This window comes from Ctenopharyngodon idella, chromosome 21, assembly GCF_019924925.1.
Source record: "Ctenopharyngodon idella isolate HZGC_01 chromosome 21, HZGC01, whole genome shotgun sequence".
NCBI classification, from domain to species: Eukaryota; Metazoa; Chordata; class Actinopteri; order Cypriniformes; family Xenocyprididae; genus Ctenopharyngodon; species Ctenopharyngodon idella.
In genome coordinates, this window is record NC_067240.1 from 2,793,437 (window position 1) to 2,865,525 (window position 72,089).

The following is a 72,089-nucleotide window of genomic DNA, read 5'->3' on the forward strand; positions in this document are numbered from 1 at the left end:
TGTTAGCTAAAGTTCTGAGAACGTTCCTTGTTACCTGGGATCTCATATAGATGAATGGTTAAGTTTGGAAATATTTAGATGTTCAAATTATTTCCAGCTTAATATGCAGGGACCACTATAAATAAACCAAAAAGCGTAACACTCATTGATCTGTTTGTTTCAGGATCCAACCAGCTCATCACAGTAAAACTGACTCAACCAATGGTGTGAGTTTTAGGGTGGGGCTATCTGTTTGACTGACCAATGACAGAAGGGAGGAGTGATCCTTAAACTTATATGGTGACGTAAGTGATGCAAAGATTACACACTTCAACTTTACAGCAAAGACATTAAAGGTAAATGTATGTGTGAGTTTCCCTCTGTCTTCCACTCTGATTTAAGATTTCATTAGTAACACACTTAATTACCAAAGTTTGTCTAAGAGTGTGGTCAGAGATTGTGTGTGTGAGAGGGATTCCAGACAGACCACCCCACTGCCTGGTTTGAGGGGGTCTGTGGTCTCATTCCTCATTTCCTTCTGTTCCAACTTCTCTCTCACACACACTCACACCGCCGGTGTGAAGTGTTTCTAACTGTGAAGCATCAGTAGCTTATGTTATGTTGGCCGTCACCATGGCAGCTTAATATTCATCAAACCAGGAGCGCCAGTGAGCTACAGAACCCTGAAAACTTCAATCACACTTATAAATATATTAAAAAATAACTGTATTAAATAAAATTTCATTTATTGTAATGTAATATAGCTCTAACATACTTTTCAAGCAAAACATCTGAACATAAGATGTTTGCTTAGTTAACCAATATGATGTTTGTGCTGCCATTTTTGCACCAAACCAGAGCAGCAAGATACTCTGGAGTCAGATTGTTAATAATTATCGAAAAAAATTTCGATTCACGTCCATGATGGGATGCCAAAACATTTGAAGTGGGCGTGGCCACTTTTACTAAAACAGCTATAACTCTTGAACAGAATGAGATCATCAAAATCAGTACACCTATGCATGAGCTCAGTCTGTGGTCACATGAAAAAGCACGTGGCGATTGGCCAATAGGTGGCGCTATTAAATGAAAAAGACCCAAAAATGGCTATAGCTATGCAACCGCTAGTCTGATTGACTTGAAAACTGGCATGCAGTGTTTTTGTCCAAGGTGGCTTGATGGTCTATGAGGACCTTCATGCATCTCAAAAAACATGGCTGCCATCGGCCAGTGAAATTTGAGCACCTATCAGACAAGGTTAAACCTTTTTATGCATGCGCTTAAAGACCTTAATGCGCATGAACCCTGTTAATTGCTGCTCGCAGCTACATTAATTAACATTATATTTATATTATAATATTAGAAAACAATGAAGAAACAGCTGGAATATTAAAATCACTGCGTAAATGATTGGCTCCATCAAGAGTAAAGAAAATCACTGAGAAATTACAGTACATAAACAATTACTCTAGACCAGAGAGAGAGAGAGAGCAGGGCTTTGATTAGAGCTTCATTATTCGTCTGATCCGCCTCACTCATTCCTCTGCTCTTTTCATCTCTCTGGCCTTTCTTTTCATTCTTCATTCCTTTCCTGATCTCTTTCTCTCTCTTCATCCTGCTCTCCATACATTCCCCTTTACCACACTCTGCATTTGTCTTGTGTTTCTTTCTGCTAAATGGCGTGTCAAATTATTGCCAGCAGTTTAGCAACGAAGCGAACCTTCAGCTGAACACACACAAACCCATTCAGTGTGTGTGCATACTACATCTGCAACAAGCTATGTGACACAACAACAGTCCCATTCTAATCAGTGATATTTTCTACACTGCAAGCATTAACATAAAACAACATGACACCAATATAATCAACAGATCCTTGTGATGAATCATAATGAATGTCAAAATGTTGACTAGTACACTACACTCTTAGAAAAAATGGTTCAAAACTTCAGCTTGTAATGATACAAATGGTCTTTATTGGCATTCTTAATAGAACCATCAACATTTTTCTATTCCACAAAAGGTTCTTTGTAATGGAAAGGGTTCTTTAGCTTAAAAAAATGCTCTTCACACTAAAAAAAACGCAGTGAGAACTGTTCACTGAAAGGTTCTTCAATGGCACAGAAATGGTTCTTCTGTGAAAACCCCTTTTTGGAATCTTTATTTTAAATGTGTAGCAGAAGACAAGTGCTAAAGTGCTAAATAGAACCCTTTTTATAAGGTTCTATGAAGAACAATGCTTTATAGAAGTTGCTGTATAGAACCTACAAGTGCTGTATTTTTAATAATAGTTTATTTTCATTAACATAAGTTTTATTTGGTTCAATGATGTGACGGGTCTTTTTTTTGTCCAAAGGCCTAAATAATAATAAAAAACAAAGATATGACTTCCAAAGTATGTAAGGTAGTACAACTAGATCTCTTTTATTGAATCCAAAAGGTTTTAATTATATTTTGCTACATATAAAGATATTTTAAAGATTTTGAAGTGTCAAAATGTCATTCAGTTTAACCGTCCAAAGGCCAATACAGCCATTTTATTTGTGATTAAAATATCTTAAAATGTAATAAATGTATATATTTTTTTATTCTGGCATGATTTTATAACATCATATATCAACATAGTGCAAAATAGTATTAAAATTATGTGTAGAAGTCGTTGCTTTGTTATGAGAAAGAATGTCTAGAAAAATTAATTTCATTGATGTCATTCGGAGTAACCAATATAAAGGGACCATTTTGGATCAAGTCATGCAATCAATATCATGTGACAGGATGTGACATCATTCAGACTCCTGCAAAGGACCACATGGTTTTAAAGTAAAGTAACTAACTCTCTCTTAACTATTTAAAAAATTCATGTTTTCACTTGCTCATACGCATGTCCCGAAACATCAGGTCATTCGGTACAACCGCTATAAAACATGGAAAATGTTGTAATATTTTAAAAACTTGTACTAAATATAAAATGTTTGATTGTCCTTTTGCTAGATAGCTAGCAAGCTAACTAAATATCAGTCTGTTAGCATTGTTTAAAAATATCATCATTTGGTATAACCAAAAGTGTCATACGGTAAAACCGAAATTTTGGTTAAAATTTTGGTGACAAATTTTGTCCATCTTGTAAAAACAAAACAAAAGCAGTGTTAATTGATTATAAAAACCACATAATTGCTTTCTTAACACGTAATAAAAAAATAATATCTCCATTATGTTTTTTTACACTTTTAAAAACCTTATTCGTCAATGACCCATATATATATATATATATATATATATATATATATATATAAATAAATGATATATATATATATATATATAATTTATTAATTAATATTTTTACCCCTACATGGTCTTTTTACCCCTAAAAAATACCTTGTCGGTTTTGTTAGGGTCATACTTTAGTGTAGGGTCCAATTCTCAATATTAACTATTAACTACAACTTTTGCCTCAACTATTATTAGAGATTATATAGGATTAAGGGATGTAGAAATTGGTCATGCAGAATAAGGATATATGCAGCATATGTGCATTATAAGTACTAATATACAGCCAATGTCTTGGTAATATGCATGCTAATAAGCAACTAGTTAGTGAGAATTGGACTCTAAACTAAAGTGTAACCAAAAAAAAAACAGTTGATAGGAAACCAGTGACAATTTGAAAGGTAAAGTTTATAGACATTTTAAGAATGTCTATAACATTTTAACAATCTATGCAGTTTGATGTTTGAGCTCCAGAAACTCATTAAGCTTTTGACAGTTACAGATTTAAAAAACAAAAAGGTGGGAATAAAGAACCCTAAACTCCAACACAAAGAACCATTTGAGCATAAAACGGTTCTTCACGACGGTATAGTTCTAAATAGAACTGTTACTGTGTAAAGAACATTTAAAGAACCAACTTATTTTTAGAGTGTAACGTCAAGATCTTATTGTCTCTTTGCATTCACTTGAGTCTCATCTCGTCGTGTCATGTTTCTGTATGTTTGACAGCTTTGACCGCAGGAGATTCTAACCTTTCAGTCAACCTCTTTGGCCTGTCTGTGGGAAATGCCTTCCGTTTGAGGACAGTACAGGCACGCACACGTACAGATGCACCATCTGACACACACCCACATTCATTCACCTATTCAGAGTCATTGTCCTGGATGCTTACATGACTGTAATCGTGTAACGCATCATGTAAATGCCTGTAATGCTGTTTTAAAGTTATAATTAAAGCTAATTAAACAGATATAATGATCTGCGTGTGATGTTTCCCGCTGTGACGCTTACACGCGATATTAAACGGTTTTAGTGAACGACTGCAGATGGATTATATAAGATATGTATAGAATAACCTAGAAGCTTTACCGACAGTTTGTGCATATTTAAAGCGATAGCTCACCCAAAAATTTGTCATCATTTACTCATCCTCATGTCATTACAAACCTGTATAACTTTCTTTATTCTGTGAAATAGAGTAATTATCATTAAAAACCATAAAAAAAATTGTTAGAAACATTAGCTGAAATAAAATAAAATACAAAAAACTTGTATGTAAAAAGTAAACTTGTAAAAAGATTTTGTAAAACATAGTATTTGTGCACAAAAAGCAGATTTACATGTCCGAGATATCTATTTGAGTTATTAATTTTAACCTTTAATAATTATACCAGCTGACAGGGCTCCCTGTATGTTTACAGCATTATTTGAGAGATTTTTTTCCTTGAGAAAACTGAACATGTAGCTACTGTACCCGTTATACAAATGAATTGATACTGAATCAAGATCAGAATCGTATCGCAAGCTTATGAATTGAAATAGTGAAATTTGTGTCAAGCACCAATAATATCAATAGGCTACCAGTTATTGCACCATATAAACATTGTAACTTGTTATCACTAAACTTAATGAAATTATGTTTAGTTACAATCACAATACACTTATTGTGATGCAGTTAGCCAACTCAAAAGTTGGCAACCCTGATTTAAACATCACTTCAAATGATTATTCATATGTAAATATGCACTACTTTAATGACAAAACAAGGCGAGAAAAAACTAATAAAGAATAGCAGTCAGAGCAATCGTTCTCCTCTCCGCCATGTTTAAAGTTTATGGCCCGCCCACCTCGGAAACTTGGATATCAAAATTATCCCCGAGCTTCCCAGTGGTAAATACGACTTGAGAGGGCATTTATGTCCAATTTTTACTAGGAAACTTTTGATAGCATGTGAAGGCAGCATTAGTGTTTTAGCACGTTACTAGCATGATTTAGCACATTGTTAGCATGTTTTCTAGCATAAATTAGCACATTGCTAACATGTTAGCATAGATAGATAGATAGATAGACAGATAAATAGTCTTGGCTCATTTGAACATTGTCAATATAAGTCTATTTTGTTTTAATCATAATTTAATAATAGTTTAAATAGCATTTCAGTATGTTGGCTTTCTCAAGCCAACATAATGAGAAGTGCGTGTTTAATTATAAAAGATGTAGGGAAACGGTAATAATTCCTAAGAATTAGTTAATGAGGGCTCAGACAGTCTGTCTGACAATTTTTGTACCACATTCATTTTGCATGATGCAAAATTAGCTGACGTTGTGTCTATCTTACATCTTAATGTTACAAACAGTCACTCGAACCTCCCTAGCATCGACCAATCAGATGTTAAATGTTGTTTGTCTCCAGCTAATCTTCCCTGTCCTCGTCAAACACGTACAAAAACTAACGACATCAGCTCAGACGCCGTGTGTGTGTGTGTGTTCATGGGTTCTCAGACTAATTATCTCTAATTGACCTGGGGAAAATGTCAAGCCTGTATTAACGCTGCATGGTAGCAACAAACGATCAAAGACATGTGGGAGAAACTACAGGCTTCAGTATGTTTGGCGCACACACACACACACACACCCTCTGCGTTATTGTTCAGAGGTGCAGACGTGACTCTCAGGAGATCCAGTCAGGTTTAAACACATGCTCTTCTGAATAGAGTACAGTAACTCAGAGCCTATCAGAGCAGAGATTCTCTGCTGTCAAGAGAAATCATCTGAAAGTTTGGGCTGATTTTGTCATTGACAATTTGGAGTCGTAGCAAAAGTGAATTGTTTTTCATGATTATTCATAATGATTAGTGCATTAGTGATATATTTTTAGCTTTGAACTGACTGCAGTGTCAGGCTCATTTGTTTCTTGTCTCTTATTCTTCTCTCTCATGCCTTCATGTCTCTCTGGCATATTCACACACTGTATAACCGAATAAGTTGGCAAAACTCAAAAAAAAAAAAAATTGAGGCAATCAGTTGCCTCCAAATTTTAAGTTAAGAAATTCAAAGTTTAAAGGGTTAGTTCACCCAAAAATGAAAATTCTGTCATTAATTACTCACCCTCATGTTGTTCCACACCCATAAGGCCTTCATTCATCTTCAGAACAAAAATTAAGATATTTTTGATGAAATCCGATGGCTCAGTGAGGCCTACATTGACAGTAAGATAATTAACACTTTCAGATGCCCAGAAAGCTACTAAAAACATATTTAAAACACTTTATGTGAGTACAGTGGTTCAACCTTAATATTATTACGTGATGAGAATACTTTTTGTGCGCCAAAAAAAACTAAATAACGACTTTATTCAACAATATCTAGTGATGGTTGATTTCAAAACACTGCTTCATAAAGCTTCGAAACTTTACGAATCTTTTGTTTCTTTTTGTTTTGATGAAATCCAAGAGGTATATTCTCGTCCATAGACAGCAATATAATTAACACTTTCAAGGTCGAGAAAGGTACTAAAGACATTGTTAAAATAGTCGACGTGACTGCAGTGGTTCAAGCTTAATGTTATGAAGCGACGAGAATACTTTTTGTGCACCAAAAACAAAACAAAAATAATGTAATTCGGGCGTAAACACAGAAGCCTTCACTGTGCTTACTGCGTCACCTGCGTAAGGAAAATGACAGGGAAGAGAAGAGATTGTTGAATAAAGTCGTTACTTTTGTTTCGTTTTTGCGCACAGAAAGTATTCTCGTCGCTTCATAACATTAAGGTTGAACCACTGCAGTCACGTCGACTGTTTTAACAATGTCTTTAGTACCTTTCTGGACCTTGAAAGTGTTCATTAAATTGCTGTCTATGGACGAGTCATATATCTCTCGGATTTCATCTAAAATATCTTAATTTGTGTTCCAAAGATGAACGTCTTACGGGTGTGGAACGACATGACATTTTTGGGTGACATTAATCTTGCACAAAAAAAACTTTATATAACACTTAATTTTAGCATTTACTCTCCCTTTCGAGTGCCATGGGCACTGCATGCTGGGAAATAGAAATCTCAGCCCAGTTTATGTTAAACTTAAGTTCATCTAAATTAAAAGAAATAAGTTCTTAAAACTCAAAACAATAAAACAGTTCAGTTTACTTAAAATATGTCAGTTCTGTGAACTTGAAAGTAAAAGAAAGTGCTAAATACACAAAAAGTTTGTCCAACTCAAACCAATTACTTATTTTGAGCATTAGAGTTTACAGTCATTTTTTTTGCCATTAAAATCATGCATGACAGCAATCTCTAATATCACACTGAGAAATAACATACTGCAGTGGGTTATTTTATTATTTTTGTAATTAATTATTTTTTAAATCTTTGAATCCTGAACATTTGATTTAGGTATTTTAAAAGCAATTTTTGCAAATATTTTAGATGTTTGTGTCATTTAGTCATTATGGGATTTTGGTGTTTTTTAAACCTACTTTTTAAAAGAGTATTTTTCGAAGAAAAAAAAAATTGTTTAAATGCTGAACAATTCATAAGTTATCCACATTTTTTCAGAGAACAGAGTGAACACTTTTATTGTGAAAATATTTATTTATTTTTGTTATTTAGCTAAATTGTTTTTAAGAAGTATATGTTATTTATTTATTTATGATTGATTCCTCCATTCATTTAGGTTTTTCAGAAAATGACAAAAGTTTGATATTAAATTAATATTTAAGATTTTTTGTGTAATTTATTCATTGTTTTTTAAACCAAATTTTTATAACAATTCATATGGTATCTACATTTTGTCAGAGAACAGTGAGAACATTTTTAGTGTGACAATGATTTTGCCAATATTTATTAATTTTTTGTTGTTTAGCCAAATTATTTTATTTTATCATTTAGGGTTTTTTAGAAAACTTTTGTCATTCTTTTTTTAAGTCTACTTTTTCGTTTTTTTTTTTTTTTTTTTTTAATTGTTTGAATGCTGAGCAATTCATAAGGTATCCACATTTTTCCACCCGGAGAACAGTGTGAAAATTTTAGTGTGAAATTGTGTTTATTTATTTATTTATGAACAATTCATTTATAAAACAAAAGAACACAAAAATAAAGTTTGACATGAAATGAATATTTTATATTTAGTTGCATCAAATTTGCTGTGAGCAAGCCTTTTCTCTTCATTCTCTTCATTCCTTAGACAGCTGATCCTCAGACGTCAGCAGACACACACACTCACTCACTCACACACATCAATCTTTCCTTTAGCTCGAGTGACAGGCCTTTATTGTTGCACAATAGGAAACCCCCACGACACATAGATTCATTACCAGCCCCCAACAGTCCCAAGAGAGCCGCAGATGGTCGCCCATCACACACTGCATCAGATAACTGCAGCTTATCTCTGCAGATTAATATTCATCAAGAGCAACAGAACACGGTAATGTGATCAAGAGTCCAAACAGACGTACAGCAGGGGCCACTTCACATTCAACACACCAGCACTAGCCACTTTCAGCACACACTTACACACGTTTTACGCGTTCTATATGCACACATATATGCACAGACTGTTGTGGTGCATCTGAGATGTCTCTCGTATCTCTGACACCTCTGAAGCTGCTGTTTTTATTGTTTTAATCAGTCAGCTGCAATCGAACAGCCCACAAAAACCTACAGAGCTGCATGCAATATTCATGATGAATGCTGCAGTTCTGTCGTATAATATTGCATTTCAGTTACTGTCAGGCGCGCTGAGGACCAGATGATCATATCACTACGTTTCAGTGATGTATGTTTTTAATACATCTGGAGACTATGAAGTGTGTGTGTGTGTGTGTGCGTGTGCGTGTGTGTGTGTGTGTGTGTGTGTGTGCGTGTGTGTGTGTGTGTGTGTGTGTGTGCGTGTGTGTGTGTGTGTTTGGTAAACCCTACGTTATGGGGACAAAATGTCCTCACAAACATGGCAATATCCAAAATCCTTGACTTTGTGGGGACAAAATGTAAAAATGCAGAAAGTTTTCTGTGGTGTTTAGGGTTAGGGGAGAGAATACAGTTTGTACAGTATAACAATGATCATGTCAATGGAATTTCCCAATATAAACATGGAAACCCAATGTGTGTGTGTGTGTGTGTGTGTGTGTGTACACAGTAAAAAAAATTGGGTTGGGTTACATATATTGGGTCACTGTGTTGGGTTATTTTCAAAAAATGCTGAATCTTTTTTAACATCATTGGGTTATTTTTAACCCAATATTATAAAGTGAGTAATGCTATATTCTTTGCAGTTGTGGATGGAAAAGTATCAAGACCTAACTTCAGCATGTAAAATGCAGATCCTACAATTTTACTTACATTTGATGTATGGTATGTATTTTTTAAAACTGCATTAAAATGCATTAATCATTGTTTGTTGCAAAAAATACAACTTTTGAATAGATTTAATATTAATATAGATTTAATATAGATTAATATGGATTACAAATTCATTTTTTGCCATTAATGATTATATATATATATATATAGAGAGAGAGAGAGAGAGATTAGAAATGAAACAATATATTTATACACCACCATTCAAAAGTTTGAGGTTGCCAAGATTATTTATATTTTTGAGAGTCTCTTCTGCTCACCTATAGGATGCATTTATTTGATCAAAAATACAAAAACAGTAATACTATTAAATATTATTACAATTTAAAGTAATTGTTTTTATCTGAATATATTTTAAAAATATATTCAGATAATATATTTTAAAAATATATTCAGGCCGATTTCAAAACACTGCTTCAGGAAGCTTCGTGTCGAATCATGATTCGGATTGTGTGTCAAACCGCCAAACTGCTGAAATCACGCGACTTTGGTGCTCCGAACCGCTGATTCGACACAAAACATTCATAACGCCCCGAAGCTTCATGAAGCAGTGTTTTGAAATCGGCCATCACTATATAAGACGTTATTTTGTTTTTTTTGGCGCACCAAAAATATTCTCGTCGCTTTATAATATTAATATTGAACCACTGTACTCACATGAGCTGATTTAAATATGTTTTTATTGCGTTCCAAAGATTTACGAAGGTCTTACGGGTGTGGAACGACATGAGGGTGAGTAATAAATAACATTATTTTCATTTTTGGGTGAACTAACCCTTAATATGCGCTCTGAACCACTGATTCGAAACAAAAGATTCGTAAAGCTTTGAAGCAGTGTTTTGAAATCAACCATCACTAGATATTGTTGAAAAGTCGTTATTTAGTTTTTTTGGCACAAAAAGTATTCTCGTCGCTTTATAATATTAAGGTTGATCCACTGTAGTCACATGAACTGTTTTAAATATGTTTTAAGTAGCTTTCTGGGCATCTGAAAGTGTTAATTATCTTGCTGGCAATAGAGGCCTCACTGAGCCATCAGATTTCATCAAAAATATCTTAATTTGTGTTCAGAAGAAATTAAGGTCTTACGGGTGTGAAACGACATGAGGGTGTGTAAATAATGACAGAATTTTCATTTTTGGGTGAACTGACACTTTAAGACAGGTTGAAATATCATTATATGGTGAATTTAACCTGGTTTAGGATTCATTAATAAATAGAGGTGTTTTGTTTGCATTCATGATCTGTCTGCTGCAGCTAGAGAATAACCTCACACATGAGTGACATCACTGTGGTTTCCTGTCGGAACGGCAACCGTCCGCCTCGGAGGCAGCGAGCGCGACACGACATGTAAGAGATGTGCTGCTTCCTGATGGGAGACATAGACACCCCTCGCTTCACACCTCGTCCCGTCACCCTCTCTCTGTGTCACTGTCTCTCACCAGCTCGCTTTAGATCTGTGAACGTGAAAATAGATTTTTGAGCGGTTCTCAGAAATCACGACATCCTGCTTCTACTAACACACCTTCATCATCTTCATCAAGATACCGCCCGCTATTTTAATACATCAGTACACTCTCAGAAAAAAAGGTACAAAAGCTGTCACTGGGATGGTATCCTTTTTTAAATAAATAAGGCTAAAAAATAAATAAGGCTAATATACAAAGGTGTACCTTTTGAATTCAAATCGTTTAATGCGCGAGGTCATTTGCCAGCATTGACAACTTAAAGCCGTTACTAATGTTAGCAGCGCAATATTTCACCGGAAGTGTAAAAATGGCGGTTATTTTCATTAGATCTAACATTCTGCCCTCTTTAAATCAGACGCAAAGATAAACTAGTGCGTAAGATTACATTTATTTGAATGAATTATAGCATTTATTTTAATTAATTATCGAAAGAGATGAGATGTGAATTACCTGCATCTCTCTCAACGAAGCTGTGTTAATTACCTCAAAACCAGCGATGTTTCCTAACTATTTTAAAATCTCAAAAACTGCTTGGCGAACTCACAATTAAATAACATATTTCAAACCAGCAACAAAATCTGACATGACCTGTTCCATAAATATGGTTTCTTATGCTCAAATAGCGTTAAAAAAAGCTTATTTTTCAGGCTAAACGAGCCAATGCGCATCTCAGCTAAGCGCGAGTCTCAGGTTTCTATGGGAACCGGAGCTTCTAACGGCAGCTGCAGTGACGCAATGACTTTATCAATCAGCGATTGGCTCTTTTACTTAGGAGGCGGGACTTATTCCGCCATATCGCCGGCGGAATAACCGCTGGTTGCAGCAGAGATTGTATATTATAGGGAGATGAGAAAGAGATTGTATTATTATAGGGAGATAAGAGGATCTGTATCTCTTACCATTGGAGAAAGCGTAACGGCTAACTTAATCACGTGCGGCACCTCTCAGCCTATCGTGTAATGGCAGTGACATCAGTGCCCGCCGTTCAAAACTCCTTCCCTGTGTACCGCCAGAGCCGGAGCGTTAGCATTAGCCGTTACGCTTTTTTTGGCTAAAGGTTGCAGGCTTGCCTTCCAGTGGCTTTGGTTGCAGTTTCTCCCATTCATAACTAATAGGAGTGAACTATCTTTCTATATCTATAGTCTTTGGATTTAACTTTTGACAAAGATATAGAAAGACGTCTAGCCTGAAAAATGAGCTTTTTAATGCTATTTGAGCATAAGAAACAAATATTTATGGGACAGTTCATGTCAGATTTTGTTTCTGATTTTTTTTGTATTATTTAAATAAGTTCGCGAAGCAGTTTTTGAGATTTCAGGATTCAAATAGATCGGACTTGGTCTTGGATGCCCGAAATAGCTGCCCGGATGCGTTGCAAATATGGCCACCGAGTAAACAGACTTTCCTTGAAAGGGACTTTGCTTTTGATTAAATTACCTGTGCATTAAACGGTTTTATTGCACAGCTTCCAGCCAATCAGAATCGAGTATTCAGACAGACCATGGTATAAAGGGAATGGGTAGGCCTTTCTAAAATCTCTCAATGAATTCAAAATTTTAAGGCACCAGGTTACTTTTACTTTAAGTTCAAATCATTTTTTTACAATATGTGTGTGTGTGTGTGTGTGTGTGTGTGTGTGTGTGTGTGTGGCATGTTTCTTTATCGTGAGATGAAATGAAATGATCAGGCCGGAGATTGTTTATTCATTTAATTCTAAGCATACTTATTTCAGCGGTTGGCTATGTCTGCTTGTGCACCATGCACTAGCGTGTGTGTGATGTCTGTCTGTAAGAGTCAAGATAAGGGTCAAGATGATGTTTCACAGCATTGTGTGTGTGTGTGTGTGTGTGTGTGTGTGCTGCATGAACACACTGGCTCAGCACTGCATATGTTATTATCAGATCATTTGTAACGGAAACTTTCTTTGCTATAATTTCTGTGAATTTGAAGTCACACAATGAATTCCTCCTGCTTGATGTTTTGTGTTGTAATCAAAGAGCAGGGTTTTTTTTTTCTAAGAAACCGCCCAAAAATGCAGTTAAGAGCTCAGAACTTCATACAGTTTTTGGGTAAAATGCCAAGCAGGCGTCTGAGGTTATGTCGAGACTTACAAACTTGAAACAATGTGCTTGGCATCTGGAATAAGCAAAACTTTCTTCAAGCTGTTTGTCTTTGAAACCCAGACTTATCTCTATTTTTAGCTTTTGCCCCATTTCTATAATAAACTTATAAACCATTTGAGGCCAGTGATTTGATCATGGTTAAGAGGTGAACGCTGTGACTGTGTGTTAGAAATCAGGAATGGTGAGAGAACATTGTGATTGGTACGTTTTTCATCTTCAAACCAAGTTTGGGTCTTCAGCCGACAAAGTTTAAATCCCGTCTGGCTAGTGCGCTTCCCATAATGTTTACGCGTTAGGTCAGTAGCCGGAGAGTAGGTGGTCTTTTGCGACTGTTCGAACGCGTTTGACCTCACGAACTACAAAAGCAATCCAGTCAAATGCATTTTCAACTACCTCTGGAAGTGGTCGAAAGTGGACAAGCTCATAATGTTTTACACTTGTATTTAGTGTCAGGGTGTTGCTAGGTGGTTTTTAGGTTATTTTAGCTCTTACTGTCTTTCATCCAGTGTTGCACATTAAGTAACTCAAGTTACGTAATCAGATTACTTTTTTCAAGTAACTAGTAAAGTAATGCATTACTTTTAAATTTTCAACAAAATATCTGAGTTACTTTTTCAAATAAGTAACGCAAGTTACTTTGTTTTCCCATTTATTGACTGACACTTCTCCATGTCGCACGTTAAAAAATAAATATGACCTCACGTTGTGTCAATCACGTTTACACACCGCCTCTAAAACTTTCATCTGTCAAAAATTCGGATCGGGTTCAATTTTCTGCATATTTCGCATTCGTAGCAGTTTTGACAATTCAGAGCCACTGTACAAGCGAACGCCAAAATCCAGAATGGCGTCTGACAAGTTGATCCACTTTGATCGCCTCGCAACACAAAGCACTGCATGATGAACAAAGTACGGAATACAAAGAGACGGAATATAACGACAGATTGTGGCTGATGATTGCGGAACAGCTTGGAAAACAGGATGGTAGGTACTGATTTCATGGGATGGACCCAATATTTCCTCTTTCTTTTTCTCTTTTTAAGAACAGAGAGGACAACAAAATCATCCTCACTGCTTGAAGACTCCATTTTGTGTTGTTTTGCGAATTTTTCCGCAACGGATTAATTAATACGCATCGGACTCAGTGTGTAAGGTTTCTGTGCGGGATGAATTTTTAGGATGACGAATATGACAAAAAACGCATACGAAAATTTTGGACTCAGTGTGCAAAGACCTTTAGTGCAGAGGTGTTGTGTGCGCTGTGTAAACATGATTGTTATTCTAGACTAGTTCGAGACTAAAAGTATGCATAAATGTACTCATTTATTTCTCCTTAAGGCCTGTACACACCGGGATGAATATCGCGTGCAATTATCGCCTCGTGACTAAACAAAGGGCGCCAATGTGAGTGTGCACACCGACGTGAAAAACGGCAGGTGTAAAAGCGTAATTTTTTTAAAAAAAACGCCTCGGGTTCGTTTTTTTTGTTTTGACGCGCCACGTTAAAAACTGGCCGACCAATGAGATTGGCACATTTGTTCACGTCCCTGGAGCTGCTGAAGTTACAGTAAAACACGACTTGGTGGCACTCAAGCACAAAACAGTCTTGCCGAGCACACATTGATACCAAGACGACGAAGAGGAAGTGGTAAGTAGACGAGGAAGACCCCTACAAACTATGGGTGCTCTGCCAGTTCTTGGCCACACCAATACTAGATGTTTTATTGTTTTTTTTTTTTTTTTACATTCAAAAAATATAGTTGAGAATGTCTATTTCATAAATATGTTTATTTGCACTACCGTTCACTTGCACTACTGTCATTGTGACTTATTTGCACTACCGTTTCTGACTGCCATCTCCTCATGTCATGTATATGCCATTTTATATCTGTATTTTTATCTTCTTTAATTTTATCTCATAAATATGTTTATTTGCACTACGGTTCAGCACAAGCGCCATATACTGTCAGGGAGTGAATTTGCACGTTCACTCGGCGCATCGCCAGTGAAAATTGCTTGGGTATGAACAAGAAAAACGTCTCGGAAAAACGCTGGCGATAAGCGCGCGCGATATTCGTCCCGGTGTGTACGAGGCTTTATTCATATATTCTTCTGTATTCCAGAATGGCAGCACAACTGAAAGGCTTGTTTGTTTGAACTTCGCCTTCTACTGTACAGGCTTAAATTTGCATTTCCTTTAACTTTTGGTGTGGAAGAACCTTTACATTTGCCAAAAACAGAACTTTTTTTGTGTTATTATAAAAACAAACAAACAAACAGCCCAGCCCAGATGAGAAAAAGTAACGCAACTCATTACTTTCCATAAAAAGTAACCAAGTAATCCAATTAGTTACTTTTTTAGTGAGTAACACAATATTATAATGCATAAAGTAACTTTCCCCAACACTGCTCACATCTCTGTGATCTTCTGGTCTGTACATATGGCTCAGGTTCCTATAGTTCAGTATGCGTCTGTGGGATTTTTTACACCTGTTTTATCGTCCATGACATTAGGTAAATATTTATTGTTCCTAAGCTAAATATTCATCATGATGTTAATGGTTTTACAATGCTTGTCATTACAAAAATGCATTTGTTTGCATAGACCATAAAAGCTTTCTATTCTCCTCACCTGACCTTAGACATGGAGAACTGGTTTAGTTTTGTTAATGAACAGTGAAATCTCTGTCTAATCACTATTGTTCCATATAATACAGCTGGATTGACCTGTCAAGCTCATTTTGATAGGTATGCCGTGTGTCAAGCCATATATCAGTATGTATTTCAAATCACCATACCTTTAGTATTGCGGTGAACACATCAGAAGTTCTCGGGTTACACTTGATCACCTCTATTGTCAAAAATAACACTTGTACATCATCTCTATTTCAAGATGCATCGTTGCTTGGCAACTACATCTCATTGTGGTTTTACTGGTCACTAATTGTGGCAATTCAAAGCATGGCTCTATAAAAGATGCACAGCACTGTGATTGGAATATTTCTCTGTATTTATAGGTCGGTATATGGTGTATTTTACATATAGGCATGTGCTGACGCTATTAACTCTATGATTCTCGGGTGATATGAACAGTTGCTTGATGTTTTCTTACAGTCAGAAGTGACAAGAGTCAGTCTCTATATGATTCGAGTCCCTCTTTTAATAAAAGTCTGTTTGAGAATCATAATTCAAGCTGCTCAATTTGAGGTGTCATTCATATCCATGAGATTCTGGGTCATTTGGGTGTGAATCTGGATTCCGCTTGTGTCCGTAGGTGTGACTCTTTCTGTTCATGTTTGCTGTCATCCATCAGCATGACAGTATGACATCAATATTGTGCGTGTGTGTGTTCCCATAACATCCCATAATCCCGCCTGTTCTTTACCGTGGTGATGTGTTGATGTGCAGTATAGAGATGCATTCAACCCTGGTGTGTTCAGAACATCAATCATGCCAAAAGAGACTAAAACTGTCCGAATGAAGCTTGTCTTTGTGTTTTCCTTTTTCCACAGTATACTTATAAATTGCAGTGCATCATTACAAAAATGTTTATTAGATGTTTGTACATAAATAAGATGCATTCTTTAACAGATGTCTATTGTTTCTGGAGTGGTTGTTGTAATTAGTGGTGCATGATATGCCTAGTGTAACTATTACTATTGCTACTAAAGCTTTCAGCCAATTAGGAAGGTTTGTATTTGGAATTGACCAATCAATGTTTGCTGGTTTGGTAACAGTAAAAGTTCAATGCTGAAAATTTTATAAAGTACTTAGGCATGAGATAATGAAAAACTGAACAAAATGTCTGGGTTATATTTAATTTAATCCAGAATCCAAATTAAAAATTAAATAATAATGAAATATATATGGTAGTATTTGTTGTACTTTATGCTGATTTTAATGTATATGTACTTTTGTACTGTATATAACATATAATTTAGGGATGCACAATGTATCAGCCACCATATCGGTATCGGCCGATAAATGTTCATTTTTAATGTTATCGTTATTGGCCAGATAAGAAAATTTGGCCGATATATTAAAGCTGATAAATTAGGGCTGCACGATTTATCGCATGATATGAAAAATAACATTGAACTTAAACGTGATTGTTGGTGCGATTATGAAATCACAAAGGCTGCGATTATTTTTTTTATGCACGGCTTGTCAGTGAACTATGGCTCCAAATGCTAATCCATCTGAAAGCACTGCGAGTTTGAGTCGCTTATAATGTACATTTGAAAAAGCAACACGTGTCAAACATCTTTCCAGACATGAGAAGCATTTATTAACATCTTGTCCAACAAAAGACAACATTTAATAACATGTTTTTACTCCAAACTCACTTCATAACGTTAGTTGAGCGTCCTTCTGTGAGATGATGTGGCTTCTTACACAGAATAAGGTGTTTATTAGTCATGTTTAATCAATCAAAGCGTTTCAATCTTCTGTTTATTCAGCTACAGCGATATGACGCGTGTTATCTACTTCTGCGGCAGGGCATATCTGGAGTTTCTGAGCGAGAGCGCCCTCTGGCTTTCAGATGGAGAAGCATTTACTACTGATCACAGAGCCGTACAGCTCTGACAAGCTGCGCATAAAATAATCACAGCCTTAGCTAAATCGTATGCAGTTTAATCGCCATAAATCGTGCAGCCCTACGATAAATAATGGATTATTTCCTTCAGCTGAGACACTTCAGATGCACACTGTCCACCATGATGGTTTTGAATTGCTTGAAATATGATTGAAATCACTTCAAAAAGGAAAATACAGTTAAGTGCAACATATGCAGCGCAAGTCTGTCATATAAACTACATAATATTATAATGAGAACATGCTTGGGACATGGCTTTTAATGAAGAAACTTTTGTTTTTGTAATCAGACTCTCAAAAATTACATAAAAAAATTTCGATTTAAATTTATTAGCCAATATATCGGCTTTCAAATATAAAGAATTATTGGTTATCAGCCAAAATTTTCATATCAGTGCATCCCTAATATAATATATTTCTGGTACAATGCAAAAATGTTGTTATCCCTAAATGCAAAAGAAAAAAAAATTGAAATATGACCTGGATGTGTTCATGACTGGTTTCATAGTCACTCATATGTACATGTGTTTATGCAGGGGACTGTTTAATGCACTGACATCAGGAATTGTGTGTGTCAGAAAAAGTGTTTGTATTATGTGTGACCTATGTTTGCTGTGCGTGTTTGTTTTTCCAAAGACCAATAAATAAGGTTGTATAGTGATCTGGTTATGTACACGGCCAGATGACATGCTTTATGTTTATGTACGTGTGCCTGTTTATGGCACATGTGTTTCTGCTTCTGCCGTGTATGTGTGTGTGTAGTAATGGGGGTGTTGAGGACTCCCTGTAGTTCCTCTTTCAGACACTTTAATTAGATAAAAGGCGTCTGGATTAAAGGCAGTTCCTTAATGCAAACTTCCCTCCAGTGCGGTGGTGAGCTGATTTATGGGGCATTAGCAGACAGTGCTGCCCAGTCAGGAGCTCCGCAGGTGGGGGAGACAGCCGTCCTCCACCCCCACTGATGGAGAACCAAACCCCAGCCTGCTGTCACCAATACAAACACACGCACTAAAGACAGATACAAACCAGAGCTGAATGTGCTTATCTTTCAATATTAAAATACTTCTTTTATTTTATATGAATATGCAGAAGCAATATGCTTTCTGTAGCTCAAACAGTAGATCATAACACTAGCAACGCCAATGTCATGGGCTCGATTCCCAGGGAAAGCAGGAACTGATAAAAATGTAAACGAATGTTTTAGATAAAAGCATCTGCCAAATATAAAAATGTGAATGAGTCATTTGAGGGTTAATTCTACTGAGAAGTGTAACACTGGCCAAAACATTGATATGCAAATACTCAACCAATGGTGTGATTTATCTGTATGACTGACCAGTGGTAAACAAGGGGAGTGTTTAGGAAACCTGTGTGAAAACAATCATTACTTTCTCAGTTCAGTGCTGTGGAAATTACTTCGCATGTAAGGAGAGTTATTAATTAAGTGTTATTTTAGTACTATTTTTTTTTTTAAATTATTTTGAGGTTTTTTTTATTTTGTCAGTTTTAATTTTAGTTTTATTTTGTCATTTTTATTATTATTATTATCATTATTATTACCTATTTGCTTTAGTTTTAGTAATTTTATAATTAATTTCATTTTTAATTTTCTAAGTTTTTCATCTATTTATATTTTATCTTATTTCATTTTAGCTTTATTTCAATTACCAATAAATAAATAAATAATTTTAGTTAACAACTAAACTTCATTTAAGGACCATTCACAGAAATAATGAAGCTAAAAAATAAAAACAAATGCAAATGAAGGGCCAATTCAAGTATTTTTCTCTCTCTCTGAACAAAGATGAAAATTAATGAAATGTTCTGAATTTCCATAGAAATTGATTTTTTTTTTTAATGCAAAATGTAGTTTGTGATGAATTCTCACTCTTACACACACTTTCTGATTTACTGTGTGTTTATCTTGTGGACCTAAAAAAAAAGGTCAAGATTGACAAAAACTTTACTAAATGTTGTGTATGTGTGTTCTTTTTCTACAAACACAAGCTAATTAAAATATAAACATGACTTTTAAAATTGTCTTTTAAGTGCAAGACAGGAAATTCCAAACAGATTCTATCACTTTGTTCCAATATAGTGAACTGCCTAGAATTTTAGCATCGGATAGAGTTAAGCATCTATCATAAATATACCATTCATTCAAAACTGGTAATCACTGATAAAATGGTTCCATTATATTAAATGGGTGATTTCAACTAATATTTGCTGTTGCATAAAAATGCTAACTTGAATCTTCTGTGTGCTTCTTGTGACCATTAACAGAGTCGATGTCCAGTGAAGTGTTTCAGTTTAGTCTCTTATGAGGCTTTGTTTCAGTTAGTATGTTGCCTTAGAAGGCAGCTCCCTATGTAGACATTGAGGCATTTCGGTATGTTTTGGCGCAGAGGTTATATGTTCCACATGAGCTCTGATGTAGACTCGATCTCTGCGTCTGTTTAGCATCAGTGCTCACACACTTTTATTACTGTTTGTCTGAACTGTTTATTGAACCACAGCATTTATTTGTTTGTTTTCTGGTTGCAGCGCCAGTTGTTGGATTATCCAATTTGCATTGAGAACATCAGGGATATTGGTTTGTTGTATTCTGTGGGATAATTGAAAACAGTAAAGCTAAAATGACTCATAAGAGTTTGAATATCAGAACAAATAAATGTGCCAAGTGCATTTCAAGAACATTGAAGAACATTTCTTAAAAGGGGACCTATTATTTCACAAGATGTAATATAAGTCTCTGGTGTTCCCAGAATGTGTCTGTGAAGTTTCAGCTCAAAATACCCCACAGATCATTTATTATAGCTTGTCAAATTTGCCCCTATTTGGGTGTGAGCAAAAACACGCTGTTTGTGTGTGTGTCCCTTTAAATGCAAATGAGCTGCTGCTCCCGGCCCCCTTTCCAGAAGAGGGCGGAGCTTTAACAGCTCACGCTTCAGGTTGCTCAACAACAACAAAGCTGGAGAATCTCACGCAGCCAAAATGAGGATTGTCAGTAACGGTGTTCAGCCTTACATTGTTCAAACCGGAGTCGACACTGATGGAGAGACTCAGGAAGAAGTTACAATTTTTAGAATGAAACTGGACGTTTCTGAACGGTTAGTGGATAAATTTATGTAGTTGCTGTGGAGTTGATTCAACTCATCGACTAGCATGTGCCGTCATGTTAATCTTTTGTGCAAATCCAGCGTTGAATTGACCCTCATTTGTGAAGCAGTCCAGCGTAAAATGACGGCATGATAATAACACTCTACTACAACAACTCTTCCTCTTCTCTGAAGCAGCCCAACATGCAGCCCCTTTGTTGCATGTTTTTGGGGGCGGGGTTTATGTAAATTTAAAAGCTCGTTGTAGTCCCTACCAGCCGTTTGTTGTAGTCCTTAAAAAGTGATTTCTGTAAAAGAAAATATCTCCCTTTGCATTGAACCTTGAGTGTCGTAACTTTGCAGATGTTGTTTATGCTCAAACAGCAACATTACACACTAACTAAAGTTAAAAAAGTGAAATCATAATCAACCACCCCTTTAATATGCACATATATATAACACAAAGTTTATAAGTTTACTCTCTCTCTCTCTCTCTAGAAATATAAGTATCTAGTATTTCACTATAAATTGTGTGTGTGTGTAAAGTTTTTTTTTTTTTTTCAATCGTGAAGGAACAAAATGCTATCAAGGACATAAACAAGTATAGTTGTATTTTCTGATCAAGCATTCCACGTTTTGTGTTCACCGTTCAGCGACCGCAGCCGTCTGTTTCTATGGAGACAGAAGTTTGTGAGTTTGATTTTATTTTCTTGGTTTGAGTGTGTGAGAGAGAACAAGATCTACACAATAGGTGGTGTTCGTCTGTGAATGTGTGTTTGTGTGTTTCCTCACTGTAATTTATGGCAATCCACATAGGAATTCACACAACTCAGCTTTTCCCCAACAACAGCCAGAGAACACAACTCTCTCTCTCTGTCTCTCAGATTTCTGGGCTCCGTCTCATTGCTGCAGTAGTTTCACACACACAGAGCGTTTATAAGTCCTGTGAGCTCAGGGGTCTGTTCACTTCCTGTGGGCTCCTGTTTTCATATTGAGAATGTTGCACATTGAGTCATTTATCGGACGATTTAGAACTAAGAGTTTGTAAGCAGGTAACTGAGAGAAACGTGATGATCCTCAAAACATTTAGCGATGCTTAGGATTAGTGATTTGAACAGACACCAAAACTGATACTACACTAAAAGTGTAAGGTCAGTAAGATTGAAAAATGAAGCAGCACAACTGTTTTCAACTTAAGAAAAGTTTCTTTGCAGGTTCATAGATTGGAAATAAACTACACAAACCAAGACATCTGATGTTTAAGTCTTGAGGTTTTACTCAGGGTGTATTTTAATATTTTAACGTTTACTTCCTGATCATTGTGTGTTACTGTAACCACATTTATTTCCCTTCTTCTGACTGTAGTGTGTGTTTATGTATATGTTGGAGACAACATTTTCTCAGGAAGGAGCCTCGTCTGACAAAACCTTCCTTTGTGGATGACCTCAAAGGTAAAAAAAAATGATTCATAAGGGTTTGGTTTAGGGTAGGGTTTGGGTTTGTCTGTCACATTATAATTAGCTTCATATAAAAACAACAGAAGTGTGTCATGTGACCTCATTTAGATGCGTTGTAAAAGACCACTGAATGCAAGAAAACATTACAGTTACATGTTAGTGCACCTTACCGGATGAACTGTATTGCTGTTTTGTTTTTCTGTGAAAAGCAGAGTCATATGACAGCTTTTTGTGATGAATTTTAATTCATCATTCAGTGATCACCTTTGATTAAGCTCAAACCAGGGGTATTATAGTTACCAAAATTATACAAAATATGTTTTCATTATTTGAAATAAAATACATGAGCTGAAATAAAATTAAATTAAAAAAAACAATTTATTTCAGTTAGTTTTATCATTTATCATTTAGTTTAACTTGATAAAAAAAAACTGTAATTGCGACTTTTTATCTCACAATTCTGACTTTTCACAATTGTGAGATTTAAAGTCAGAATTGCGTGTTATGAAGTCAAAATTGCGAGACATAAAGTCAGAATTATGTGATATAAAGTCAGAATCGTGAGTTATAAATGTGATATAAAGTCAGAATTGCGAAATATAAAGTCAGAATTATGTGATATAAAGTCAGAATTACGAGATATAAAGTCAGAATTGCGTGTTATAAAGTCAGAATTGCGTGATATAAAGTCAGAATTGCAAGATATAAAGTCAGAATTGCGAGATATAAAGTCAGAATTGCGTGATATAAAGTCAGAATTGCAAGATATAAAGTCAGAATTATGTGATATAAAGTCAGAATTGCATGATATAAAGTCAGAATTGCGAGATATAAAGTCAGAATTATGTGATATAAAGTCAGAATTGCGAGTTATAAAGTCAGAATTGCGTGATATAAAGTCAGAATTGCGTGATATAAAGTCAGAATTATGTAATATATAAGTCAGAATTGCGAGATATAAAGTCAGAATTGCAAGATATAAAGTCAGAATTGCGAGATATAAAGTCAGAATTGCGAGTTATAAAGTCAGAATTGCGTGATATAAAGTCAGAATTGCGAGATATAAAGTCAGAATTGCGTGATATAAAGTCAGAATTGCGAGATATAAAGTCAGAATTGCACGATATAAAGTCAGAATTGCGAGATATAAAGTCAGAATTGCGAGTTATAAAGTCAGAATTGCGAGTTATAAAGTCAGAATTATGTGATATAAAGTCAGAATTGCGAGATATAAAGTCAGAATTGCGTGATATAAAGTCAGAATTGCGAGTTATAAAGTCAGAATTATGTGATATAAAGTCAGAATTGCGAGATATAAAGTCAGAATTGTGAGTTATAAAGTCAGAATTGCGAGTTATAAAGTCAGAATTGCGAGTTATAAAGTCAGAATTGCGTGATATAAAATCAGAATTGCAAGATATAAAGTCAGAATTGCGAGTTATAAAGTCAGAATTGCGAGATATAAACTCAGAATTGCGAGATATAAAGTCAGAATTGCGAGTTATAAAGTCAGAATTGCGAGATATAAAGTCAGAATTGCGAGTTATAAAGTCAGAATTGCGTGATATAAAGTCAGAATTGCGAGATATAAAGTCAGAATTGCGAGATATAAAGTCAGATATAAAGTCAGAATTGCGAGATATAAAGTCAGAATTATGTGATATAAAATCAGAATTGCGAGATATAAAGTCAGAATTGCGAGTTATAAAGTCAGAATTGCGAGATATGAAATCAGAATTGCGAGATATAAAGTCAGAATTGCGAGTTATAAAGTCAGAATTGCGAGATATAAAGTCAGAATTGCGAGATATAAAGTCAGAATTGCGAGTTATAAAGTCAGAATTGCGTGATATAAAGTCAGAATTGCGAGATATAAAGTCAGAATTGCGAGTTATAAAGTCAGAATTGCGAGATATAAAGTCAGAATTGCGAGATATAAAGTCAGAATTGCTTGATATAAAGTCAGAATCGTGAGATATAAACTCAGAATCGCGAGATATAAACTCACAATTCTGACTTTATAACTCACAATTGTGTTTATGTTGCAATTTTGAGAAAAAAAATCAGAATTGTGAAATAGAAACTTGCAATTGCGAGAAAAAAGTCAGAACTGTGAGATAAAAAGTTGCAATTACTTTTTTTTTAATATTATTTCACAGTAGAAAGAGCTTCTGTAATTATTAAAGAAGCTATATGTAGAATTTAGAAACCTTGTTATTAGCGACACCGGTGGCCATTAAGTGAACTGCAGCCAGCAACTTCTTGCTCTTGCTCATGCTCACACTCGTGCACGTTACACACAAATACTGAACGTGATTCAAGGTCCGATATATTCACGGCCAGGTTCTTTTTCGTTCTTCGCTTAGAAGTAAACAGAAGTTGGAAATACCTTTGCAGCGATATGCTGTTACGAACATCCAGACGCAGTCCATGCTGTTTACAGCAATTCATCGGCATCATGTCGACAGATGAGGTAATTAAAAAGACACTGTTACGATAGTTTGATTGTAAAGTATATTTGAGACTATTGACTGGCTATGTGAGACTATAGTTTGAATTAATCCTTTTTCTTTGCATGACACATTGACATTACAGTACAAAATAACTCTTTCGGCATAATCCTGAACATTGCATTCATTTCACGTATAGAGGGGTTCTCGGTAAAAGTCACATCACATCTTTGATTTTCCCGGCAAAAACGTGCCGAATCCTTCACATAGGCAACTAGGAAGTCAGGGAAGGTCTCGTTTTTTTAAGTGTTCTTACAAGCTGTTCACACATTGGCAGTAAAAAAAATTAATACATGACAATTCTTACATACAGCCCCTTTAAAATAACTTAAAACAAAAATTAATAAAAACTATTTAGATATTATATATGAATGTGGATTTCAGAGCTTCAGTGCACAGGAAAATTAAAGAAAAATGACTTTAAAGGTTAGTTCACCCAAAAATGAAAATGATCCCATGATTTACTCAAGCCATCCTAGGTGTATATGACTATCTTCTTTCAGACGAACACAATCAGAGATATATTTAAAAATATCCTTAGTCCTTCAAGGTTTATAATTGTTGTGAATGGGGGGGCCGCATTTTGAAGCCAAAAGTAATGCATCCATCCATAAAAAAAAGTCATCCATACGGCTCCAGGGGGTTAATAAAGGTCTTCTGAAGCTAAGCGATACGTTTTTGTAAGAAAAATATCCATATTTACAACTTACAAATTCAAATAATTAGCTTCCGGCGGACGACCGTACACAGAATGCGCAAGTCGACTTGTGCCAAATGAGTAATCCTCTGATCCGATGTATGACGTAGCGTAAGCTTAGACGCCTCTCGCGGTTCAAACAAATACGGCTGTGCAACACATTTAAGCTCCTCTTCTTGTATATTGGAATCCTCCGACATTTCTCTTTAAAAATTATTGTTTTAGACTTATAATCCGTGACCGGTGATTTGTTTTGCTCTGTCCTCTGCGCCTCCGCGTTCATCATTATGTTGTGCGTCAGGTCAAAGGATACTCTTCCGCCACAAATCGACTTCTGGTCGTCTGTCAGAAGCTAGTTATTTGAATTTATAAAGTTTTAAATATGGATATTTTTCTTACAAAAATGCATCGCTTCGCTTCAGAAGGCCTTTATTAACCCCCTGGAGTCGTATGGATTACTTTTTTTTTATGGATGGATGCATTATTTTTGGCTTCAAAACGCAGCCCCCCCCATTCACAACCATTATAAACCTTGAAGGACTAAGGATATTTTTAAATATAACTCAGATTGTGTTCGTCTGAAAGAAGATAGTCATATACAGCTAGGATGGCTTGAGAGTGAGTAAATCATGGGATAATTTTCATTTTTGGGTGAACTATTCCTTTAATTTCAGTCTGTTCCTCACACAAAGCTGTTGCATCACAATAGAAGACTTGAAATACATCGTTTGAGTCATATGGGCGACAGTTACGAGACTTTTGTCTTTTTTTGGGACCATGACAGATTCATCAGAACTGGTTTGTAACAACATGAGGGTGAGTAAATGATGGCAGACACTGGGTGAACTATCCCTTTAGCTCTGACAGAGAAGGACAGAAGAGGAAGATCAAACAGTGTGGCGGTGGCTGACTGAGGCCACAGGCGCTTTGTCTCCATGTCGGAGTCAGTAGCGGTTTTCAGCCGGCTGGTCGTAGCGTGTGAAGAGCGTACGGAAAGCGCTCGGGCGTATGAGGGCAATGCCGTTATCTGATTGATGGGAAAAAGGGAAATAAAATGAAATCAGATAAAGCATCTGACTTTGTGGGTTTTCTCGAGAAGCAGGTATTGGCTTGTGAACGGTGTATCTGTCAGTCAGGTGACCTCATGCACTTACGCACGTTCATTTATGCAAAATAGAAATCGAAAAAATATTTTGCACAAAGAAAAGTATTTCTTTACAGTTATCATTCCCATCCAACCTTTCTGTAATGTCAGTGCGGACACCTTTTTATTTGTAATAAAAAAAAGCTTTAAATTCAGTACAATGAACATATAAGTATAACTGTAGCCTACTAATGAAAAATAATTTAAAGTTTATATATATATATATACTTAAATTATTTTTATTTATTTTTTTAAATTATATATATATTAGTGCTGTCAAATTGATTAATCATGATTATTATATATATATATATATATATATATATATATATATATATATATAATTATATATACATTTTAAATTATTATTATTATTTTTTAATTATATATATACATATATATATATATATATATATATACACAGTGGCAAGAAAAAGTATGTGAACCACTTGCAGAATCTGTGAAAATGAATTTGAAGATCAAGGTAAATTGTATTTAATTTGTCTTCCAGGAAACATGCAAGTATTTTCTGTTGCTTCTGAGGGGCAGTACTAAATGAAGAAAATTGATATTCAAGCGAAATAAGAAAAATTTAGACCTCTTCATCCTGTTCAAAAGTTTTCACCCCCCGACTCTTAATGCATCCTGTTTCCTTCTGGAGCATCAGTGAATGTTTGAAACTTTTTTAATAGTTGTGTTTGAGTCTCTCAGTTGCCCTCAGTGTGAAAAGATGAATCTCAAAATCATACAGTCACTGCTGCAAAGGGTTCAAATATGCAAAAGATGGTGGAAAACTGAAGAATTTTTGGGACCTGGAGGATTTTTCTGAAGAACAGAGCTCAGTTTAACTGCTCAGAACAAACAAGAGACTCATGAACAACCATCACCAAACAAAAAAAAAACGGTCATAAATCATTTAGGTAACCACACACAGTATTAAGAATCAATGGTTCATAAACTTTTGAACTGGGTCATTTTAATAAATTCAGCTATTTTTTTTGTCTTGTTGATTATATGTAAACATCTTTTATGTAAAATATCTTACTCAGGACAGTACTAAATAAAAATAACAGCATTTTGTATGATCTCTCTTATTTTGTTAAAATTATTCACATTTTCACAGATTCTGCAAGTGGTTCACAAACTTTTTCTTGCCACTGTATATTAGTGCTGTCAAATTGATTAATCACGATTAATTGCATGTAACATATTTACAAACTTTTGTTAGACGCGATAATTCACGATTAATCAATTTGACAGGACTAATATAATAAATGTAATATATATATATTACATTTATTATATTAGTGCTATTATTAAATGCATTTTAATGTTTATTATTATGTTTATTTGTACATTGTTTTGTTTATAATATTTTATTAAGTTTATAATATATATTTATTTACATATTTTTCAAATATGACCTGAACGTTTAAGATTTCATAAAACTCACTCAAAACACATCTGTCCACCCATTATACATACATTCATATTTTGTATACACATTGTGTATACTTTGTAAATAGTGCTTTTTTATTATTCATAATGCGCATTTTGCTTTTTTAGCATGTATTATTCTGCAAATGTGTGTGTATATTCTTCTATATGTACATGGCTGCAGATTTTTGGGCTACACACTTCATCACACTTGCGCAGATGTTGAAGTGATAATAAATCGCTGTATAACTGTAAACAAACACTCGATAATGACTGTAAAATGTAAAGATTCCAATTAGAACTAAACAGACGTACCATTCTGATGTCACAGGAGAAACATTCTAATCCACACAAAGAACTTTGTGTTCTCAGTTCTAAAACCATCTGATGCTTTTTTTATGGTGTTACAAAGTGTTGAACTATTAAACTGTTGATTTCAACAAAACAAGCCTATGTGTGTCTGTTTTAGAAGCAGACTTGTTTGTACTGATACTTGAGTTATCAAGATGGCTGCTGCCGGGACAAATGGCCCGTCCCTCAGGGCAGAGACGAGCCGGCAGCGCTGAGAGCTTCTCCTTTGTGTTTGTGGATGAACCGTCCTGTGCTTCCATAGACAATGATCTGCTTACCCCAATCATGATCCAGCAGGGTTAGAGAGATTTGACCCTTCAATAAACACACTAGAGCTGTTTTACTTTGAATTATCTTCAAAAGCCAGAAAGTTTTATATATATTTGAGTTAGCAGAATGTCATGGGGTAAATTACATATTCTTCATTTTTAGGCGAACTATTCCTTTAACAAAAATGAAAATGCATTTTTAATGTATTAATTGTAAAATCTATTTACTAATCCATTTGTCCTTGCTTAATTAGCAGGTTTTGGTTTCACAGTTCACTGTCTTTGTGGAGTTCATCAGAAGGGGAATAAATAAGCTCTTCGTATTGGTGTCGGGTCGAGGCATCTGTCCGGTTTCCTGGCCAGCACAAGCTTTAGATGCATTAGGAGAGTTTGGATTACAGAGACCAGGACACCACCATGACACTAATACCCAGGAATACACTTTAGACACCAACATGCTCTGAACCGACCCAAGACAGACAGACAGAGGAAGAAAGAAAAGAGATAAAACTACATTTTTTTTACTCTTATGTTTTCATCATGAAATAATGGCTCAACTTCTGTCTATCTCAGGTCTGCATGGGAATCTGGGGCTGGTGAATTTAGGTCTCTCAGGGCCAGTTGGGTCAGAGCAGGCTTACGGCCGTAATCCCCCCAGCAGACGTCCATATCAGGAGCGGCAGTAGGAGGTGTGGCGCTCGCTCGTCTAGACGGGCCGTAGACGATTCCCCTCCCCCAGAGACCTGCTGTTCCTGGCACACAACCGGCCCACGGGGCATTCGAGTTACACTGAGGGAATGTTCTCACAGAAACTCATTCACATTGTCTATGAAGCACCATTAAATATTGAAACTTGGCACAGATGAAAATGTGATTCTGAAAGCAGAGCAATGTGGGTCATTAAAGAGATTTTCTGTCTAAATTAACCATGACTAACGAAATCATAGTCAAAAGTGGTTTCTATTTTCAAATAAAATGTTCTAACACTTGCACTCACAATTGTTTGCAAAAATATTTTAAACAAAACTAATTTTAGAGCCGAGAATAAGAAAATATAAATAAACACTATATAGAAATGTATGTATTTTTTTCCATGTTTTCAGTGACTCTGCTAAAGTGTCTTAATTTGTGGGCAAATTAGAGCAAAAAATAATTTGTTTTGGACAAGGATAAGAAGTATTAAAACAACCAGCATATTAGCAAAACAAACACAAATTCAGAGATATATTCAGTATTTTTTCTTTTATTTTGGCATTTCTTTGTTTGCATTTATATTAAGCAAAGTGCATCTCTTTTTCTCATCAACACATTGCACAATACATAAATAACAATGCATATAAAACTTCGTATTTACAGGTAATAATATATTTATATTTAACATAAAATACATTTTAGCTTTTATTTCACTTAATTAAATCTTAGTCATTTATTAAAGTCAAAGTGAGTTTTCGTTTTCCGTTTCTCTCATAAAACATCCTCCGCTTCTCGCAAAAACAGAACAGAAAAACAACGTAGTCCATAAAAGGTAAGGGCTCGTCCGTCTCCATAGCGGTGAAGGAATGGGGGCGTGGTGAGGGGGCGGGGCTCGCTGTTATCGGTTATTAAATATGACCTCCAGCCAGCAGGGGCAGCTGCTGATGAACTGTCTGGTGTAGCACTGCCCCCAGCCCTTCACGAAACTGATCTGGACGGTGAAGCCCGTCCGTGGCTGCTGGCTGAACTCGTGGTCGTTGGGCCGCTGTAGGCTTCCCGCCTTCTCAAAGTCGAAGGCCTTGATGGAAAACCCAGGGAATACTTTATGCACGAGCAGCGTACGGGAGTCGGGGTTGTCCAGTGTGGCTGACTTGATGAATATGGGGTAGCAACTCCGGTTATACACCCACACGCCGTCAGATTCGCGGCTGAGCTGGATGCCGTAGCCGATCTTGGCCCGAACCATTTGCACCAGTTGACTTTTGTTGTCGGAGGAGAGCTGGCCCAAGCAAAAGCCCGTGCCCTGAGGTAGGTCATAGAAGATGTCCAGAGATGGCTCCTGGACGGAGTAGAGGCGCCCAACGCGGGTCTTTTCCTCCCAGTATGCCACCACACACCAGTGAGGCTGTTCACCACGCTCCTGAAGAGCCAGGGAATCTATGGAGAGACAAGAAGGACACGGTTATTAATTATGCCAATTTAACTTCAGATGAACATCATTGAATCCCTGCTGGAAAAAAAAACCAGGCCATCCCAGATTAATGTGGTCAAGCTGGTAGTTGCTGGTCCAAAGTGGACTACAAGCTCTAGCCAGCCTGACCAAGATGGTCTGCCAGCCTAAAACCAAGACCACCAATGGGTAGGCCAACTGATTAACCATCAAAACTAGTAAAGCCAGTTTCTGATTGTTCTTATTGGTTCAAGTTGGTCATATTCTAGAGTTTCCAGTGTGAACTAAGTGTTCAGAGGAAGGAAGAGACTTATTAATTGTACCGATTTAACTACATCAAATTAACTTCATTGAAATACCAGGACAGACTAAAGTATGGTGGTCAAAGTGGTCCAAAGTGGTCTACAAGCTCAAGCCAGTCTGACCAAGATGGTCTACCAGGCTGAAGGCCAACCATCTAAACTGGATTATGATCATTAACCATAATGTCAAAACATCAAAAGTTACAAGATTAAGGTGGTCAAACTGGTACTTGCTGGTCCAAGATGGTCTACCAGCCTGAAACCAACACAACTAATGGGTATGCCAACTGATTAACCATCTAGACTAGATTATGACCAACTTGGACCAGTAAAACCCATCAGAAACTAGCTTTACTAGAGTTTCCAAACAAAGTGTTTACTGAGGAAGGAAAGTGACTTAATTATGCCAATTTGACTTCCCTACATTGAACAGACCAGAATATAGTGGTCAAACTGGTCTACAAGCCCAGGTTGAAACCAAGACCACCAGTGGATAGGCCAACTATCTAAACTGGATTATGATCATTAACCATCTAAACTAGATTATGACCAATTTGGACGAGTAAGAACCATCAGAAACTGGATACAGAGTAACAGAGTAAAAGTGATCAAAGAGTTTATTGAGGAAAGGAAGAGAAAGACGCTGTTATTAATTATGCCAATTTAACTTCAAGTGAAATTCATTGAATCCCTGCTGGAAAAACCCTAAATTACTAGATTAAGGTGGTCAAACTGGTACTTGCTAGTCCAAGATGGTCTATGACCAACTTGGACCAGTAAAACCCATCAGAAACTCGCTTTACTAGAGTTTCCAACAGATTTAAAGTGAACAAAATGTTTACTGAGGATTATGCCAATTTAACTTCACTGAATCCATGCTTGAAATACCAGGACAGACCAGAATATGGTAGTCAAACTGGTCCAAAGTGGTCTACAAGCTCTACCCAGTCTGACCAAGATGGTCTACCAGCCTGAAACCAAGACCACCAATGGGTAGGTCAACTGATTACCTATCTAGACTAGATTATGACCAACTTGGACCAGTAAGAACCATCAGAAACTGGCTTTACTAGAGTTTCCAACAGAGTGTCGAGGACAAAAGGAGAGAGCAGAGGAGATAAAATGACTAGATTAGACTGGAACTAGTAGAAAAAGGTAAACACACACACACACACACTCTCACACAACATTGCATGCCTTCCATCCAGGAAAACTGTCCTGAGCTCTGCCAAACATATCTTGCATCCTTAATTTCAGATGGCGGAATGTGAGGAATCTGCCGCCCCGCAAGGAGCAGCGCCACTGGCCTCCAGCGCTTGTTTACATTAGCAGTGCTGCTTATCATTCGTCTGGGCCGCCTCTGTTCCGAACGCCAACCCGAACAATGTTCTGACGTCAATGCGACAATAAATCTGCAATTGTGCTTGCCCTCACCAACTATCGGCTATATATGATGTCGCAATGCAATGAAAACTTAGCCCCGCCTACAGGAAACCTCCATATATCCTTCCCTATATATTAAACAACACATTTTGATTCTTTGTGCAACGTTTTTGCTTTCAGTGAAGACAGAAAAATGACCTGACATCTGGTGAGTACACAATGTTAAAGTAAAACCGTTCTTTAGTCATCTGGACTCTTTGTCTGTCTGCAGTGAGGACAGTCTCTCTTTAATCTCAGATGGGGTGAGTAGGCCGTAATTTAGCAGTGTAGTTAATTACGCACCAGCCCAGACTAACTTGATGACTAGAGTAGGTAGAGCCTTCATTACAACCCTTACAAACATGCATGTTTGGATATGTAACCAAGGTAATACCAATTATACACTTCCAAGAGCTTACAGTGCCATTTACGTAGCATGGTATATCAAAATAACATACTATTACTGAACCATGGTACTTTTTGTACCATGAAACAAAAAACATACCAAAAAAAAAAAAAAAGAATATGTATTAAATATACTGTGGCAGTACCATGGTGCAGTGATGGTAATTACTGAAATCCATAAACTATAGTATATAGTAGTACTATGGTTGCTGCTTTTTGGGTCTTTTACTGTGTTTTTGATCAAATAAATGATCAAATAAAGCCTTGGTAAGCAGAAAATATTCTTTCAAAAATATTTTAAAAAAATCTACTATAGCAATAGCATACCAATAAAATGGTATATATCAATATTGTGTGCAAGGTTGCTATGTGTCAGACTGATGCTATTTTAGTCTGGATAGTTGAGTAGTCTCTCTGACGACACCATGAACAGCAAGCAAACCTGAGTAACACACAAACACTCACACACACACACACACACACAAATCATACATCTAACAGACCTCTGAGTGTGTAAGTGTGTGTTCAGACATCAAATAGAGACACACAACTGCACAGGTACGTGTGTGTGTGTGTGTGTGTGTGTGTGTGTGTGTGTGTGTGTGTGTGTGTGTGAGAATGGAGGTGTGTGTATAGGTTATGAATTTACTGGTGTGTGTGTGTGGCGTCTCAGTGTCGGTCGGTTGGATGACCACAGTGTCACCCCGAATGACATGGTGACAGCCAGACGCAGAGAGTGTCCTGAAATAGAGTGTGCAACATGACACACATACACACACACACACACACACACACACACACATACACACACACCTTCTGCAAGCCTCAAGCATTCAGTTGACATCTTGAACTCTATTAAACCAAACACTCTCAACAAGTGCCTTATGATTTCTTATGAATCATGGAATCTAGCCATAAAAATAAAAGTTTCTGTATAGATATACATTTTGGAGTAATATATCAAAAGTAGGGCTGTAAAATTAATCAAATCCAAATTACAATATGGACTAGTGTCCACTAAAAGAAAAAAGTTTTGTTAACTTGAAGAAATTATGATACAAATATATTACTATTTTACAATAAAATGTACTTCTCAAAGTATTAATAATTTTCAATTCGATTTTGATTATTATTATTGTAAGGAATATCATAATTAAGAAAAAAGTAAAGGCTTAAAAAAGTAAAGGCTACATAATTAAGTAAAAAAAGTAATTTTTACTTTTAAGTTTTAATTTATACTGTCAATTACAGCACTTTATTTGACAAAAATAAAAATGCAATGTTTTATTGATATATTTTCATTTGATTACATTAAAAAGGATTGATTAAATTTCTATGAAATCTGTTGATTTGACATGCTATTTAATGACAAAAAAAAAAAAAATTAAATTAATTAAAAATTTTATTAAACCATTAAAATGGAATCCAGAAAACATTTAATTTGTTTGTAATAAATAAATAAAATAAAAAAGAATTTGGGGAAAAAATAAAACGGATTTCACAGGACCCTACTAAACCTGTCTCTCCCCCATCCCCCAAGCAGTTTATTCTGTCTTTCTCTCTCCTAGAGGGGAAAAAAAGGCTCTTTACACACACACACACACACACACACACACACACACACACACACACACTCAGGGTCTTTGTTTGTGGTTGAGCTGAAGTCAAATCTCCATTTAAAGCTTTACTGCCTCAGGTAACAAACCATCCTTCCTCTGTCCACACTGGCTCCCTTTGGTCTGAGCGCTCAAATACACACACACACACACACACACACACACAGTGGTGTGATGTTGTCGGGGCAAAGTTTTTCCATTTAAGTATACTCAGCTTTTTAAACAGTCACTTTGTACATGAAACAAACTAAAAAACAGCACAGAAGTGTCTGGCTGTCTAATGGAATCACTCACACATGCAGACGCGAGTCACTCAGCAGTCTGGAGAAGTTAATGATTATTTCTGTCTGTCTCCACACACACACACACACTAGAGGGAAGTGTGTGTTTTTATTGATCGCCTCTCGTCTGGCTGAGGTTCACGGGAGGCGACGGCCTCTTTTACGACCAGTCAGCGCTCTTATCCACTGACGACGCACGAGGACATAGATTGAGCGAGCCGCATGCCTGCTGGAGGAGATGCCGTGAGGTCAGGGGTCAGAGGTCAGGGGCCGCTTCTAAAGCTAAACCAATGATGACGACAACACACAATGACATTCAACATGGGTTATGCTAACCCTTCAGATGCCAGAAACACAAGAATGTAAGTACACAGAAGCAGTGTGACAAAAAAAAATAAAAAAAAATGCAACTTTTCTGCTAAAAAAAAATGTGATTGCGATTTAAAAATAAGTGCCAGGTTTATCAATATGACTATAAAATAAAATAAAATAATAATAATAATAATTTATTTATTATTATATTTACAATGAATAATATATTAATAATAATATTGTGATTTATTATTATTATTATTATTACTAAAAATATTAAATAAAATAAGAAACTACTATTATACTGTAAAATAAAAAAGTTGAGCATTTAAGAAAATTATTATTAATGTTATTACAAATATTATTTATAAATAAATTATAAAAAATTGTATTTAAGAAAAAATATTTTAAAAGTAAAATATTAAACAAATAAGAAACATTACTATTGTAATACTTCACTGTAAAGTAAAAAATGAGTATTTAAAAAATATTGTTATTACAATTATTATTATTACTAAATAAAAACATACAATATAATATTTATAATTTATATATAATATTTAACATTTATTTACTTGCAAACCTACAAACTAACCACAGAAGAAGACCGTTTACACTACAGCGCCTCCTGTGGTAACTACTATTTTTATTATTATTACATTTATTATTGTTATTATTACTAATTATAATATTAAACAAAATAAGAAACATTACTATTGTAATATTTCAGTGTAAAAAAAATTTAGTATTTAAGAAACAAATTAATATTGTTATTACAATTATTATTACTACTAAATACAAATATTAAATAAAACAGTACAACTGTAAACGTACAATACTTATAAATAATATTTAAACTATATATAATTTAACATTTATTTACTTGCAAACCTACAACTAACCACAGAAGAAGACCGTTTACACTATAGCGCCTCCTGTGGTAACTACTATTTTTATTATTATTATGATTATTATTATTACTAAATAAAACTATGAAATAAAACAGTACAACTGTAAACGTACAATACTTATATATAATAATAATAATTTATATATAATATTTACCATTTATTTACTTGCAAACCTACAACTAACCACAGAAGAAGACTGTTTACACTACAGCGCCTCCTGTGGTAACTACTTGAACCACAAACTTGGAAGCAACACACATTGGAGCTTGCGTAGCCAGACGCGTTAGCATTCATGCACTTCAGCAGAGTTCGTGTCAGGCCCTACAAAATGATTGCACACAACTGGCAGACGTTTGGGATTCATCATGCAAAATAATACCAACTAAACAAACAAACCCGGAGGCAACTTCTTTGATGTGTATGTGTGTGTGTGTGTCAGTTACAGCTCTATAAATATTATCTTTTTCCTCGGGCGTCGCTATTATAGCAACAATCTCACACACACTCAACCGAGAGACATGCAGACGGACAGACGGACAGAAATGTTTGGCAGCTTCTTTGTTTGGAAGTCAATAAAGGAAACTGGCAATTAGATGGAGAGCCATTACATAACACACACACACACACACACACACACACACACAGAGAGAGAGAGAGAGAGAGAGAGAGAGAGAGAGTCAGGAAAACCTGCAACGCACAGGAAATACTTCACGTTGTCCTCCATTGTGCACTAATACGTGGATCAGAGCACTCAAGATTTTATGACGCACAGGTCGTATACTGTACGCCCGCTGTGGGAGTGTCGGGGCAAAGGAAACGGTTTATGACATCAGCTTGATTATGAGGTCAAAGGTCAGCGGTGTAACGCTTTCCACCAATAAAAAGCCACGATGGTCTTACCCAAATTTATACTGTGAAAAAATGTTATGTTATTTGTCTAAAATAGTATTTTGCAATATTATTATAACACTGGTCGAGCCTGTTGAGTGGAGACGCCTGTGTTGATGTGCTGTCCTGTTTCGACGGTAAATAATTATAATGTGCTTTTCAATTGTTCATTGCAATCGAGAGCCAGTCAGACCGGAGACGCCGAAAGAGTTTGTGAATGAACGGATCATATGTGTGTGCGTGAGAAAGCGTCCCGTCTGTCTGTGTGTTTGGTTAAGCGATTAGATTTAAGAAAATGTTTGCGGCTGAGGTGTCTGGATCCTGAGGGCATTTGTGCTAACTTTTGTCTTCTATGTTCCTCTATTTGAGCCTGCAATGAATGAAGAGCTGATTAAGCCAAATTAAGCCAAACATCCAGATAGAGGAAGTGGTTGGTAACGAGCGAAATATACAACAAAGCGTTCACAGTTCAAAACATGTCGTCAAACGGAGTCGCTCTGGACGTTCAAGGAGCTGCTTTGTGTCATTTTCTCGAAATATTTTCTTTCCGCTTGGCGGAGGCGCCCAGGAGGCCCTACCCAAGACTCAAGGCTTTTTCCTCCGAGGCATGATGTCATTTCCTGTGCTGCCCTTTCCTCCTTGGCTAACCCAAACAACCCTGGAATGAGGCGGGAGGTTGTCACGGTAACAAGGCTGCATGTAGGCCCCTTAAGGGGGGATTAGAGTTGCCGAGGGCCCTACAGACATTCACGGGACCTTTATAAATGCCTGATTGTGGATCTGGCAGAAATGTTTCAAGAACAGCTGAACCGGATGAGGTGCAATACACGTCCAAAAAAAAAGTCATTTTTGTCCACATCGGAAGCAAAAAGGTTTAATATGCAAGTTAACACGAGGTTCAGTTGATTTGATTAAATTAATTTTGCATTAAACTTTCTCAGGAATAGTAGCCGAACAACTTTCACATGACAATAGTGTCTAATGGCGGATATTATGCAGATTTTTGGACAATGCTTTAGATGATAATTTAATGTTAGCAAAAGAGACGTACACCTTAAATAAACATCTTTTATGCAAAATTGACTCAAAAATATGTAGATAATATTAGATAAAAAGATGTCAGATTGGTACATTTTAAAACAGATGCAAAACTACTATTTCTGTTGCCAGTCACAATCATTTCAAATTGGTTAAATATAAAATAAAATAGAAAAAATTAAACATTATATATATATATAAAGTGCTGTCAAAACGATTAATCGCGATTAATCGCATCTAATATAAAAGCTTGTTTACATAATATATGTGTGAATCTATATATAACTTTATTTATATTATATATAAATGTCTGTGTGTCAAGTATATATATAAATACACACACATATTATGTAAACAAACTTTTTTTTAGATGTGATTAATCGTGATTAATCATATCTAACAAGTTTGTTTACATAAGATATGCGTGTATCTACATATATTATTTTATTTATATATATTATATATAAATGTGTGTGTAAAGTGTATATATATATATATATATATATATATATATATATATATATATATATACACATACACACATTATGTAAACTTTTTTTTAGATGCGATTAATCGCGATTAATCAATTGAAATAAAGCATAAAAATAAACAAAAATAGCACACAGAAATGTAAGCCAACACTAACAGAAAAACTAACACTTAAGTCTCATTTGGTAACTGTCATTTTATATATTTTTATTGACATTAATAAATATTAATGAATGCTATAAAAATATATTACTCATTGTTAGTTTATGTTAACTAATGCCAGCAAATGAGTTAAGAAAACCTTGATCTGTCTGTCTGCACAGGAAGTCTGTCTGTTGTGGTTGTCATATTAAGGTTAACTCTTAATAACTTCAGACTAACCCGGACAAACAACGCTCAGACTTTCATCCAATAATCCTGAACACACACACACTCATATGCAACATTTAAGTTCAAGCATGTTACGTAGCGTCTCCAAATCTCTCTACCTGTCTCTCTCTCTCTGCCCGTCTCGTGTCTGCAGCAGCAGATGAAAAGGGCAGAGCGAGTGAATTAGAAGGTCAGAGAGACGCTTTCATTGGGAGCGTGTTTCCTGTGTGTCGGACTTTTCTTCCGCTGCCTGAAACTTTTCTTCCTCCTCCCCCCTCCTTCCCTCTCTGAGCTCCATTCACTCATTTCAGCAGGAAAAACACACCTCAGCGAGAGGATGAACGAAAGCAGGGGAGAATCACCGTCAAAAATGTAAATGGAGTCGGGAGGAGGTGTTTGTTCGGGACCGGTCTTTCATCCCACACACACACAAACAAGAAACATAAAACAAATGCCGGGGCACCTTCACACTGGAGGCCAGAGAAAGGGAGCAGCTCACACACACACACTCATTGCACGCACACTGCTCTGAGTGCTGTACTTTTAACATGTGTTTATGTAAAGCTTCCATCATTTAGCTGTTCTTATCTGAAAACCCATCTAAAGACCCTTCACACACACACACACACACACACACACACTCCGCCCAGCGCTGAATTAAACACCATCATAAAAACTCTTTAAAGTCGCTGTAATGAGAAACATCTGTACGCAGGAACCCGGCCTAGACCAAACTAATCCTTCTCTCGCTCTCTCAGGGTCTCTTGTAAACACAGTCGCCCTGTTTGTGTGTATTCAGAGCTCAGGACGGGATAATCGAACAGGTTTGGTCAACTAAAGGAGAGCAAAACAAAACTCACATACACACACACACACACACACACACTGTACCCTTGTTTAAGTTTTAAAGTCAACATGAAACCAGTGTTGTTCTTGTTAACTAAAGCTATTAAAAAACATAAATTGAAATTAATTAAAATAAAGCCGGAGTAAAATTAAATATAAATATTAGATGAAAAATTTAAACTTAAAAAACGTAATCGAAAACTAGAAATTTTGTCTTGGCAACTAACTGAAATAAAGCCAACAAGAAGCCAGTGTTGTTGTTATAAACTAAAACTATTAAAAATCATTTCATTAACTGACATAAAGCTGAAATAAAATAAAATATAAATATTAGACAAAAAAAATTAAACTTTAAAAACTTAAACTTAAATGAAACTAACTGAAAATAAATTAAGTTGAAGTACTTACATTACTTAAAAAAAAAATTAAACTAATAAAAAGAAATTACAAAAGCACATAACAAAAATAATAAATAATAAAATAAATAAATAATTAATAATTATAAATGAATAAATAAAAATAATTAATAATTAATATATATATATATATATATATATATAAACCCCTGCATGTAGCATTATTTCACTTCTGCTCTGTGATGTTTTTCTGATCAAACAGATTTGATGGATTTTTTTTTTTGATGAATTCTTACATGTCTAGTTAACATCATGCAATAGACTTGGCGACATCAGTTGATCAGGAAAGTATTTTTAGACGCAGAGGAAGTTGCACCATTTTGATGAAAGATTAGGAAGACAAATGTCTTTTCTTTGGAATAATGTGCACACTAAGACAAGGAATGTGCATTAAAGAAATAAATAATGGTCAATTTTGATTTCATGTTGACTTTATCACACATTTCTGTGTCATATACTACCGTTAGAAGGCAATAAAACAATCAAAACAAATCTCCAAATCTCTCTCTTCCTCATTTTCAGTTCTCCGTTGGATTAAACAAATCAGTTCAAGAACAGATAAGGATGGTCTTGAGCTCTTACCTGAGAACCCCATAGGGGCCGAATACGCCGTTCCCCCAGTTTCAGTGGAAGCAGGCACAGAACCTGGAGAATCTACGGAGAAACAGAGTGACAGCTGTCAATCACAGGGTTAAAAGACCCGTCCTGGCTCTTATGACAAAAACAGACTGGCCTCATTTTAGGTAAAATCCTTTTAAACCACCAGACATTTGTTTCCCGTTCCTTCTACTTTTCTGTCATGCAAAATAAATAAAGCGTTTCAGAGTTTAAAGTCTTTGCCAAGAAAGCTAGCGAGAGCGGGAGCGCTCTAATAGGAATACACTGTTTAGCAGGATATACTCCATCAAGTCCAAAACAACGAGCTAGTCAGGAAATAGCTGCAGCCTTGAAAACTGTGTACAGTAAATTTTCTAATTGTCGTGCGAGGAGACAGGAAAAACACCCTCTTTCACATTAACCCTTTAATAAAATGAGCATGGAATATTGTCTCCATATGTTCGGATCGAACCTCAGTTTCCTTAAGTTACTATGATCAAACAACTGCAGGAGAAAGTACGTCAGTCACAATGAAAGATGAACGCCTCCCAATGCAGATCCTTCAAGAACCGCCATGGTAGTTACCATGGTAAAACATGGTAAAGATAATCAGAGATCTGATTGGAAGCAATGTAGCTAGCACCTGGTTTATGCTAACAAAGACACTTTAGGTTTATATAGCTAAAAGAATAGGCTAATGCTAATGTTAACTTGTGAGGTGCTTTTCAAAATCCCATGATTAAATGGGACGCTAAATGCTAGGTTTTGCTAAAAGCACTGACTCCTAGTAAATAATCCATTCAGTTCAATATCTTTACATGGACTAGCATGTCACCAAAGATCAGAAACTTTAAAAAGCTAAAAGAACAGGCTAATGCTAACTTGTGAGGTTAGAATTACTAGCATGTAGATTGGGATTTTAAGAAGCAACTTACAAGTTAGCACTAGCATTAGCCTGTCTTACCATCTTTAACAAGACTTCAAACTTAATTAGCTTAAATGTTTTCTCTAGGTTTTGCTAAAGGGACTGACTGAATTTGGGACTAAACATGAATCATTTCCAAGTAAATAATCCTTTCAGTTCAATGTCTTGACATGAACTAGCACGTCAAAGATCTAACAAAGTTTAAATAGCTAAAAGAACAGGCTAATGCTAACTCGTGAAGTTAGAATTACAAGCATGTAAATTGGGATTTTGAAAAGAACACCACAAGTTAGCATTAGCATTACCTTGTATGACCATATTTAACAAGTCTTCTCATCAAATTAGCTTTTCTAAATTAATATGTATTTGTTTACCTTCATGTGACCATGAACCGACAACAGAGAAGCGTAAATAAATGTAAAACTTACATAAGTACATTTTCAAAGGACAGGGTTCGGCTGACTAAAAGGTCTAGGAATCCCTGCCCTAGGGTTATTTTCCTTTGATATATGAGACATATCATTGTTTTACCATGAGTTTAAATGTACCAAAGTATTCTTTAAATGTACCATTGGCACCCATAGTAAATGAATATGGTAATCATTTAGCACCACTTGTAAGGATAATGACTTTTTAAGTTTAAAATGCCAACTGTGAGCGTGAAGTGTGAAATAGTGTCACTTTCGGAAGCAACTTTCGGAGTTGGACACTTTCCCTGAGCTGTGGTCAGTCTAATGAGACACACGGTCAAACCTGAACCTGACCACAAAGAGAGAGAGAGGAAAAGTTGTGGAACCAAGCAGCAGAATCCAACATGTTATGATTTTCCAGGGAGCAAAAAAACAAGACATTCATCCCATCAGAATCTGATCTTCTCGTTTCATGAAAACTTTCACAAAATAATCACATTAAAACCTTCAAACGTATTCAAATGGCTCCCGGCCTGAAATGACAACCACAAACAAACATTCGCGTTTAACTCTTCACGAGTCAACTGAACCCTAAGCTAACGACATTTCAATAGTTCTTGACGAAACTTTGCTGTCTTTGTCATTATAAGCCTGAATGTTTCTTTTTCTCCTTTGTGTCTCTGTGATTAAGAGCTTAAAACAATTGATATGCAAATTCGCTTGCATCAACGGCCATTTCGTCGCACCTCCTCATCAACAGCGCGTGAACGTGTGACAGTTGCCACCGTGACTGACAGAGCGTCTCCCTCATCCTGACGTTATCAACCTCCAACAAGCGACGAATAACTTCCTCCCAGCGTTCAGTGCCACTCTCTCTTTCAGTCTGAGAAAATCACCCGTCTTCCATTGTTCTCTGTCTCTCGTCCAAAAGCCGAATGCAGCTAATGTGTCCTCACAGGAAATGTCCTCCCCAAACTGGCTTTCCTGTCCTCCACCGCGGCGCCTTTTCTCGTTCACATTCTCGCTTTCTCTCTCAGTCTCTCCGAAACCCCAAAACTGATTCATAAAAGAAGAATGACTCAAAGAGCGAGAGCCAATGTCAGTCAGCGTACAGCCGTTCCCACACGCACACACGTAACATCTTTGTTATTCGTACTATAAACATTGAGACGCACAAATTTGTCGCAGAAACATGGTTTGGAAACAGGCACTCGAAGCTGAGCGATCTGGGCTGAATTTCTCAAGTGTGTTCTGCGTAAGTGATACTGTTTAACTCGAACGGCATGAGCAGTTTTGGCAGGGATAGAGAAGGATCTTTACGAGGGCGACCGGCAGGAAACCTCATCCGGGGCGCTGCCAAACACAACACACTTATCTGAAGCCAATATACAGGACGTACTTATGAGCCATACAGCATTATGGGTAGACGCTCAGAGGAAAGACGCAAAGCGACACTCCCAAAACCACAGATTAATTCGGTAGATAAATCAGCTCTCAGCTTTTCCTTTATGTGATCCACGTTTCCGAACTCCTCGTCGACATTATAATGTCTGTCACACACTGAATCGTTACCATATTCATATACTGATGTTTTTAAATGCTCCAAAACAAAGTTGTTTGTCAAATCAACTTAAATAATTAATGCAGTTCAGATAACACAATATTTTGAGTTTCTGTTGATTAAACCAATCGCCTTCATTGTATTAACTCAAATTTTTAATTTCAATGAACTCAATATTAAGGCAAGCAGGTAACTTACTTTTTTTAAGTTAAACCAACAATTCTTTTTTACAGGAGTTAAATGAAACATTTGAATGTGGTAATCATTCAGTACCATGCTAGATATACATAAAAATATGCCACAAAAAGATTACTATCTTCATATACCACATGATTACCATGTCTAACAAACTAGTATTTGCAAAAGAGTCTCATTTCATTATCTTTACATATAGCATTCAGGTATTTACATGGTAAGAACACCATTGCAAATGTCCAAAAAACCTCAAATGCAAGTGATTTTCAACTCCAACTAAACTTTTGAAAAAGCTTGAAAACTTCAATTTAAGAAATCGTTGGGATTTTATTTACATGGAAGAAACACCATGGTATTATCATTGTAAATGTCTAAAAAAACTCATTTTCAACTCAAACTAACTTTTGAAAGGCTCCACATCTGCTTAAATTTAAGATGAAGCTTCAACTTACCAGGTGGTTTAAGAAAATCGGTGGGATATCTTGAGTACGGGGGTGGGGGGGATTCTGTAGAAGAAAGAGAGAGAGAGAGAGGCCGTGAGTGGAGATGTGGGCTGATGATAAGGCCTGGCATTCTCTGGGAAAAGTGTTTGTGTAGTGCTGAGGGTTAGAGGCAGGACAGCTCTGATAAACACACGGCCGCCTGGCGCCAGACTCCACACACACACACACACACACACACACACACACACACACACACTGATCACTGCAAACTAACTTCACTGAACACTGGGGCCTCCGGCGGGTTTCACATGAACAACCACAGACTGGAGGTCCAGCTGAAAAGTCAGTTGCATTTATCCACATGGAAAAACAACATTCATCACTGTATAAGAATCATAATTATAATCAGTAGCTCATTCTTGATAGCAAGACGCTTATGTGATGAGAAACAGTGAAAAACATATGACATGAATGCAAGAATGTGGGTAATAGCATTACAAAATTATATGTGTCAAATATATTTCTTATTTTCTTAAATTAAGGTTCATCTTTAAGCCTAAACTATACTGCAGAGTCCCACTGTTTTACTATAGGAGTATTTCATAGTACTAAATTAGCAGTATTTTAGACATACTGAAGCAAAAAATACAGTTTTTACTCGATCTTCTGCATATAAAATAATGTTTATTTGAAACCTAATATATTATTTTGTCTATTATATATTATTTTGTCTATTATATATATATATATATATATGAGTGTCATTATAGTACAGCATAAGCACTATATGAAACATTTACAACAGCTAAATACCCTCTATTCTATTCTATTCTATTCTAAACGAATTCTAACTAAACTGTAATTACACAAACCCTACTGTTATATGAATGTTATTATAGTACTACATAAGCACTATATACTTGATCTTCTGTACTGAAGAGCCAAAATAACCCTTTTACCAAGTAAAAGAACATATATATGACAGATTTAGCACATTATTCTGATGTTGTTTATGAAAACAATACAAGATATTGGAGAGGTGTTCCTACCGAGCTCGCACAGTCTGCTCATATGATGCGGGTTGCAGCACACGAGCTCCGGGTTGATTTTCCCATAAGATTCACAGCACGAAAGTCTCTTTAATTCCGAGGAATGCCGGAGGTCCGGCCACCGGAACACCTTGTAGAGCAGCAGCGGCAGCGGGTACGACTGTTGACCCAGCCTGGCGTCCACTTTCCCGGGGAGGAGGAGGCAGGGGCTCCGCGCGCCCCCCCGGGACTCGACCGCCTGTAAGAGCACCTCCAGCTGCTTCTCCTTGATCTTCTTCAGGATCGAGTACGTCAGCGCTTTCAGTTCGGCCTCGGTGCCGGGGTTCGGCTTACTGGCGCCCGGTTTCCCGAGGCAGCAGCCCGCGGTGCCGCCACCGCGCGTACCGGTGTCCGCGTCCCCGTCACCCTCCACGGGCGCGCGGCTCCTCCAGAGTCGCCGGACGAGCCCCGATCGTTTGGTCCTGAACATGCGGGACGACAAGAGGGTTCCCCGGCTACAAAACGGCCATTTTGTCCGCAAGTCATGAAGATCCGGAGGTCCGAATCCACAGGCGCAGAGCAGACGGCGGAGAAACGGCGAGCAGGAGAAGCGCACGCGATCTGTTTCATACGCCAGACTTTAATATTTCACCAGACGTACCGACACAGAATCCAGAAAGAAGATAGAAGCTGAAACGACTGTCTGGGCTGCTGGAAACGATCTCAGATCTCGATCTTAATCAGAACAGACGCATGAGAAAGAAGTTCGGTCTTAATCCACACACGGCGACCGTTCAGGATCTCATATTCGGGATGAATAATCTGCTGTTTTCTTCGAGGCGATTCGTTTGACATCAATTCTGCAGCTCGGATCAAACTGACATCAGCCTATAAATCCACATCAGACCCAGCCGAAGATGATCTCTCGACGATGATTCGCGAAGTCGAATATTATTATAACGCTCGAAATATCCACAAATATCCGTCTCCAGATGATCCCACGATCATAAATGCGGGAAGTTTCCGAGTCAGAGACGCGAGCGAGTCGATGAAGAACTAAAGGACTGAGACCGAGATGAAGATCAGACGCCTGTGTGTCTCTCTCTCTCTCTCTCTCTCGCTCGCTCAGCGCGCGCGCGTGTGTGTGTGTGTGTGTGTGTGTGTGTGAGTCTTTTCTCCGTGTCTCATTGGCGCGCCAAGGGTCACGTGATTGTCTAGACACCCTGTCGCTTTAAAAAAAAAAAAAAAAAAGAACAGGCAGGAAAAAGTGATTGGGTTGCGCAAACATAAAACAAAGTAACATGTACCATCAGACAGACACATCGCACACAGAGTTTATAAAGTTACAGTGTAGCAGATGGAATCGGAATCTTGTGTTTGTCCTGCTTGTTTTGTAGTGCTATCAAGTCTAATTTGAGGCTTGGGAACACACACACACACACACACACACACACACACACACACACACTGGCGCCAGGCGCACAGGTAAGTTCACATTAAGAATGAACCACACACACACAACAAATATTTATGATGCAATCATGACATGTTTAGATGGAAACACATTTCTTTAGTTGTGAAATACGCACCATATATATATATATATATATATATATATATATAAAATTTACTATGTGTATATATATATATATATATATATATATATATATATATATATATATATATATAATTTACTATGTATATTTTTTATATTATAAACAAATTATTTATTATTTAATTTAATACTATAATTGTTATTAGCGTTATTATCAAATAATAAATTTTTAAAATATAAAAAATAAAATTATATATAGTAAATAATTATTAATTATTCATATCTAAATTAGCCTATCTAAATTACTTATTTGCTATATATTTTATATTATAAGCAAATTATTTATTATTATTTTATTTAATAATATAATTGTTATTATCGTTATTATTAAATAATAAATAATTTATTTATAATATAAAATTATATAGTAATTATTTAATTATTTAAATCTAAATGATCTAAATTAATTATTTGCTATATATACTTTTATATTACAAGCAAATTATATATTATTATTTAATTTAATAATATAATCGTTATTATTAAATAATAAATAATTTATTTATAATATAAAATTATATAGTAAATGATTATTATTTAATTTAAATCTAAATTATCTAGATTAATTATTTGCTATATATATATTATAAGCTAATTATTTATTATAATTTAATTTAATAATATAATTGTTATTAGCGTTATTATTAAATAATAATTTATTCATAATATAAAATTATATTTAGTAAATAATTATTTAAATCTAAATTTTCTAAATTAATTATTTGCTATATATACTTTTATATTACAAGCAAATTATTTATTATTATTTAATTTATTAATATAATTGTTATTAGCGTTATTATTAAATAATAAAAAATGTATTTATAATATAAAATTATATATAGTAGGATAAATAATATTGGCTGTGTGTTTGTGAATGGGTGAACATGTTCCTGTCTGTAAATAAGGACACATGAACTGCTGCCGCCTACTGGTGAGAAATATTTCACAATTTCAGTTACACACACACACACAGTAAGAGACAGTAATGTCAGTAAATGATATATTTGAGGGTGTGCAGTGGGTTTTGCTGCATCACATGAGTCACTGTTCTCACAGTGTGACGCTTTCATCTCAAAAGCATCTCGACAGCTTTCATTAATGTTCTCGGTCATTAACTGGACGTTTGTTTCAAACGCTAAACCATTTCGCGGGATTTTCAGCGGAATGAAAGAGATCACGCCCTCCGATCAATGAAGGACACAATGGCGCGCGCCGGGTGACCACAGGGTGACAGACGGGCTGCGCGCGGACACTGTCTGGCCGCATGACGCAATCAGTGGCGCGCGAATCTGTGTGGCCTCCACATTAAGTGATATAAACTGCTTCGGACTTCGCTGTCACTTCATTCCAGAGAGAGAGAGAGAGGAAGATAATAATGATGATGATGATGATGATGATGGGCCGCTATTGTTCGTGGATTCCCAGTGGCGCCGCGCGAGCTCATGAAGATCTGCTGCTGCCACACATTCACTCAAAACAACAACACTACAGTCTCTCTCTCTCTCTGTCATGTCGCTGTTTTTAATTGAGACTTGAGAGTCATTTATTCATTCTTACTTAAATAAGTTGTTTTATTTAAATAATTAATAATAATAAATAACTTAATTATTTCAGGACTTTTCTATTATAAATAAATAACGTTTATTATTCTAAATAATTATATCTTTTCATTCTTAATTTGCTGTTATTTAAAAACAATTTATTTCATGAATTTGAACAAACACAGTAACGGAAGCCCTGTGTCAGCTTATTTTTAGTTTGGGAAACACTGACCTATGGGGGAATGACATTTATGACACGTGACAAAACAACCGTTTATTTCTCAATCATGCACTCACTGTATGTCTACTGCTTCACGTCTTTGCTTCTATTGGTCCTGAAGAAACCCCATGAACCTCAGATCAGGTGACTGATATGATGGACAAGAACTCAAACTCTGAGTAATGAATGACCTGCTGTACGAAGGACGTCATTCCACTGCAGGAAACAGGCTTTATGACCTCATATTCTAATCAGCGCTTCTGAAAAGTAAAAGCAGCTTCACGAGAAGAGGAAATGTTAAAGTGAACGTTCTGTAGTTCAGCAGGTTCACATTTGTGTCGAGCACATTTAATTAGATTCGTTCTGCTGGACATCAAAACAAACGTCTGCTCATGTGAAGTTCAGAGAATTCCTGCCTCTCCACACTGAAGCTGATCAATGGGCTGCTAGAAGCCAAACAACAGACCACAGGAAGCTGACCCTATTGATGAGGTCAAAGGTCACGCTGAGAGCGGAACCAAAACAGACCTCTATCTATCTATCTATCTATCTATCTATCTATCTAACCATTTCTATCTATCTATCTATCTATCTATCTATCTATCTATCTATCTATCTATCAATTTCTATCCATCCATCCATCCATCCATTTCTATATATCTATCTATCCATCCATCCATCCAACCATTTCTATCTATCTATCTATCTATCTATCTATCTATCTAACAATTTCTATCTATCTATCTATCTAACCATTTCTATCTATCTATCTATCTATCTATCTATCTATCTATCTATCTATCTATCTATCTATCTATCTATCTATCTATCTATCTATCAATTTCTATCCATCCATCCATCCATTTCTATCTATCTATCTATCTATCTATCTATCTATCTATCTATCTATCTATCTATCTATCTATCTATCTAACAATTTCTATCCATCCATTCATCCAACCATTTCTATCTATCTATCTATCTATCTATCTATCCATTTCTTTCTATCTATCTATCTATCTATCTATCTATCTATCTATCTATCTATCTAACAATTTCTATCCATCCATCCATCCATCCATCTCTATCTATCTATCTATCTATCTATCTATCTATACATTTCTATCTATCTATCTATCTATCTATCTATCTAAACATTTCTATCTATCTATCTATCCATCCATCCAACCATTTCTATCTATCTATCTATCTATCTATCTATCTATCTATCTATCTATCTAACAATTTCTATCCATCCATTCATCCAACCATTTCTATCTATCTATCTATCTATCTATCTATCTATCTATCTATCTATCTAACCATTTCTATCTATCTATCTATCTATCTATCTATCTATCTATCTATCTATCTATCTAACCATTTCTATCCATCTATCTATCTAAACATTTCTATCTATCTATCTATCTATCTATCTAAACATTTCTATCTATCTATCTATCTATCTATCTATCTAAACATTTCTATCTATCTATCTATCTATCTATCTATCTATCTATCTATCTATCTATCTATCTATCCATCCATCCAACCAACCATTTCTATCTATCTATCTATCTATCTATCTATCTATCTATCTATCAATTTCTATCCATCCATCCAACCATTTCTATCTATCTATCTATCTATCTATCTATCTATCTATCCATCCATCTTCCTCCAATCAGCATCTACGATCTAAACAACTTAAAAATTGTTAAAATATAAAAAGTAGATGAAAAACGTAAACCTAAAAAACCTAAAAAAAACCCCTAAAAAATATATATTATATATGAAACCAAAATAAAAACTGAAATTTAAAAATATTAATAAATACAATAATAGTATATTAATGGATGAAAGCTATTGAAACAGCCCTGTTTCAGACTCCAGGGTTCAGCACTATCAGTGTAAAATCCTCTTGCTGTAAATGCATGTTAAAGACGGGCCTCTCTTCAAAATCACAACAGCACTTTCATGTGTTCAGGCTCTGAGAATGCATGTAATTACCTCATATAATTACCCTGCTGTATAGAAGCTTTAGAAGAACACAAGCTACAAGAAAATACGGCTAATGGAGCCGCTATAAGGGCCAACACGGCCCCTATACCTACAGAAAAGACAGATTTAGAGAGGGAGAGGAGGACGTATACTTAACTTGAAAGCCAAATGGATGGAATGAGAGCAGAAAAATCACGTCGTTAAAAGTCGAGCAGTTTGACGGACTGACATCCAGTTACCGTGGAAGGAAATGCAACAGCAGGGAAGTGCACACGGTCGGTGGTGTCTTGTCTAGAGTTCGGCACAAACCGGCTCCCGTGAAAGAATCAAGCCCCCTCTCTTCACCCCAAATGGGACGCCATATGCCTGCATCTCTCAATGGATGCTATTGTAAAAGCTCGAACTGCTTTATGACAGTCAGTTGAACTCTAGACCTCAGTTTTACGAGTCTTATATGACATTGAATTGCTCTGTAAAACTTTGGGCTGTCCACTCGAGTGCTTCAGAAAGAAATGCAACCTGCACACCCCACGCTTACGACACCGAAGCTGTCACGCTGAATGTTACACAGCTCTGTTTGATATGTGGTTGCTAGGGTGTCTGTATGATATTCTGCTCTCAAGATATATCAGTCAATGTACCATTAATAGCATTTCTAATGCCAATAGCATCACAGTCGTCATGGTGACTCTGGTGGAGTGGGCGGGACCTGGAGATTGACCCAGACATTTGACCTGCTGTCTGCCGTCTCTGTCGCATGTACCGGGAAATACCCAGACATGCTGACATTTGTGCACTGATGTGGGTAACGCATTACAAAACATATTTCTAAAAAAAAAAAAAAATTTTAAAAAAAGGAAAAAATAATTTGAGATGGCAGACTAGTGTTGTTATAGTTAACTAAAAGTAAAATAATAATAAAAAGCATTTTTGTTGACCGAAAAAATATATAAATTAGATTAAAATTTTAAACTAAATGAAAATTTTTAAATGTTGCCTTTGCAACTAAATCAAACATGTTTAAGTACAAAAAATTCTATCTGAAAAAACGAAGGGTATGTTTACAAGACAACGATGTACTTAAACAGAAATGTTTTTCTTTTGCATTTTCACGTGCAGATGACAACAATGTCAAAACGATCTATGTTCACACGGATCCGCGAAAATGATTAAAAATGTGGTATTATTCTGCCAGGCCAGTAGTTGGCGATGTCACTTTGTAAAAACAAACACTATCCGCCTATAAAAATGTCATACGCATGTGCATGATGTCACAGTTTTCACAAATTCAGAGATGATAACGGTATCGTTTTCAAAAACGTGCACTTTGAAATTCGTTTTTTAAAAGTAAACTAAAAAGTTATTCGTTTTTAGTTGAAAACAGTGTCATGTAAACAGCCGCTAAAACAGTCATGTGTTAAGTTATGCATTGCAGAACATATAAACATTTGCAAAAAGTTATTTATGAGGTAGCAAACCAGTGTTATCGTTAACTAAAACTAAAATATTTTGGTTAATTGAAAAAAAAATCTGAAATAAAACAGAATAAACTACATAGAAAATTCATCAAAACTTTGAAGTTGGCTTGAGAAAGCCTGACCAGAAAGTTTAAAATAACTTTGAACAGCTTGAAGTTTAAAGGTTTTACTCAGAGAAAGTAAAATCATGTTACTAGTATGTTTTAACATGTTGCTAGCATGATTTAGCATGTTGCTAACATGTTTTAGCATGTTGCTAGCTTTTTTAACACGTTGCTTACATGACTTAGCATGTTTTAACACATTGCTTACATGAATTAGCATGTTGCTAACATGTTTTACCCCATTGCTAGCATGATTTAACACTTTGCTAACATATTAGCATGTTGCTAGCATGAATTAGCATGTTTTAACACACTGCTAATATGAATTAACATTTTGCTAGCATGTTTTACCGCATTGCTAGCATGTTTTACCGCATTGCTAGCATGATTTAGCATATTGCTAGCATGAATTATTAGTTGAGTCCCAAATGACGCACTATACACTATGCACTCATCCATGTAGTGTATGAATTTTACAAGTTTATTTTGTCAGTAAACATCGAAGTCTGATCCCCCCCTCCACCTCCGCAACATAATTAAAGCTGCGACAGTTGAGTGCATGAAGTGTCCAACATTCCACACTTCGTTTTTTCCGTTAATTTAATGCATCATCCGGGTATTTAAAGTGCACTTTTTCTTTTTGGAATTTTCTATGTGAACGCACTACGCACTATTTGTACTTAAAAATGTCATGGAATAGTGAATAAGTACGTGAATTGGGACACACCTATTATGTTTTAGAACATTGCTAACATGAATTAGCATGTTGCTAACATTTTTTAGCACATTGCAGTTTGATGTTGCAGTTTGAACAATCTTGGCTCATCTGAACATGGATAACGTCGGATAACGTGAATTAGCATGTTTTAACACATTGCTAATATTAATTAGCATGTTGCTAGCATGTTTTACCACATTGCTAACATTTTTAACACTTTGCTAACATGAATTAGCATGTTTCAACACATTTCTAACATGAATTAACACGTTGCTAACATTTTTTAACACATTGCAGCTTGATGTTGCAGTTTGAACAATCTTGGCTCATCTGAACATGCCGTAAGTGTAAGTCTATGGGATTTTTATGATTTTTAATCTTCATTTTTAGGAAAACCGTAAGTCGGATAACATGAATTAGCATGTTTTAACACATTGCTAATGTGAATTAACATGTTGCAAGCATGTTTTACCACATTGCTAACATGATTTAATACTTTGCTAGCATGAATTAGCATGTTGCTAACATTTTTAACACATTGCTAGCATGAATTAGCATGTTTTAACACTTTGCTAACATTAATTAACATGTTGCTAACATTTTTTTAGCACATTACAGTTTGATGTTGCAGTTTGAACAATCTTGGCTCATTTGAACATGCCGTCAGTGTAAGTTTATTTTTAATCTTCAAATCATAAGTCGGATCAGTTAGAAAAGATATAGCACACTTAGCCAGAACATTCTGAAGGTAAAAATTTTGTCTCGGAAGAATAATAATAAGTTTAAATAGTATTTCAGTGAGTTGGCTTTCTCAAGCCAACTTAAATATAAATATTAGATTAAAATCTTTGATTAAATTAACATTTTGAAATGAAAAGTTTAAGTGTTAAAATTACTAACTGAATTAAAATTGAAACCGAGGTGAGTAATGCATTACGAAACAAATAAAAAAAAAATATTTGGCACATATTTGGTCCCATATGGCACACTTCATGTGCACTTGCGGTTCTTATGGACTTACCGCATGCGCATGTCTGTTAAGACCGTAGGGTGTCCTATTTGTCATTTTAGGTTTTAGAAGGGTGCTCAAGAGCGCCCCCTTTTTGCAGTCAATATGCGCCCTCGATGCACACTTTTGCCGAGCTCCGCAGCAGACGTCTACCTGACAGTCAAAGCGGCGTTACATTATGAAAGTGTGGACTCGGAGGAAGATCGCAAGGGCTTAGTGCTCCTTTTGGGACTGAGTCATTATTTACTCACTCTCTGTGATGTTACTGTTTTTCACAGAACACCAAAGGAGACATTTTAAAGAATCTTGTCTCCATGTAACACACACACAACCAGGGCACAAAAGACTGTGAGGACACACTTCACTCTGTCTGATAAAGACCATTCGGCCACTGTCTGCTGGAAATATAATAGTGCTTTCATCTGCTGCGGCCACCTGAAAGACAGAGCCAGGAATAGAGAAGGTGACCTCACAGGTAACAAGAAAGGCACTGCGGCAAAACCTCCGCCATCTGCTGTTTGTGCTGAAAGAGATGCACAGCATACAGATCTCAAATACATGCTTCAGTTTAATGCAGAATGTGTTGGCCCCGAAAGAGGAACACTCATTTTGAGCTGTTTAACCACATGACATAAAATGACAAAAACAACTACAATAAACATGTGAACCGTTAACACTTTATTTTGATGCTCCACAACAGAGATTCTACTGACTATAAGTAACTTTGCAACTACATGTCAATTAATTCTACTAACCCGAACCCTAACCTAACAGTACTAATACTCTAATGAGAGTTAGTTGACATGTAGTTGCAAAGTTACTTATAGTTAGAAGAATGTCTAAGGTGTAGTATGGAAATAAAGTGTAACCGAGCGCTCCTCTGGATTGTATGAATGGTGTGCTTTGACAAACACACAGTGTTTCTGATGGAAATTCTCTTTCTCTGTGAGCTGTAATTACAGTAAACGGCGTCTTCCTGTGCATTCCTGCAGAACAACACACAACCAGCACGGCCAAAACGCCTGTCAGCTTTTATCTCCTAAACCACTCGTTTCAACGGCAACAGACAGAATGAAAAAAAAAAAAAAAAACCTTTAAGACTTTCATTCATTCATGTCATTTCAGATTAAATGAAGTATTTATACAAACAAAATTTCTTTTAAAACTCTCACAAATAAGTTTTTTTTTTTGTTTACTTTAAAGTGCCCTAATTTGCTATCTTAAAGGAACATGCCACTATTTTTGAAAATAGGCTCTTTTTCCAACTCCCCTAGAGTTAAACAGTTGAGTTTTACCGTTTTTGAATCCATTCATCCGATCTCCGGGTCTGGCGGTACCACTTTTAGCATAGCTTAGCATAGTTCATTGAATCTGATTAGACCATTAGCATCTCGTTAAAAAATGACCAAAGAGTTTCAATATTTTTCCTATTTAAAACTTGACTCTTCTGTAGTTACATCGTGTACTAAGACTGACGGAAAATGAAAAGTTGCGATTTTCAAGGCCGATATGGCTAGGAACTATACTCTCATTCCGGCATAATGATCAAGGAACTTCGTACCATGGGTGCAGCAGGCGCAATGATATTATGCAGCGCCTGAAAATAGGCTAACTTCCGTCAACATAACCAACGTGACCACCTGCTTGCGCAGGGAGCGTGCCTTGCAACCAAGGAGACGATTCAGAAGATATTTACTTTGGTGCAGATCCTGAACCGTATCTATTTGAACCGGAATACACTGAAGATGAGAAAGTGTGGCTGAACAGCCTGGGGCAGAAGGGGGGAGGAGAGCAGATTTGTTGGAAGTTACCTAGCTGGGGACTATTTTCAGGCGCTGCGTAATATCATTGCGCCTGCTGCACCCATGGTACGGCAGCAAAGATCCTTGATTATTACGCCGGAATGAGAGTATAGTTCCTAGCCATATCGGCCTAGAAAACTGCAACTTTTCATTTTCCGTCGGTCTTAGTACACGATGTAACTACAGAAGAGTCAAGTTTTAAATAGGAAAAATATCGAAACTCTTTGGTCATTTTTGAGCGAGATGCTAACGGTCTAATCAGATTCAATGAACTATGCTAAGCTATGCTAAAAGTGGTACCGCCAGACCCGGAGATCGGCTGAATGGATTCGAAAACGGTAAAACTCGACTATTTTCAAAAATAGTGGCATGTTCCTTTAAAGGTTCCTAATTTTGTTTTGGAGTCTCAGGTCAAAAAAACACTTTAATTTTCTCATAATATACATCACACATCACCTCATTGTCAAAGAGTCTGAAAAAATGGTTTGTTCGAAGATTCAATCTCTCTAAAACTCTCCTTCTTGAGAGCCGACTCTTCTCTGATTGGTCAGATGGCCCAGTCTGTTGTGATTGGTCAACTCTTCTCTAAATTAGTCAGATGGCCCAGTCTGTTGTGATTGGTCAACTCTTCTCCGATTGGTCAGATGGCCCAGTCTGGTGTGATTGGTCAACTCTTCTCCGATTGGTCAGATGGCCCAGTCTGCTGTGATTGGTCAACTCTTCTCCGATTGGTCAGATGGCCCAGTCTGTTGTGATTGGTCAACTCTTCTCTAAATTGGTCAGATAGATGGCCCAGTCTGTAGTGATTGGTCAACTCTTCTCTGATTGGTCAGATGGCCCAGTCTGTAGTGATTGGTCAACTCTTCTCTAAATTGGTCAGATGGCCCAGTCTGTTGTGATTGGTCAACTCTTCTCTAAATTGGTCAGATGGCCCAGTCTGTTGTGATTGGTCAACTCTTCTCTGATTGGTCAGATGGCCCAGTCTGTTGTGATTGGTCAACTCTTCTCTAAATTGGTCAGATGGCCCAGTCTGGTGTGATTGGTCAACTCTTCTCTAATTGGTCAGATGGCCCAGTCTGGTGTGATTGGTCAACTATTCTCTAAATTGGTCAGATAGATGGCCCAGTCTGTAGTGATTGGTCAACTCTTCTCTGATTGGTCAGATGGCCCAGTCTGTAGTGATTGGTCAACTCTTCTCTAAATTGGTCAGATGGCCCAGTCTGTTGTGATTGGTCAACTCTTCTCTGATTGGTCAGATGGCCCAGTCTGTAGTGATTGGTCAACTCTTCTCTAAATTGGTCAGATGGCCCAGTCTGTTGTGATTGGTCAACTCTTCTCTGATTGGTCAGATGGCCCAGTCTGTTGTGATTGGTCAACTCTTCTCTGATTGGTCAGATGGCCCAGTCTGTTGTGATTGGTCAACTCTTCTCTGATTGGTCAGATGGCCCAGTCTGTTGTGATTGGTCAACTCTTCTCTAATTGGTCAGATGGCCCAGTCTGGTGTGATTGGTCAACTCTTCTCTAATTGGTCAGATGGCCCAGTCTGGTGTGATTGGTCAACTCTTCTCTAAATTGGTCAGATGGCCCAGTCTGGTGTGATTGGTCAACTCTTCTCTAACTGGTCAGATGGCCCAGTCTGCTGTGATTGGTCAACTCTTCTCTGATTGGTCAGATGGCCCAGTCTGTTGTGATTGGTCAACTCTTCTCTAAATTGGTCAGATGGCCCAGTCTGCTGTGATTGGTCAGCTCTTCTCTAATTGGTCAGATGGCCCAGTCTGTTGTGATTGGTCAACTCTTCTCTAAATTGGTCAGATGGCCCAGTCTGTTGTGATTGGTCAACTCTTCTCTAATTGGTCAGATGGCCCAGTCTGGTGTGATTGGTCAACTCTTCTCTAATTGGTCAGATGGCCCAGTCTGGTGTGATTGGTCAACTCTTCTCTAATTGGTCAGATGGCCCAGTCTGGTGTGATTGGTCAACTCTTCTCTAATTGGTCAGATGGTCCAGTCTGGTGTGATTGGTCAACTCTTCTCTAATTGGTCAGATGGCCCAGTCTGGTGTGATTGGTCAACTCTTCTCTAAATTGGTCAGATGGCCCAGTCTGGTGTGATTGGTCAACTCTTCTCTAACTGGTCAGACGGCCCAGTCTGCTGTGATTGGTCAACTCTTCTCTGATTGGTCAGATGGCCCAGTCTGTTGTGATTGGTCAACTCTTCTCTAAATTGGTCAGATGGCCCAGTCTGTTGTGATTGGTCAACTCTTTTCTAAATTGGTCAGATGGCCCAGTCTGTTGTGATTGGTCAACTCTTCTCTGATTGGTCAGATGGCCCAGTCTGCTGTGATTGGTCAGCTCTTCTCTAATTGGTCAGATGGCCCAGTCTGTTGTGATTGGTCAACTCTTCTCTAATTGGTCAGATGGCCCAGTCTGCTGTGATTGGTCAACTCTTCTCTAATTGGTCAGATGGCCCAGTCTGCTGTGATTGGTCAACTCTTCTCTAACTGGTCAGATGGTCCAGTCTGCTGTGATTGGTCAACTCTTCTCTAACTGGTCAGATGGTCCAGTCTGCTGTGATTGGTCTACCACTTACAGCGCATGTTGGAAACGAAACTCCCATTACTATATCTGAATTTCGACTTCAGATCTTCCTTAGCTCTTGATACACAGTTATACGAACAGTAATGATGGCGTTGTTTCTTTCTGTATCAATCTCATCCTTTAGTAGAGCATCAAAGTGGATTTGCAGTGCTGAAAACAGCGTATTCTCGACATGTCGACAACACCAACCAAACTCTTCCAGTCTCAGCTACAACTACAGTGTTTGTGGGCGGGGCAAAGTAGACAATGTTCACGAGCAGCCAATGAAGACCACAGGTGGGCATTATACAAATTTGTTACATTGTTATATAGGTATGTAACAGGAAATAGGACTGGAATTACTTAAGACTCGTTTCAGCAGTTCTTTTTTTAGGAGACAATACATTCATTTTTCATGCACTTTAAAACTTTGCAGACCTTTTACATTCACAAACAGCTACAGACTGTATGACAGTTAATATTGAAAAAAGCATAATGGGGCACTGTAAAATGTATTAGTCAAGTAATGTTTTGTTCATATTGCACTGACCCGTCCCTTATACAATTATACCCACATTTCTGGATGAAGCATCACAGAAAAGTTTCCCGTTACTGATGACATTGTAGAAATGTTCCATTCACAGGCGTGTTTGACTCCCATGATTCATTTATTCTGTAATGAAAAGCACACAAGAGTGACTAACCTCTTTTTCAGCAGAAGAGGTTCTTTCACATTCATTTTCTCCAAAGACACTTTAAAATATTCTTCAATAAACAATTTCAAGCTTTCAAGCAAACAAACCAGCTCTCGTATGAATCACATTTGCTTTAAAGAATCACAAGAATGTCCAAAATTATATCTGGAGTTTTGTTGTTTTTTATTGGTGGTTTTTCACATTGTAGAAAGACTGAATCTGAAACAATCATAACTAATGCAAACAAAACTCCTCAAAGATGCAGTCAAACCAAGCTGTTGTTTTAAATTATCAGTTGATCGGAAACAGAAGTGAGTCCAGATCCAGTTTCATTACAAGTGTAAACACTCACCAATTCATTTACAACAGTCTAAACTTGCATTCAAACCAAAATTTAATATTCTTTCTTTGTTTTTTAATAGTCTTTCTCATACTTTTACATAAATATGTTAATGTAAAAAAAGACAAAAAAAAATAAACAGATGCTATGCAAGATACAGGGGGATCATACATATTAAACATTAAATATAAAATTCAATGTAAATACAAAAAAAAAAAAAAAAAATCACCCAACAACACTTCCTATTGAGATCCGCAAAGACAACTAAACAAATTAAGAAAAATAGCATAAACATAAATGTGGGCTCTTTAAGCTTTAAATTTGTGGCGTAATGTAACAGGGAAGTAATAAGACCTAAAATGATCTCCAGTAATGGGGCGCTGGGAAATTAATTATATCATCCAACAGGAAAGATTTTTCATCTCTGTACCTAAAAATATATGAAAACAAAAACTGGGGAAATAAACAGCAATGCAACAAATGCAGTGTGTATTTGTCTATACATTAATGTACATGCAATTATCTGAATCTATAATATACATAAATCATACACTAAACTGCATTTACATGGGAAAGTTACGTATTTTATTATGTAAGTATCTAAATATGTATTATTATTCTTATTATGCTTAGAAAACCGCTTAAATGCAATATGCTTTCTCAGATGGGAATTATATATATATAATTCCCATATATATATATATATATATATATATAAATAAAGGTTTTGGTTTTGGTTTTTCTCTTGCTCAGATGTAGATTATATAAGGGCAGTATATAGGTACGATGAACAAATTATAGTGTCAATAAATAAATTAATATAAAACAGCAAAGCATCCTACGTATAAAACAAGCCAGAAATGGTCAAATATTCTTTATTTGTAACTTACTCTATATAGTGATATGTGATGAAGCTGTGCATAATGATCGGCTCATTAATAATAATTCTTAATGGGGTCAAAGTATCTTCACAAAATGTTATTAATGTTCACCTTGAGTCAAGAAATGTTTGGTTTCACTCATTTTCCCCACATGTGACCAAATCCACAAATCTAAACAGAAACAAGCAAACAAAGCAAATGATTATCACCATCAACTGAACTCTTTTAGCTACATCAGACCTGTGACTGAAACCCCAAATTGTACCATTCCCAGAATCCAGTGCATCCGGCGGTGGGTGTCTGTGTTTGTTTGCCCTTTGAATGGTGTGACGAGGACGGAAGCTCAGGGGTTCGATATGACGACGTCGTGAGCCGTACGTAGGCACTTGAGCTCACACACACACACACACACACACAGACACCTGAACAGACGTCCTGCGTCCTCCATCAGGGCGAGTCCATGCTGAACAGCTCGATGCCCTGAGAGTTCCAGTGCAGACCGACTCCAGAGTTAAAGACCAGAGACCAGGCGTACGGGATGAAGAAATCCTCAGGCTGCTCTTCCTCCACGTATTTAAACTTCAGCTCCGGAAATTTCTGCATGAGGATCACACACATCCATTAAGTTACAAACTGAGGCTAAAATGTTAAAAGAAAACAATGCATCCCTACATAAAACAAGCAGCCAAAAGATTTTTTATTTTTTTTGTTCAATCAGTGAAAAACTTCAACAACTATTAAAGGATTAGTTCACTTTCAAATTAAAATTACCCCATGATTTACTCAAGAACTCAAGAAAGTGTCTCCATCCACATCCACCCATCATAAACGTACTCCACACGGCTCCGGGGGGTTAATAAAGGCCTTCTGAAGCGAAGCGATGCGGTCTGGCAGAAGCTAGATATTTGACTTCATAACACAGTCACTTCATAACACAAGCACTTTCTTCAGCTCATACTCGTTGATCCCGTTCACTGCCATTATAAAGCTTGGATGCGTCAGGATATTTATTAATATAACTCGGATTGTGTAAGAAGAAAGTTATACACACCTAGGATGGCTTGAGAGTGAGTAAATCTTGGGCTAATTTTAATTTGAAAGCGAAAGAACCCTTTAAGATATAATATTTGTTCATGTGTCAAGATTCACCCACTGAATGGGCTTCAGTGAATGAAAGTTCAATGACATCAGTGTTATTTTAGTAATATTTATGTACTGTTATATTATTTATTATTATTTTCAAGAACTGTTGACAAAGTGCATTAAATGATTTCAGAAATCTTGCCTTCAGAAGAAGTTGATTAATACAAGAAAAAAAATAAGTTAAAAATACTTATTATTTGATTAAATAATAAGTATTTTTAAGTATTTTTAATAAAATATTTTTATAAATACATCTTAACTACAATTAAGAATGGATTGGATACAAGACTGCACAACAATTTTATTTTAATATTATTTATATATTTTTTATATTTTTATATTATACTTTTCATTTTAATTTTAGTGATTTTTAGTGATTTTGTTGTGCCTTTGTAATTTTTTTTTTATTTTTTAAAATATTATTTTAATTAATTAATTTATTTATTTATTTTTATTTCCATTTTAGTATTAGTAATATTTTTTAAATATTTTATAGCATTTATTTCAGCGTTATTTCAATTAAAAAGGTGATTTTTAATATTTTCAATTTCAGACATTTTACTCAAAAAGGACTGCTTAAAAACTGCAAGAAAATAATGTTCTTCCTCTGTATTTTTAAGTACAAATATCTAAAAATTCTTAAATCAAGATACATTTACTGGAGAAGCAAAATGACTGGTATTAAGGTATTAAGTCTTGTTTTCTGAAAAAGTATCAAAATTAAGCGAGTTTATGCTTAAAACAAGAACAAACATCTGTCAATGGGGTCAGAAAAATAAACTTCAAAATGACACGAACAACACCACCAATAATGCACAATTAATGCATGTTTTTGCTGGTGTCTGGCACTTTCTTGCATGGCTTTCAATCAAAATAAGGCATCAATAAGCCTTAAAACTGAATTATTAGATGAGATGTTCAGAAATATGGCCCTAAAGACACAAAGATCAACTCTGAGATAGCAGAGTTTACATATTTAACTTATGTAAAGTCTTTCATCAAAATAAGATTATGAAAACAAATATTTGTTCTTTTGACTAACACACACTGATGCGTCGTTCACAATATGAACAAGACTCAAGTCAGTCTTTATTTAATGTGACTTTAATTGTTACATGACACATGCACAGATGTTTTCTCTCTTCATGTTGTGAAGTCGTAACAGTTTTGGTCATTCTTGTATATGTAATAAAAGTTTCAAAAAAGGCCTGAGTGCAAATGAAGAGCGTAAAAAAGCATCCATAATGAGTCGAGTCGTGTCTTGAACACAGATACGCGTAACCTGTCAGCGTGCGTTATCTGATTTCAGGTGAAGCGGTTGCAGTTTTGACGCAGGTGTAATTCCATCCACCTGTGAGGTAAATACACTTGAGTTTGATTGATTATATGACAGACGGGAACACCTCAGACGCTGCTTTTCATGTTTAAATACAACCCTCTTAACCTCTGGTAAAGCGATCCGCAGCGCTACTACCTGAGACGCTCCCGGCCGTCTCCTGTGTGCTAATCAGGGTGAGGAGGTGGCGTGTTTGCTAACCGGAGCCTGAGCCGGAGGGTTTGAGTTCCCCACACCCACAGCACAACAGTGAGCGTCTACGTTTACAGCCGCCTCGGCCTGGGAAGAGTTTCCCATTCATTCCTTTTATTTTCAATTATTCAGGCTTGATCCAAACTAACAAGCTACGAGATGAACCACAACATGAAAACAAACTATATTAGCATCCACAGCAATTTATGACATTGTTCTGTTTATTCTAAGCGTACGCTGCTGTTTTGTCATCTGTCGCTTTAAATGCTCGAGCTCTTTAAAGCAGGATGGATTCTGATTGGCTGTCAATGTTTTTATTGTTCATCAGCTGGAAACAAATCGTTCTGAAAGTTATATTGTTCCTAGTTGTGTTGTGGCTATTCTTTTACATTCAGAACGATTTTTAGAACTATATCTTCATCGTTATATAAGTGTGTAATTCTCATCACTCATCACTGGGAATGATGTGACTTGAATCAGTCTGGGTTTTTATGTAATTTCAACACTTTTTCAAAAAAAAACAAAAAAACAACAACAACAACAACAACCGCACGTTAACTAACGTTATGTAGATAAGTTAGCTTGGTGATGTTAGAAAAACTGGACACTGTTAGAAAAGAAAAGAAATCACAAATATACAAAAAAATAAAGAGAATTTAGTGTGAAACGCGCTAAACTGTCATAAAATGTATAAACCAACAAATGTATGAAAGTAATAAATTAAATACACACATCTATCTATCTATCTATAATCTACATAGAATTAAATACAATTAAATCTATAAAATATATAAAATTCATTAAAAAAATTAAATTACAATAAAGATAAAATTGAACATTGTAACCTATCCATCCATCCACCCCTTTGCCATCCATCCAACCATCCATCCATCCATCCATCCATCCATCCATCCATCCGCTAACCATCAATCCGTCCATCCATCCATCCATCCGCATCCATCTATCCATCCGCCATCCATCCATCTATCCAACCATCCATCCATCCATCCATCCATCCACCCTTCTGCCAACCATCCATCATCCATCCATCCATCCCTCTATCGAACCATCCATCCAACTATCCATCCAACCATCCATCCCATCCGTCCTTCCAACCATCCATCCATCCATCCATCCACCCTTCTGCCAACCATCCATCATCCATCCCTCTATCCAACTATCCATCCAACCATCCATCCCATCCGTCCTTACAACCATCAATCCATCCATCCATGCGCCAACCATCCATCCATCCAGCCATCCATCCATCCAACCATTCATCCATCCATCCATCCGCCATCCATCCATCCTTCTATCCAACCATCCACCATTCTTCTGCCCGTCCATCCATCCATCCATCCATCCGTCCACCCTTCTGCCAACCATCCATCCATCCATTCTTCTATCCAACCATCCATCCAACCATCCATCCATCCTTCCCACCATCAATCCATCCATCCATCCGCCATCCATCCATCCATCCATCCATGCGCCAACCAACCATCCATCCTTCTATCCAACCATCCACCATTCTTCTGCCCGTCCATCCATCCATCCGTCACCCTTCTGCCAACCATCCATCCATCCATTCTTCTATCCAACCATCCATCCATCCTTCCCACCATCAATCCATCCATCCATCCGCATCCATCCATCCATCCATCCATGCGCCAACCATCCATCCATCCAACCATTCATCCATCCATCCATCCATCCATCCAACCATCCACCATTCTTCTGCCCGTCCATCCATCCATCCGTCCACCCTTCTGCCAACCATCCATCTATCCATTCTTCTATCCAACCATCCATCCAACCATCCATCCAACCATCCATCCAACCATCCATCCATCCGTCCTTCCAACAATCCATCCATCCATCCATCCATCCGCCAACCATCAATCCATCCATCTATCAATCCATCCATCCATCCATCCATCCATCCATCCATCTGCCATCATCCATCCATCCATCCATCCATCCGCCAACCATCCATCCATCCGCCAACCATCCACCCATCCATCCACCAACCATTCATCCAACCAACCTTTCATCCAACCATTCATCCATCCATCCGCCATCCATCCGCCATCCATCCATCCATCCATCTGCATCCATCTGCATCCATCTGCATCCATCTATCTGCATCCATCCACCAACCATCCATCCATCCGCCAACCATCCACCAACCATTCATCCAACCAACCATTCATCCAACCATTCATCCATCCATCCGCCATCCATCCAACCATTCATCCATCCATCCTTCTATCCAACCATCCACCATTCTTCTGTCCGTCCGTCCATCCATCCATCCATCCGCCATCCATCCATCCATCCAACTGTCCATCTAACCATCCAAACATCCATCCATCTACATAACATTAAATCTATAAAATGTATAAAAGAAAATATATATTAGGGGTGGGAATCTTTAATCACCTCACGATCCGATCCCGATTCTGGGAGTCGCGATCCAATTCCAAAACGATTCTTGATCTACTCTTTTTTATTATTATTAATTTATTTATTTATTTATTTACTGACTTGAAAATCTTAAAATCCTTACATTTACTTATCCTTACATAAGTAATTTTAAGTAGCCTACTTTTTAAAATAATTACAAATTGAAAAAATTACTAAATTAAAACAGTTGTTTAAGAATTTTAAACTAATATAACTTCAAAACATACAAGCAAGTAGCAAATAATAAAGAGGAGCAACGAAACATATTACAAGCAATAAACAAATAGTGCTTTCAGTATTTAAGATTATCTGAACGTTTTCCATTCAAGAACTAAGAGTGAGTCTTTCTTTCTCTCACAGCACATCCTGTGCAATGAAGCCCATGAATGTCCTTGTAATTCGCTTCAACCTTTCCAAACATTATGAAAGATTATTCTGTGGAAGGTTTGAGCGGTGTATGTATGTGAGGAATTGGAAGCAAGCAGAATACGGGTGTTTCTAAAGCACACTCAGCGTCATCGCGCATCTGGTGGATTCTGAAATTCTCAGAATCGATCCAGAATCGTTGGAGAGAGAATTGCGATGCATCGATGTATCGATTTTTTTCTCCCACCCCTAATATATATATATATATATTTTTTTTTTACATTTTGACCTAACAAAACATATTTCCATCACAATCCAGCCAAATGCTATTGGATCAAGTCCTGCTTCACAATTTCACTATGGAGATTTTGAAAGTTAAACCTAAAATTCTTCTGTTCTGCGCTACAAAAGCTCTTGGTATAGTTTTGACTTGCTAACTATGGCCACTGTTTCTGTTGTTCAGTATCACTGACCTCTGAGCCATCTCTAAACAAATACAACAGCTGATTCCTGCCCACAGGAAGCTCTCAAACATATAGGCTGACTTTAGAGAAAAGGACTTTCAGAAACAGGAAGCTGTCTGTCTGTGGCTCTGAGTAACACCGTTCACTCTTGGCTTAATTTGCAGTACCACAGAAATCCTCCTTCCGTTCTTTTCAGAGGCCACGGAGGAAAAGAAGCCCATACGACATGAAGGAACTCCTTTCACTGGAACTTTACAGTTCCCCTGGAGCGATTCTGCAAACAAATGCTGTCATTTCCCATCAGCGCAAAAAAGAGGAGGTTGGTGAAACGCTGCTTTTCAACGGCTGCTGCAATGAGCAACTCTGTGGAAGTCGTTCGTTGTCAGTAAAATTTGAGTTTGTGGCAGTGAAACTGCAGTGAAGATATTCAGAGCTTCGTTTCAGACTAAAGGTTTGCGTGGATAAAAACACATGCAAACTTGACAGCACATGCAAACGTAGCCTTTCGAACAAGCAAAACAGTGTCTTGTGAGTTCTATGTGGATTTAACTTAATATGAGCTTTGAATAATGCCTTCATGCTCAAAATACAGGGCACTGTCATTGCAAATGAATTTGAATAAGATTAAATGGCCAAGTGATTTATCACAGCTGATAATCAATTCAGAAATGGACACTGCGTGTGTGAATTGATGCCACAGAAAGGAGAGTATTACTCTGATTCATGCATTTGTGCATCATGTTGAACTAAGGTAAACAAAACAAAATCTGTAATGTGGGCCCTAAAAGTATAAATAATACAACATTTTCTTTTTTACCGAATTGAGCTGTGACTGGACAAGCCAACACAACCCAAGCAGCACGATCCAGCTCAACCAAACGCTTACAATATCCTACATAAAATATGCAGGAAATGCCTGGAGATGGGCCGTCCCGGCCAAAACCAGCAGCTGTGAGGTGGCGGGAACCATCAACAGCGATCTGACCCAACCCCAATCAACCTGAGCCGACCCACACCAGCGCTCAGGTGAGTCGCAGGCCAATCGACAGCAGGTAAGCTGCCCATCGGCGTTAATAATGCATCAGTATCCTATCATATTCCCCAGCACTCTCATTGTGAAAGACAGAGGCCGTATTGAAGCGCTTTCATATCTGACTCCACAGAAAGGGCTCAGAACTTGGCTGGACTCGCTGACTCCGGGTCTGCTGGCTCGGCTACACTGCGGCTCTATTCATGGCCGGTCAAAGTCTGTCTGTTCCTTTCAGACGCCATACAGCACACAGGCCCGGTCTGTCACGCGTGGGAGGACATGAAGCGACTCGCGTGATGAGGGACTCCAGGTCAGAAGGTCAACAACTTTCAGAATGGCTGATGGCAGAACACAAGGGACGATTAGTTCATTCTTTGTTGTTTTCAAAACTCTACGGGTCAATGTGTCAAGAACATGTCAAGAACTTTTGTCTTTTGTCATATTTGTCCCTAAAATCAAAAGAAAGAATTAAGAATTTCTTATGATGAAAATAAAACTATTTTAATATTGTGACAATATTTCCAATGTCAATTAAAGGGATAGTTCACCCAAAAATGAAAATTATCCCATAATTTACTCACCCTCAAGCCATCCTAGGTGTTTATGACTTTCTTCTTTCAGATGAACACAATCAGAGTTATATGAAAAAAATATCCTGGCTCTTTCAAGCTTTATAATGGGAGTGAATGGTAACCAAGGTTTTGAAGCCCCAAAAAAATGCATCCATCCATCATAATAGTAATCCATACGACTCCAGGAAGTTAATAAAGGTCTTCTGAAGTGAAGCGATGCGTTTTTGTAAGAAAAATATCCATGGCTTGAGGGTGAGTAAATTATGGGATAATTTTCATTTTTGGGTGAACTAACCCTTTAAGCACATTTCCCCCAAATTCTCATTAGTGAAAAGTAAAAATAGTCCAAGTCTCATTATTGCAATGCAATGAAAAAAAAAAAAAAAAAAATTATTATTATTAATGTATCTATACATCATGCCAGTATTTATTTTATGCTTATTATAATAAATGTATTTAATACATTTAAATATTATTGTGTTGCCCTAATGAAAATCTAATAAAAATGTATAAATAAATAAAAAAAAATTCAATGAGAATCTCAGGTAAACTGTGCTTAATTGTCACAAAAGCAATATAATACAATATAATATAATAATTATGATTAAAAATCAAATAAAATGTAACCTTTGTAACCTAACAAAATATCAATGAAATCTGAAAATACAATAACATTATTTAAGGCTAACATTAATATTATAACATTGTAACATTAATAAGGATTATTTCTGCTCGTTTCTCTTTGTATTACAGCGCATTACAGAATTTAAATGTGTTGATGACTTACAAATAAAACGTCCTCACCATGAAGTGACTCAAATGAATCAAAACATTCATAAGGGAATAAACTGGTGCTGGGATTCATGTCAGAGTACATATGAGTCCCAATGAGGGCAGATGAAAACCCAGAGCTATTTAAACTCTCAGATGTTCTCTGAACTCAAGTCTTGCGTCAAACTGTTCTCTTCTCAGTTCTGAAACACACACGCACACACAGAGAGAGAGAGAGAGAGAGAGAGAGAGAGAGAGAGAGAGAGAGAGAGAGAGAGAGAGACATACACCCCCCTGCGGGGCCCCAGTGTTTCCTGGGAAGAGAACGGCCAGACAGTGCCCGGGCAGAATTGGCTCATGGTTGGCTGCGCTCCAAGGTCGCCAGTCGGCTTGGCCCTGGTTTGCAGCAGTCGGAGCCTCAGAGCAGAGACGGTGCACTAACACACACACATGGATCTGTCTGCTCACACACACACACAGGGGAACTGGAAGCAGATGATTTTACGCAAAAATGCAGCAAATTCAAACATACCTATATTACGCACGCAAACTGAGAACGTTAGAGTCTTGTGTCTGATTCAAAACACACACCGATAAGAATATCTTGTGACCATTAGAGTGATTAAGTGAACATTACATATCCATAATGGAGTCAAAATAAAGGCTGTAGTGACATCAGCCGAAAAAAGAATGTTGTTTTAGAGGCAACTTATTAGATTTGGATGAAATTACGATTTTTTTCTTTAAAAGTTTGGGGTCAGTAAGAAGCAGCACAATTGAGGAAATCAGTTCAGCTTTTAAAATGCATTAGGAAACAGAAAAATCTGCAAAAACCTAATTGAGAAAGCAGTCTTTTTCATGACAAGTTAAGTGTCATATCTAAGTATTTCAAAATGCATCCAAAAGCCTTTATGAAAGCGTGTGTGTGTGTGTTACTCTGATGACGCCCTCCCTCACAGGAGCCACGGTGTCTCTGTCTTATCACCACGCAACACACACACCAGCACTCTGGCCAAACAACAAATTCCACCGCCTCTGTCACTCTGTCCACGTCACACACGGCTGTCGCTGCTCCTATTCAACACTGAAGAGAGAGAGACAGAAAGAAAAAGGAGAGACAGAAAGAGGTAGAGCTCTGGGCAGACAGGCAGTCTGGCCCTTCACGCTTCCTTTGTGTGTGTGTTTGTGGTGGAATAAGGGCCGTCTGTACCAGGGCCGAGGGTACGGAACATCCCTCAAGCACACAGTTGCTCTCTTGGGACTCTGATTCTGATAAGTGTTGCCCACTGCATGCTTGAGTGTGTGTGTGTGTGTGTCTATGAGTCTGAATGTCTAGACAAGAATTTTTCATTCCCAGGACACAAACACAACCCCACAAACACACACATACACACACACACACACACACACACACACACACACACACACACGGAGAACGTATGAACAGAAATGCATGAGCATGCCAATAAACCACTAGAGAAAACCTAGTAGAAATTAGAGCTGCAAGACTATGCAATTTTAAAGTCACTAGGCAGTGTGTTGCATAAATAAACTTGCTCAATATATTTCTATATATATGTATATATACACCGATCAGGCGTAAGGATTTGAACGAGTTTGACAAGGGCCAAATTGTGATGGCTAGAAGACTGGGTCAGAGCATCTCCAAACTGCAGCTCTTGTGGGGTGTTCCCGGTCTGCAGTGGTCAGTATCTATCAAAAGCGGTCCAAGGAAGGAACAGTGGTGAACCGGCGACAGAGTCATGGGCGGCCAAGGCTCACTGATACACGTGGGGAGCGAAGGCTGGCCCGTGTGGTCCGATCCAACAGACGAGCTACTGTAGCTCAAATTGCTCGAAAAGTTAATGCTGGTTCTGATGGAAAGGTGTCAGAACACACAGTGCATCGCAGTTTGTTGCGTATGGGGCTGCATAGCCGCAGACCAGTCAGGGTGCCCATGCTGACCCCTGTCCACCACCGAAAGAACCAACAGTGGTCATCTGAGCATCAGAACTGGACCAATGGAAGAAGGTGGCCTGGTCTGATGAATCACGTTTTCTTTTACATCACGTGGATGGCCGGGTGCGTGTGTGTCTCTTACCTGTCATCTCACCAGGATGCACTATAAGAAGAAGGCGAGCCGGCGGAGGCAGTGTGATGCTTTGGGCAATGTTCTGCTGGGAAACCTTGGGTCCTGCCATCCATGTGGATGTTACTTTGACACGTACCACCTACCTAAGCATTGTTGCAGACCATGTACACAGTTGCAGTTCCATGTTTCATGGAAACGGTATTCCCTGGTGGCTGTGGCCTCTTTCAGCAGGATAATGCGCCCTGCCACAAAGCAAAAACGGTTCAGGAATGGTTTGAGGAGCACAACAACGAGTTTGAGGTGTTGACTTGGCCTCCAAATTCCCAATTCCCAATTATTCCCCCAATTAGCCATTTTCTCCCCGAGGTGTCATGTCACTCGTTAGTGTTACAAGGTGTCAGGTGTGAATGGGGAGCAGGTGTGTTAAATTTGGTGTTATCGCTCTCACTCTCTCATACTGGTCACTGGAAGTTCAACATGGCACCTCATGGCAAAGAACTCTCTGAGGATCTGAAAAAAAGAATTGTTGCTCTACATAAAGATGGCGTAGGCTATAAGAAGATTGCCAAGATCCTGAAACTGAGCTGCAGCACGGTGGCCAAGACTATACAGCGGTTTAACAGGACAGGTTCCACTCAGAACAGGCCTCGCCATGGTCTACCAAAGAAGTTGAGTGCACGTGCTCAGCGTCATATCCAGAGGTTGTGTTTGGGAAATAGACGTATGAGTGCTGCCAGCATTGCTGCAGAGGTTGAAGGGGTGGGGGGTCAGCCTGTCAGTGCTCAGACCATACGCCGCACACTGCATCAAATTGGTCTGCATGGCTGTCGTCCCAGAAGGAAACCTCTTCTAAAGATGATGCACAAGAAAGCCCACAAACAGTTTGCTGAAGACAAGCAGACTAAGGACATGGATTACTGGAACCATGTCCTGTGGTCTGATGAGACCAAGATAAATTTATTTGTTTCAGATGGTGTCAAGCGTGTGTGGCGGCAACCAGGTGAGGAGTACAAAGACAAGTGTGTCTTGCCTACAGTCAAGCATGGTGGTGGGAGTGTCATGGTCTGGGGCTGCATGAGTGCTGCCGGCACTGGGGAGCTACAGTTCATTGAGGGAACCATGAATGCCAACATGTACTGTGACATACTGAAGCAGAGCATGATCCCCTCCTTTCGGAGACTGGGCTGCAGGGCAGTATTCCAACATGATAACGACCCCAAACACACCTCCAAGACGACCACTGCCTTGCTAATGTCTCCAGACCTAAACCCTATTGAGCATCTGTGGGGCATCCTCAAAGGAGGTGGAGGAGCACAAGGTCTCTAACATC

The 72,089-nt window shown here is 37.1% G+C and overlaps 2 protein-coding genes across 3 annotated transcripts in view; both read right to left on the reverse strand.

Annotated features, from left to right (window-relative positions):
* Positions 1 to 29,973: 29,973 nt before the first annotated feature.
* smad7 (SMAD family member 7) lies at positions 29,974 to 46,463 on the reverse strand. Its single transcript, XM_051878268.1, has 4 exons — positions 45,369 to 46,463; positions 44,329 to 44,382; positions 40,771 to 40,842; positions 29,974 to 30,880 (listed from the first exon to the last, which is right to left on the reverse strand). The coding sequence occupies exons 1-4, from the start codon at positions 45,835 to 45,837 to the stop codon at positions 30,342 to 30,344; spliced, it is 1,134 nt and encodes a 377-aa protein (XP_051734228.1). The 5' UTR covers positions 45,838 to 46,463; the 3' UTR covers positions 29,974 to 30,341.
* Positions 46,464 to 59,060: 12,597 nt separating this feature from the next.
* The window catches only part of dym (dymeclin), an 86,952-nt gene continuing 73,923 nt past the window's right edge, over positions 59,061 to 72,089 (reverse strand). The window contains exons 17-18 of one of the 2 annotated variants that reach the window (XR_007927262.1): positions 60,593 to 60,924; positions 59,061 to 60,498 (exon numbers count right to left, since the gene is read on the reverse strand). Coding sequence is in view for 1 of the 2 variants with exons in the window: in XM_051878272.1 (XP_051734232.1) it covers positions 60,775 to 60,924 (150 nt within the window). In the remaining variant the exon portion in view is untranslated. Of the gene's footprint in view, positions 60,925 to 72,089 lie in introns of both variants that reach the window. The other variant, XM_051878272.1, reaches the window with a different exon arrangement.

What these genes read in the sequence shown, in the direction of transcription:
- smad7 (XM_051878268.1), bottom strand. Translation starts at nt 45,837, where the DNA reads ATGTTCAGGACCAAACGATCGGGGCTCGTCCGGCGACTCTGGAGGAGC. An exon ending in CGATTTTCTTAAACCACCTG is followed by an intron (nt 40,843 to 44,328) that starts GTAAGTTGAAGC and finishes GTTTCTCCGTAG; the next exon opens with ATTCTCCAGGTTCTGTGCCT. An exon ending in GGCCCCTATGGGGTTCTCAG is followed by an intron (nt 30,881 to 40,770) that starts GTAAGAGCTCAA and finishes GTCTCTCCATAG; the next exon opens with ATTCCCTGGCTCTTCAGGAG.